At 39.1% G+C, this 72,089-nt stretch overlaps 1 protein-coding gene and 2 pseudogenes across 1 annotated transcript; 1 reads left to right on the forward strand and 2 right to left on the reverse strand.

The window, feature by feature from the left end:
* Positions 1-31,918: 31,918 nt before the first annotated feature.
* On the forward strand, positions 31,919-32,290 carry LOC140246656 (uncharacterized). Its single transcript, XM_072325995.1, has one exon. The coding sequence runs from the start codon at positions 31,919-31,921 to the stop codon at positions 32,288-32,290; it is 372 nt and encodes a 123-aa protein (XP_072182096.1).
* A 318-nt stretch (positions 32,291-32,608) lies between these two features.
* Positions 32,609-38,090, reverse strand: LOC140246657 (uncharacterized; annotated as a pseudogene).
* A 23,992-nt stretch (positions 38,091-62,082) lies between these two features.
* Positions 62,083-63,364, reverse strand: LOC140226493 (uncharacterized; annotated as a pseudogene).
* Between the last annotated feature and the right edge of the window lie 8,725 nt (positions 63,365-72,089).

Below are 72,089 nucleotides of genomic sequence, written 5' to 3' on the forward strand. Positions count from 1 at the left end.
CTAACATGGTGCTTGCCATTTCAAAAGTTTCTTTTAAAAAGATGCGTGTTCTGACATATACATTTCAAAAAATACCATTTTAAATTTTTATGATACAAAAACAACATATTTCATGCATTACAAATGTGAACACACTAGATCTCACAAAATATGAAAGCAACTGGTGGATTTCACAAAGCATATCAAAAACATTGCTGCAAACAAATTCAGGTGAGTTTTAAGGCTAGAACTACTGTAATCAAGAACAACGTGATTTTGAGCTTGTTTATGTACATCTTCGAATAAACAAAAGGTAAACACATTACGTGTGAAAGCAAGTATCACTGGTACATTTGCAACAATTAATATTGAGAGGTAAACCACTCACCATTTGACTTGTGAACTGTGGAATTGATGAAGGTCATATAGCTGTTTACATATAACATACACTTACATCTAACATACACTATAATTACACTATAATGATTTGATTACGCTGACACAAGTACACGAATCATTTGTATAAAAATGCAAACACTCCGCTCTAAACGTGTATAAGTAAATGTGCAACAAACTCACTGCAAAGTGGTAGATACAGGATTCAAGCCTAACAGGGTGCTTGCCATTTCAAAAGCTTCTTTTAAAATGATGTGTGTTCTGACATATACATTTCAAAAATACCATTTTAAACCTTTATGATACAAAAACAACATATTTCATGCATTACAAATGTGAACACACTAGATCTCACAAAAAATGAAAGCAACTGGTGGAATTTACAAACATATTAAACACATTGCTGTCAACAAATTCAGGTGAGTTTTAAGGCTTGGACTACAAGCACTGTAATAAAAAACAAAGTGATTTTGAACTTGCTTATCTACGTGTGAAAGCAAATATCACTGGTACATTTGCAACAATTGTTGAGAGGTAAACAACTCACCATTTGACTTGAGAACTGTGGAATTCCACTCTAAACGCGTATAAGTAAATGTACAACAAACTCGCTGCAAAGTGGTAGATGGATTCTAGCCTAGCAGGGTGCTTGTCATTTCAAAAATTCTTAAAGAGATGTACCTTTCGACGTATATATTTCACAAATTGTATTCCAAACCTTTATGATACAAAAAATATTTCATTTATTACAAATGTGAAAGCACTGTATCTCACATAAATTGAAAGCAACTAATAGAATTTACAAAGTATATTTAACACATTGCTACCAACAAATTCAAGTGAGTTTTATTGCTTGGAATAGTGTAATCACGACATGTGTTCAACATAGTCGTTGTATAACGCGGTGTGGTCCATGTACATACGGTTACGTGTATTAACGTTTCAGGTACAGTTCTAACACATGCATGTACCATCATTACAATACAATCATTGATTATTTGACGCAAACGTCGATGAAGTATCAAATGGATAATAAATTGTCACTGAGATGTACAAAAGCGGTGCACATACTGTTGTATCATGCGTATAAATCTGGTACTATTTCAATGTTCCCTTTCTGAAGAATTAAGAATCGCGTTGTGAGTAACATGCATTTAATAAGCAGAATAGATATAATACAGTATACACAGGATGAATATACACATATACACTTACAAAGTATACAATTATGGTCATACCAAGGCATCCATGGCTTACGTCTATGACTTTGTATGTACATAACGGATATCTTTGATCATTTTCTAACTATAGACTTAATTAACTCAAATATGCATGTTTACCTAAAAAAAAAAAAAGCACGAGTATTCGTGATTTACACATGCTAAGCCGCAAATAATCACCATATACACCCCGTAAACTCGATCGTCTTGTTTCAATAAAAGTTCTAAACTAGATAGTGTGCAGTAACAGGATTGCACGGGTGATCTTTGATAGCCCCGTTGGTTTGCGTTCATCATAAGGTGTATTCTAAACATCGATACAACATGTCAAACTGGTAAATTGTAACATTTTCCTTTAGCGACTTATAACACTAAACATCTACATGACGTTGATACATTTTGAAATTTGAGATAATACAAAGCTAATTACAAACATGAAAAGATGCATGCGTTTACAGGATCACAAGCAGGTGAACTCATAATCTTTGCGAGTGAAGATGGTTAAAATACGGTTAGGCCATCTCACGGTCTCTATAATGGAATTCAATTCAATTCAATAGTTTATTCATTTCCATCATCAAAAAGAAAAGAAAAGAAAAAGTTGACATAATCCAAAGTGATACATTTTTTTTTCATTTCTCTTACACTCGTCTGATAAAGGATTTTTTTTTTAATACAATATAAAGTATATGGAAGACACGAATGATGTCATGAATTGGATTGAATAATGGAACTGACAGAGATACAATGATTACTTTAAAACAGTGAAAACAAAATATTAAGAACAAATAGCTCTCAAGGTGCTGGCATTAAAGGTTACTTCCTTCCTAGCATTGTAAGTCATGTAAAGGAGAGGAAGCGTAACTGTTTAACTGTGTTAACACGAAACATACTCTCTCATATCTATAGAAAGAGTGTAATACACAATTCTCATTTCAAAATTGGACGGTAATAAATATCAAACAAACAAAAGACAAGTGGGTAAATATCCTGAAACGCATATCTGCTAACCGCGACAAAGCGGTTGATAGGTTTAGGAATGTGCAATAACAAAATTAGCTTGCATATGTAAAAGAAAAACAAAAGCATATCAGTAATCCACATGTCAAAATGTATTTTGTAATAAGTTCAAGCAATATGTGTAATTCATCCTTCTCGTAAAGGCGTAAGAGTGTACTTGGATAAAAAAAACCCCAAATAAACAACGACATATATGTTCGTATTCTCAGCTGCCCACTAAATGGGGAATAACCTAGCAAAAGTAAACTAGAAAGTGCACAACTATGAAAGCAAATGCATCTCGATTGAGTAATAGATTTACGTGTTTCGTAATGGCTTTATTTAAGGTACAGATAGATGATAACCGTTAAAGTAACACATAATACATTCTGAATAAATGCAGTTGTGCACGCGATAGGCTTATCTTCAAAATTGTAGTTGAACATGAAAGCGATTTATAGGTATAACAATAATTCTCATAGGCATAGTTCTGGTATGTGTATTATTATGTACAACTCAAAAACATACACACAACCTATATACACAGAGAAGCATTGAGTCGTTGTGTTCTAATCCACCCAATGGCATACTATATACAAGTGTCCAGGGTCTCCACGTCTTACATACAGATCGACATAAACTTAACATACAAGCAACGTAATGTAATGTAAAGCAAAAGTAATGTCAGGAGCAAAATATGTTCCTTGTGTTATACAGTACTATTTACTTACCTCACATACTGAGTAAGAATATCACATTCTTGTAACCACAGTTCAACAATAATTATGTACTACAGCCAAACCTGTAGGCTTCTGGTGGTGTCAAAATACAATTTTACTAACATTCTGTGAATAGTAATTACGCGAAATGTAATAAACCTTCTACCCCCCCCCCCAAAAAAAAAACCCAACAACCAACAACAACAAAACACACACACACACACACACACACACACACTATACGGATGATGTTGGTGAATCTAAGACGAAAAGGAAGTTTGTACATCATAGAATATCAAACGAATGCTCATTCCAACTTATACAAAATACACTATATTACACTTAATACCAAATATTTAACTCTAGAACGCATGAACACAATATTTAACCTTTAAAAACATACTTTACGTTTCCAGTATTAACAGTGACCGTTTCACTGATTGGACGTGTATACTAGAACGCTTCAAAAGAGGCAAACAATAGATATGCACATTTGTGAGCTCGCAATCACAGACTAACTTCATTTTCTTCAAGGTGACGTATCTGAAAGTTTTGTGCAGTCGTGATACCACGTGAAGCTTTTTTTATAGGTGAGCGAAAAAAAACCCCGCCATTTATTGTTATGTGAAAGTATTATGTAATGATAATATTTCTAATCCTGCTCTATTGATGCACATGACATTCTTCTACAGTGCAGGCCTACCTGATAAGATAATGGGTTTGTATCATACTTCACTTCTGATAATTGAAAGCTTTAGATTTCCGCAACCTCTACGACAATATATACTCCCACGCAGCGAATGGGGCGAAATCTACAGGATCCAATCAGTTACTGAGTATCACAGTATGAGTTTGCTTTTTAGAGGACCACGACAAGACACACGCTGCTCACGCACAAGTACACATACACACACACACACACACATACACACAATCATATACCCATGATAACATCTAAGTTAATGTCCGGGTTGTGTCTGTTCGTAACGAATGTTTTCTTCGTCCGCGTTTTAAGTACAGTGTACATGATATATAACAGATAGAATAAATAAATGACTATCCCTGCATATCAATTTACCTCGAACGTCATAGGTAAGGAACGAACGTTCATGGCCATGGCGTGTCTTTACATGTAACGTTTGTTGTCTTCGTCTGCGTTATGGCTAGATTATATAACAGGCAAAAAGCGTATCAACGCGCATGTAATTACATACAGGCATTGTCTATGTACATCCCGAACCCCCATACAAGACACTTTTACAAAGATTAAAGTACAGTGTGCGCCTTATATACTAGTATTCATCTTGTATATATAGACATTCGCAACATAACAGCGAGTCGTAGTTATCAATAGTACATGTAGTGCTAAAATTGTAAAAAAAGTACAAAGCTTGTCGCTTTAATTAGGGCGTCTCTTGTCTTGCATCTCCTACAAGCAAACAACAAGCAAATGCGTGCTAAGTCATGTAGAAAACACAAGAACGAACTTTCAAAACATGCTCAGATCTGCACACTAAGAAACGAACTGAAAATGACACAAACATGACTTAAACCAACGTTTTCTCTACATACTGATAGCGACTGTATTCGTTTCTTTCACGCAATACAGGCGACTAAAGCTTCTTTTTGTTACCATGATTAAAGTTGATGAAATATCGCTATCCCATTCCAAGAGACAGAGAAAAGTGGTTTCCATTATCCCAGTCCACGGAGCATACGTTCTAAAGCCTGTAGGCTTCCGGTGATGTTTGAATGTGTGAAATGAAATCAGATATAGAAAAGCACGCTCTTGATTAACATTAATTGATACTGCACATGAAGATAAACTTTAAAAGTTTAAAAATAAAAGAAAAATGACATAAACTTGACTTCAAGGCAAAGCATCACGAACTGAAAAAAAAATGTTTATGCGTTGGTTTTGTTTCGTATAAACTGGTACCACAAATATTTACAGATTAATGTTATTTACAACACAATGCAAATCCAATTGAAATATCACACTGTTATTCCCCGAAGAATGAGAATGTTGGTGGTCATAACCAAAGCTCAATTATGTAACACACTGTGACCTACAAACATGATATTGACTTCACAATAATCATTAAGCTCAAGTAAGTACATGAAATGAAACAAATGCAAAAAAAAAAAAATCACACAGCGAATGACGTTGAACTACGTCATGGAGCAACACTGAACATTAAACACGTGCAATATTCTAAGCATGCATAATGAAATAATTTCACACTTGAAAATGAAAACGCATGCATCGATTAAAACGTATTGACATAAACAAATAAATGTCTAATGTCTTATCCCTGCTGGAAAGAACACAGTGTTCCGCAATGTGACACACAGTGTGAAACACAGGAAGAACACATAGTAAAGACAGTACGAAATGTCTTCATAGTGTTAAATTCAAGCATTGTAGTGTGAACACTCAATTGCAGCATAAATCATCACTTCAGCAGAGCGCGAATAAAAACATTTCCATGTGAATAATATCCTGTGAAAAAAGCACATCACAGTGTGAAATAATCTCCACACTGTCAAATTCGAAGGTTTTCACATACCGGACTATAAGTAAAGATAGTGTGGACACTACGGTGGGGCACTGTTTATTTTATTTTTTCCAGCAGGGATGTTTACAGAAGGTCTGAGAAACTTGTAGTAACCATGTGATACATTGAGCGTGTTTGACAGCACGCCTGTTAACAACCCCCACCACCACCACCCAAAAAACAAAGAAAAGAAAAGAAAGAAAAAGACAGCCTGTCTAATTTGTCAACACAGAGCAAAAATAGTCACATTAACATATTGTTTCTGAAAAGAGTCTTATGCCCCTGATACCTCCTAAAGCTTCGTGCTCGATCCCGAGTCCTCAGTAACGAAGTCCTTCGTCTCGAAGACTTCGAACTTGAAATTGCTCTGCCTCCGATACGATCCAATCAATAATTACAGTATGGCAGTCAGGTGTCCATGACAGGAAAACTAAACCACTAAACTTATCTGACTTGTACAGAAACACGTTGATGTCATCTTAAGATATTTTCAGTCCATGTTAAAGCGACTCCTCTCAGTCCGGACTTTGTAAGGATATTGAAAATGTCCAAAATGCAGCCACCAGTACGATTCTTCCAATCTATCAGGCAATCCTGAGTAGCCATATTGTAGTCCTTATCACACTTAGCGAGAGTTTGCTTGGCATGGTTGGCACTGATTCCGAGATTGGTAGCGAAAGTAAAGTAATTCTCTGGGACTATCTCGGGGGAGAGTTGATATAGATGCCAGTCTTATACTGGAACCCGCCTGAAATCAGTATTTTATCGAGTTTATAACATTCACGTGTGGACAAGTTTAAAGACTATGTTTTATGAATGTACACGCATAAACGAACGTTTATAAACTTCATCACAAAGTGGAAAGACATTCCGGTCAAAATACAACCGCGTTAATACTTCACGTAGTGTATTTTTTAACATGTCTGTATAATCACAAGAGTAGACACAAGTGCAAACAAGCAATATTTTGCCTGATATGATAAAACATAAATGATTCATAAGCATATATTATATAGAGTTTCTTGCATCGGTGCTTTTAGTTTTGTTTTGGATTTGCCTGTATTTAAGCCTTCTTTGCTTGTCAATACACTGCAGTAAACAGAAATCTGTAATGATAAGTATATTGACCGGGCATATTATAAAAAAAAAAAAAAAGTGCAGGGGTGGTATTCTCAACACCGTTTTATCTCTGTTGTAACTTGTGTTGTAACTTGTGTTGTAAGTCTGTGCGTTACAACACCGCTAAAACAGTTGTAAATCGGTATTCTGAAAACTGTTTTAACGGTGTTGTAAGTCGTGAAAGCCACGCCCACCCAAATAAGCATATCCAATAGGAAATATTGTTAGAAGTAGCATCTAAAACATTTCAACCAATAAGATTGCTTCCTTGTGCAACTGCGCCTTGCTTAACTCCGCGCGTTTTAACAAGCGCTCTTTCTCTGGCGTGCGCACAAATAGGACAATGGCATGCGCAGGTAAAGAGAGCCAGAGATAAAGTAAAGTTACAACAGAAGCTTGATCATTATGCCTTCTTACCGGTTTTGCCGTATGGTTGGTGCGGTAGGGGATTCGCAAAGCTATCTCAGATTGAGTCTTTCTAATTTTGTTTAAAAAATAAGAAGATATCTGGCGTTTATAAGAGGAACCCAAATTTCATGGTTTATGGGGAACTAGACGCTTTTAAATTAAGTTAAGCCCTTAAAACACACACACACAAAAGTTAAGCCCTTGCAATGCCATGTTATCATTATTATCAGAAGTAGTATAATAGAAGTAGAAGTATTAGTATTATTGTTGTTGTTGTTGTCACTATCTTCACTAGATATCTCTTGGAGATCAATATCACGTCAAATTCCATCATGGAGCCTTAGACTTCTAAATACTTTTCTCAGGATTCGCGCCATCCCCAGCAATAAATATTTTTGAAACACCCAAAGGTACTGATGATGAATTCTTATTGGTGAAGATAGTGAAATCATATTAAAAAAAAATGTTTAATATTTTGAAAGATATTTTTGAAATGAATAGTGCTTAAAACAAACTGCCGACGGTGCCGGTAACCTTTCTGTTCATGTGTTTGTGTTTTTGTCTATGTACATAATTACAGTATGCTACGCGTATGTACTTGCAATGTTACTGTTACCAAAATTTGTATTGTGGAATGAGTTTACATTTTGTCAAACTGCTATATCTTTTGCCTTTCTGTACATACATTGTTTTTATTTTTTTTATATCTTTCTTATTTTGAACTCGCATACCACAATATTGAGTTAATGAATTATCTCACTATCTAACATAAGTTAAAGCGAAAGTTACAACGGAGTTAAAACACCTTCCACCCTGTTTTATCTCAGAAGCATAAATTTGCACGGGGCACGACTTAGAACAGAAGATAAAACAGTTTTCAGAATACCGTGTAATCTAATGGGTGTTCAGGTTTGCGCCCACTGTTACGCGCGTGCGCATACCCTAAGACAATGGTATGCGCAGGCAAAGAGTGCGCAAGATAAAACACAAGTTACAACAGAAGTTACAACAGAAGTTACAACAGAGATAAAACGGTGTTCAGAATACCGATTTGTTACAACAGACTTACAACAGAGATAAAACAGTCTCAGAATACCACCTCAGAGTAACAAACGTCCCCGATATTTAACGTCGAATCAAGCTGGTTTATAGTTATGTTGCAGCAATACGCGAAGTGAGGATTAAATACCTTTTTCTTATCCCCACAATATTGGATGACTACTCTGTCATCTGAGTGTTTATTCACATCTCATAAAATATCCTTTCCTGAAAAGGAAAGTAAAGTTTGACCTCGATCTTTCGTTCTATCAATTAAAACACGCAGTGTGCAATACAAACACCGTAAACCTTAAATGTATACCTTCTGTCATGATCTCCACCGGGAGTGTTTCCTTGGGCGTGTCCTCTCTGTTCGTCTTCGTCTGGAATGCAAGACACACTTTTAGTATTGGTATCGAGAACAGTCCTATTGAATTTCCAGTCACTCTCACTGACAGTCTCGAGTTTATTGGGGTAAATTACATATCCACTTGACAAACCTCTAAAAGGCATAACATCAATGAAATTGACAATGGTTTTTAACAATGGAATATATCTTTTGCCAAATCAAGCTAGTAATATATATGGGTGAGAATTTTGAACGATGTACAATTGCCAATTTTCGTACCTTATGACATTCTTTCCCTTAGAACACACCAGGATGATCTAAGAAACCAGATTTTTTCATGTCATCTCAAAGATTGGTAAATTTTCTTGCAGGAAATATATGGTTTGGTTGACTTTTTCCCGATATTTTTCATTTGACATGGACTTAAAGCGTAAAAATACGGTAAAAACGCTATTTTCACAATAATTTTTGTTTTTCAAACTAATGATGTGCATTTTTAATGGTACGTGGCATCTAATATCTGACCATGTTCTGGATCTGACATATCATGGGTATGTACCACAAAAGTATAAGAACTTTATGGGCACGTATAAAATCACAGAGAACAATTGAAATATCAAAGTCCTAAACAGACGAACGTCCGTGATTCTTTTATTTCTATCGCTGCTGCAAATTCTACTTGTTGTCCCAACTGTAACGTATACGAAAATTTGGTGTTCCACCTAATGAACATATCCTGCAAAAAATGTACGTCTGCTGGCTGTACATGGGACATAATATTCTTTTATGCAAAATTATACTCAGTATTCGTCACGGACGTGCCTCCGCTATTTTCTAATAAAGATCGTAGCCCATGAAACGTTATTGGCGATATTGTTCTGAGTCGTAATTAACTAAGATCTAGCAACACGATAGTAGTATGTTTGTTTTGAGTTTCTGTCCATCCTTTGTCAAATAGGAACCGAAATTACATTTTTAGACGAACCTCCAAGAAAAAAAAAAAAGAACGTCCGTGATGATTAAAACGTTTTCGAGTGGGACACCATCTTGCTTTGATGGCGAAGGTGCATTTTACCTTTGGCTCTCTAGCCGAGGAGCTGCATGCCATTTTTGGAGCGGACTGAGGTTCGTCCGCAGTTTTTGGACCATGCAATTCACCAAAAACCAAGCAAATAATTAATATTTTCTCTGAAAATTCACCTCCTGATCCCCCTTTGAGCAATACATATGTTGTAAGGATGTCAAATTTCTTATAATTTGCATTGACAATACATTTTCAAATTTTTGAAAGAGTTAGGAAGGCTAGGTACTCTCTGCCGATTAGTTATCCGTCCTGGAACATGACCCTAGTTAGTAGTAGAACGAACGTCCGTAATAATTCCAGAGAACGTCCGTGACGTATGCAATCCCTATAGGGATAACTTGTCCCGAAAGTGTCCTGTATTCTTTAAAACTTTTGGCTCGAATAGCGACAAATAAAGTTTTACAAAGTAGGAAATGAGTTTAAAGCAGTAGTTTCAGATTCAGTTTCATGATGAACAAGCAATTGAAAATTTACTCACAATTTTACGCTTGTTTTCTCTCTTATTATACAAAAAACAGCTAAACACTTAAAACAAAGTTATAGGAAAATGGAATTTTGCGTAATCTTTAATTTCTGTGCGTTTAAATTTCTTTCTAATGAGGTTCTGGAGACAATTTGTACTGTTACAGGTTCCGAAAGTTTCGCTCACGGACGTTCTGTCCGAGAAAGGAAATTTCTGACAATTACAAATATATCACTGCACATAAGATTAATGTTAGTTGAAAATATTACCAAATCACCGAGCCGCTCATACCCGAAAGTGGTCAATTTACCTGTAATAACAAACTGAAAACGTTTTTTTTTTTTTTTTTCACGGATGTTCGTTGGTTGAATAAGTCAGTGGATTACATAGTAGGAGAAAGAGAATCAGTGCCACTTTTTAGTGACAGGTGCTCTAAGTGTTTATCTTTTGAGCATGGTAGCTGCCGTCTCAAACAGAACACATCCAATTTTGGTCTCCATAACGGACGTTCGCTGTAATTGTCATGATATTAAATGCCTTAATTCATTCTTATTTTTCTCTTCATGACGATTTTTATCTCATTCCCTCAATAGCCTGAACATGCTGCGACCAAACAGAAAACAAAAACAAAACAAAACAAACCAAAACAAATCCGAAAAGTGCTACGCAATCACATTCAGGATAATGACGGAAGAAGTCTGTAATGAGCATGTGTTGAATAAGAAACGGAAAAGTTTCAAACGGACGTGGAAGCAGTTGAATGAAAATGACTGAGAAACAGAGAAGGGATCGAGCTCCAACACACAGAGAAAAGAATTGCCAGTGCACTCCCGTTATACCAAATTTCTCTGGAGAAGTTTTTGTTTGTTTGTGTATGTTTTTCATTCATCGAAATGCCGTCACAAGCGAACAAAAATCATGCAGTATACAGTTATTGTCTGATGAAAAAACACAAATCCTCCGCTTATCATCACATGGTGTTGTTTTATACTCATCAATGAAAAGCAATATTCATTTGTAATTTTTTCCAAGATTTTTTTTTTCATTTTACATTTAAGAGACAGAGAGATCGTCAATTTGTTCGTGCTTTTGTGCTTACTTTGAAAACCCATGTTAAACAAAGTAATGATTAAGAATAGGTTTAAGGTTGCACTTTGATACGTTCGCTCTTCCTAAGATTCGTTCCTCCGATGTCCAAAGGTTTGTTATTCCGAAAATGAAAAAAAAAATAGTTAATTAAGGAGGTTTGTATTAAAAATGTTCTTATTCCGAAAGTTTGTTAGTCCGAAAAATAAATATCAAGGATCATTATTTTTAGGTCCGTTCTTGTAAAAGTGGAGAGGGCCTGATATTCGTTTAGGTGAAAACGGTTATTATGAGGTTTTGAAATTTGGAGGATTTTAGCTGTTAACTTGTTTCTCCACATTTGGATAAGCGAACATAATTTTTCATGTTCCAATTAATAAACCTTTCGATTAACCTTCTGAGATTCCTATCATTTACCGAATAATAAAGCTTCATAATTATACGAACTCTATCAAGTTTTGTATTAACAAACTGTATGAATAACGAGCCTTCGAAATGACGCGCTACAAAATGTTTGTTGTAACAAGCCATATTGTATGATACCGAAGTCACAAACATCCATCCAAGTTATATGGACTTATTGTGTCTTGTTATGACGAAACATCGCAGTATCGAACCTACTATCATTTTTGACTAATATAATAATACAGATTCTCCTCGGTAACAGTGTGTAGCACAAGGAGCAAACATAGAGGGATTTCTTCCCAAAGTGTTCGTTTGCCCTCCCCAGCTAAACTTCGTATTTCTATAACGGAGCACATTTCTGTTGTCTTTTTATGTTAATTCTTTGTCATAATCTTAGCTGTGACCATGTTCGTTATAAGCAAAATTTTGCATTGTAGACTTATAATATAACAAATTTAGGACCTGAATCTTTACTTCATGATAACGAAATTTTGATAAATATATTCGTTCTCAAGGATGGACTACGTCACTGAGATTACACGTACGTCAGGTGCACATTCATTTACGAGAAATGGAAAAATTGTTTTCTTTGATACCTCAGTATGAGAAGATAAACAAGCTTATATAATTGAGAATTGGTAATATCTATTCAGGATTTTGCAGAGGAGTTTGTTCTCGACATGAAATTGCTGTTTGTTGTGAGTAGAATGCGTTTAAAACTCAAGAGAGCTTCATCTTGTTTGTTCCAAACGTCCGTGAGCTACACGCGAACCTCCGTGACGCAAAATATGCTATGTTTGTTGGGTTATAGAGACTGCCTAGATCAGACACATCTTAAAAAGGTATGTTATTATTTGGGAATGAGGATTAAAGTATGATATAGCGAAATAAGAGGTAAAAATACTGAGTTTCTGTAAAATGCGCGTAAAGTGGAGAAAGTGTTTAGCGGAAGAGCAATATTTCAACAGAAACGACGAATTTAGTTAAATCATCAGTTGTCTACCATTACGTACAGGTTAAGAGTACAAGCTTAATATTCTGCAAGCACGTACACGTGTCCCTAAAGATATTTCGTTAGGATTTTGAACTGAATCAGATCTTTGCAAACTATGTTAAATGGTATTCAAGTGTATGTGCAGTACTATTCCTCACGGACGTTCGCTGCTCTGGACATGGTGAACTTCAGCGGTGAATAAAAACTTGTTCCTCTGGGAAAATCCTAGTATGATTGGGTTCATATTAAAGCTTGAGTTATACTCTTTCAGGTAAGATGAATAATTTGGAGAATATCCTACTTTTTAAATTTTGCCTTGTTTTGGCTCAATTGTACATCGTTCAAAATTCTGACCCATATATGTTTTCTTTTATGAATTAGAACAATTTTCCACTTACCAGTGAACTTCATTAGGAAACTAATGGTTTTGTGGATGAATTGTTTCACGTCAAAGTCCACGACTATCTTGTCCTGCCACAGCATAAAGAAGGTGCATTCAGTTTTCCTCAGCCAGTAGAATGTGTCAATCTCTATCGTCTGTGTATTTCAATGAGGCAGGGAAGAATCGACAATGACTTTCTCATAATGCAAGGTATTGCGAAATCACCAATTATGATCATATATTTCTCTGCAAGGTTGGTGAAAATTTGACCTTTTGCTTTCAGGAAGAGTCTAAGTACTTTGCCCCCCCCCCCCCCCGTAATATTTAACTGGGGGTCCCGTAGTGGTAAACGGTTCCCATTAAATTACATTTTCTATCAACCTCGCGATGATATATACCGCCCAAGTTAGGCAAAAATCTGACCATACGTTTCAATTAGATGGAATTATGAAACTTTTCCCCAATCCATCACCCGATCTGCCATTACAGAAAAACAAATTTATTCTTATCAATATCATTACCTCTCCCAAGATAGGATGTTATGTTTTTATCGGTGTATGTTTGTTTCTCTGTGTGCAAAATAACTCAAGAGGTTGTGAATGGATTTTGATGAAACTTGCAAGAAAAGTTGATAATGACACAAAAGAGAAAACAGACTATTTAATGTTAGTACTTATTTGGGGGTTTTATGGCTTTTTGAAAGATTTTAAAAATCTTTTTGCAGATAGGGTCACTGGACTTTGGAGTTCAAGCTGAATGTATTTGAGGTTGCATACACGCTCTAAAGCGCGGATTCTGCTCGGAAGAGGTGCCGCGTAGCTTGAAAACTGATGGCGTGTATATTCGAAAGGCTTCTGTATTGGGAAATCGGACAATTTTAAGCATGTAAGGAAGGGAAATTGGCTGCTTGGCAGAGGTCTTCGCTCTCAGAGGGCTTTTTTATAGTTAAAAGTCATCATTATTACTATTGTCATTATTTTTCTTATCATCACTAGAAGTGGCTTGGTTTTTCCTGATAATTTTTAGCTGCTATCGAAGAAAAAACAGTAGAGTTCCTTTGTTTGCGATCAGATGGCGTTTAATTGGCATTTTGAAAATTTACATGTGAAAGCTATTTTACTGCCTTTATCCTTGACGAACATGAACGTACTCTTCTTTACAGATGTCATCATGTGTTGTCAGTTAAGACTATCAATAGATGTTGCAAAACAAAAACATGCATGCAATAACACAAGCCACGCATAAACCGAATCCTTTTTCTTTTTATGTTTTCTATTGAATAATAAACAATATAACAATACAGTCATGTCCTTACACATATTAAATACATTAGAATGTCTGGCGCTACCTCAGCGCTGTATAATGACTGGTTACACTAGATCTGAAAAAAAAACATTTTTTTTTTATTTAAGTCTATTATTATTACCTTTTTTTAGAAGCAATAAAATGTTATGTTTTGTACTTCATGCGAATAAAAGATATCAAGCATGTCAAGTGGTCAAAAGAAGGGTTTATATTTTGAAATTTACATCCATTAATGTAGAACCTGGGGGTGTTTCATAAAGCTGTTCTTAAAGTTACGAACGATTTAAGAACGGCTGTGATCAGTTCTGATGTGCTTTACTTAACAGAATTTCAATAATGAGCATAAGAACGGATCACTAGCCGTTAAGTCTTTCGTAACTTTAAGAATAGCTTTATGAAACACCCCATTGGTACACAGTGGATAAAAATTGATACATGCTGAAGTTTCGCCTGATTAAATGAATACTTACTCTGATACACACAGTCCTCCCGCCTACAGACTGGGAAATGGTGACGTTGCCCTTACTCCATTTCACAAAGAACTCCTCGCCGTATCGACCTCGCGCTTCAACGAGGCCCCTCTCCGTCATCTCACGTTGAATCTCCTGCAGAATATTAAGTCTTCATGTACATACACCTGCTTCTGATGAGCATCTGCCAAGTACCTTCATACGACAACAATACAGAATCTTGCTCACACAAACACACACAGACACAGACACAGACACACACACACACAGACACACACATACACACACACACACACACACACACACACACTGATACGAATACATGAAGAATTCCTTTCCAAAAGGTGTTTAATTGAATTGTAGTGTTAGTGCGAAAACTTTGACTTATTTTACACAAGCTTCGAGGCATTTTCATACAATTGCATTATGTCCCATGTTTATAGGAGTACTCCATCCTGGGATAAAAAAAGAATGTGCAAAAAAAAAAAATATCCTGTTTACACTGCATTATAAAGAATTAATATTTTGGGAGATTTGTGGATTTAGCACATTTTGGAACAAAATACGTAGCACAGTTATCTACAACACGCACATTTCAGTTTTGCGGTGGCTGAAACTTTGTGTATTTCTTCAGGATGATATGTAATCTTTTCGTATTCTCCTCATGTTTTCTTAATGATCTCCTCTTAAAAAATGTATGTGCATATAGAACTGAAATATTTCACAGCTAACAATATTCATGTAACATGTGGGTAATCTGGGAGGCTGCACAGCTATTTAAAGAAAGCTTGCCAGAGTGGCATTACTCAGGGGTCAACGTACCGTCAAGTACCCACGATGGTATCTAATTGGATCCCGCTGCGCTTAACATATTTTGGAACAAAACTTTAGTCTTATTTGATTATTTGCCTGATTTCTCAATTTTATTCATACATACATGTAGCCTAAATGCAAGCACAAAGTATGCCTATGTATGGGTTGAAAAACCTTGTAGGATGACAGCATTAATGTACATGTATATGAAGGCGATAATTTGGCATGACAGAAACTGACCAGGTCTAACAAAAATATCTATTATCCACAAATTAGAAAATACCATTAGAAAAAAGAAGAAGATATTTTGAGCATGGTCCAACACAAAGTTATCGTATGATTAGTTCCCGTTCTTCTGTGACAATATAGAGTTTTAGATTTTCACGACGGGGACGTGCAGAGGAAAAAAAAAATGTTCTAAGCATGCGTAAAACGCGCATCAAGTCGATATATTTATAGCTTAGGTCAATAGGTCGTCTAAGTTTTTCACTACGCGTTCTGGGCTATTTTGACGTCAGCTCAATTCACGACGTAGAGAGCTACTTCACGCCCCCATCATACGGGGGCGCCATTTTATTTTTGTATACATTGCGTCCCAGCGTGATCTAAAACTACTTTTCAGCACGATGCAAGGGGAGAGGAGAACGTCCAGTGCACTTGTAGTCTCAAATGTCCGCGCAGTAAATCTAAAGCTCGCTTATATAACGAGAGGATGTGACAGCTTGACGTGCTCGTTATCAGTATAATGTAAAGTTGCACATGCTTAAAGAGTTTAAGTCAGCGCTTTGCTCTTCACAGTGTGTTTGAAATCTCTGTGCGATTTAAAGTAATTCGAATTCTAAAAAAGAAAAGCCAGAAATGTTGCTGTGGCGACTGGTATGCCTCCGCCACAATGCATGATTTTCCTTATAGGTCTATAGTACATGTGGACAAGGTGTGATGACAGTTTCACATAATTGGCAAAATATTAAAATGACATGTGTTGTCACAAATGTGTTGAATGTTCACCTTCCTTAACCTACGTTTAATGGATAAAAGGGAGAGCATGAATTTGGGGATTTGAGGATTTTTACTTGACTTTTACAATTTTGTAAGTTAAAGGGATTGCATAGTTTTGGTTGAGACTTAATTTCAGGTTTCTAACCTTTTTTGATGAGATGATTAGAAACCTATTATGAAATATGAAAGAGCATGTAATTCCATGAGGAAATCAACGTTTGTTTGATAAAAATCGGTTTTGAAATGGCTGAAATATCCAAAACAGAGCGATTCTAATAAAGTGTGGGACCCACCTTTTATTACGAGCGCTTTTTTAACTTTGTTTTTGGATGTTTCAGTTATTCAAAACCGATTTTTATCAAATAAACGTTGATTTCCTCATGGAATTACATGCTCTTTCATATTTCATAATAGGTTTCTAATCATCTCATCAAAAAAGGTTAGAAACCTGAAATTAAGTCTCAACCAAAACTATGCAATCCCTTTAACTTACAAAATTGTAAAAGTCAAGTAAAAATCCTCAAATCCCCAAATTCATGCTCTCCCTTTTATCCATTAAACGTAGGTTAAGGAAGGTGAACATTCAACACATTTGTGACAACACATGTCATTTTAATATTTTGCCAATTATGTGAAACTGTCATCACACCTTGTCCACATTTTTATCAAATAAACTTTGAATTTCTCTTAAAATAGTATGCTCTGTACTACTTCATTTTTGTTTTCTTGGTTTCTTGCAAAAACTTAAAAGCCCAATTATCATCTCCACTAATACTGTACCGTTCTTTAATGCATTGAGTAAGTTTCAAGGTATGGAGAAAAGGTGCAAATTTTGTATACATTGAGTGGTGAACTGTTTCCATTTTCAACTGGCCTTTGACCCTTGACTTTTGACCTTATCACCCTAAAATTCATAGGAGAATCACTGTCATCCAGAACATGCGCAAATATGTGACCGTGCACCTCAAAACGAACATAAAGTCGCACACACTGATTTTGTGTGAGGACTGAAAAAAGGTGAAATGGGTCAACCTAGCCGAACTTGACTTTTTCATATTTTCTGAAAGAGCGGGTCTTCTTTTACACTTTGCTAAAATTTGGTATCATAAAACGGGCAGGAAAGTGTGTTTTTTTTTTAGCAGTTTATCTCGAACATTTTTGGTAGAATAGTGTGACTAGGTGTGTCTTTAGAATCCTTTTTCATTTCTGAAAAACCTTGTCCACTTTCTTCACTTTCAACTCTAATAACTTTTGAAAGGATAGTGCTACTGCTTTGAAAGTTGGCATTAATTATGGACAGAATGTGTTAATGAGGCATGCTCAATTTCAGTTTAATCTGATAATCCCTTCATTGTTGTTACTCTGGTGGTTTACTTCCTGTTTTTTTGTCCCATTCATCGCACAGCCAGCACGGTTTGGTAAAGATTAAGCGCTTGAATAGACACTGTACTTCAGAGCCTCTTTTTTCAGTTCACACTTTTCCTGAGTTTGTGCTTTCTTTCCAATATTTAGATAGGTTAGGAGAGTCCATTTGATTTGAATTATATATCATTTTAAAGCTTAAAGTCTGCTCTTTCAGAATATGGTCTTAACTAAAAATTCAAATCTGGCGACTTTTTGTTTGTTTTGAGGTGCAGGGTCACATATGTACTAAGTTTCAAGACAATTTGAGCCACTTCCGAGATATGGAGGAAAAGGTAACGTTCAGCACTTTCACTTGATATTTGACCTTTTGACCTTTGACCTTTTTTGGCTAAAAAATTCCTAGAGAATCTCTATTCGGTAATACGTGTATACACCAATTTAAAAAAACAAAATCCTGCAGGCATTGCATAAATGTGAGGGAAATAGTTAAATTTTGAAGAGTTTACCTTGACCTCTCAGACCCTTTGACCCAACGACGCCAAAATTTCTTATGTATTTACTCCCACTTAGTACATGCATTATACTATGTTCCATGACGATACCTTAAATTATTTACAATATATGGAGAAAATGAAATTTTAACATTTTCACTTGACCTTTGACCTCATGACCCGAAACTCTCATCAGAGAATCTCAATTTGGTAGTACATATATACACACTAAGTTTCAAGAAAATATCTTCAAGCATTGCATAAGTATGGGGGAAAGAGTGACATTTTGAGCATTTGACCTTGACCTTTCGACCTTTGACCTTGAGCAAGTGTTGATAGACATAACTTCACCCCCTCATACAGATATATGCATGTTTCATTAGGATAACTTAAAAGGTTTTTTAGTTACGCTGTCCACAGAATTGACTGCGGACTGACGGACGGACGGACGAACTGACGGAAGGACAACCCGAAAATATAATGCCTCCGGCACCACTTTGTGGTGGAAGCATAAAAAAGAAAGAAATATTGGTGTATTAACCATGTTGCAGAACTTCTGGTGCATGCATACATCACATCGAGGGTTGACATGGGAAATTCAGTATTGTATTATCTGAATAAATCACAAATACACAGACTTCAGCGCCTGCAGAATAGCGCAGCTAGAGTTGTCACCATGTCCAGAAAGAGTACAAGCATCAACTCTCTTCTGAAAAAGCTACATTGGCTATATGTTGAACAGAGGATTGAGTATAAGATCAGTTTGGTTGTGTACAAGGCACTGAATGGCAGTTCTCCATCATATATATGTGATCTACTAGAGCCATATGTCCCAGCAAGAGAAAATCTACGTTCTGCAGACAAGTACCTGCTGGTGGAACACAGAGCACACAACTCTTGGGGAGCTCGTTCATTCCGCGTGGCTGCTGCAAAGATATGGAATGGCCTTCCACAGTCTATCCGCAGAGCTCTTACCACAGAATCTTTTAAAACAGCCCTCAAGACCCATCTCTTCAAATTGAAAAACTAGCCAATGTGTCAGAATGTATGTTTACACATTTGGAGACAATTACTTCCTGGAACTATTTCTTTTTATTTTAACTGTCATATCGCAAGCGGTGCACCCATGAAATTTAAGCTGAATTATGTATTTATTTTGGAGCAAGCGCCATGAGCGCCTGACTTGACGGATACCGGCGCTATACAAGATTTCATCATCATCATCACCCATAGTTTTGGCTAATCATCTCAGAGGCTTGGAAAGGAAATCTTGTTATTATCATAATGATGTTTACCTGAGAGCAACCCTGTATGTCATCATGAAAAATGAAGGGAACCGTGTACATCTCTCCTGCTCTTGTGTGCCTTGGTATGAACGCTTTGCAAATGATCTTTTTGCCGACAAAGACGTTGTTGAATTTCACAACAATCCACCACTCAGATAAGTGGTTGATAGTCAACTCTAAAGTGGTCTTATCTAAAATGACAGAACCAGATGTTCCAGATGCAATGGAGAACAGCTCCGAGCCTGGAAAATCAACAAAGCAAAGAAAACCCGGAGAGTAATATAACTTTTGACTACAAAACGCTTTGTCTACTAGTTTTTATTTTCGACCCTCTTACCATCCATATCAATAAATATGCTTACAGAGACATGATTTTTTCAGTGGGTATCTTTTTGATGAATTAATTGTGACTACATTATTTTATTTGCTCTATAACATTTATGATAACGCATTGTAACAGGGATTACGAAATCTTCGTCCGAGCATGTGATTTACTGTTGTGTTGATGTTGTGTGTGTGTGTGTGTTTTTTTTTTTTTTTTTTTGGTTGCTTCGAAAGACCTGAAATTATGGACTGGGTTGTGGGGAGCAAAAGTATGATAAACTAGAAATGTCGCTTTGGCGACTGGTATGCCTCCGCCATAATGCATGATTTTCCCAATAGGTCTAGATAGTACATGTGGACAATGTGTGATTACATTTTCACAAAATTGGCAAAATATTGAAATGACAAGTTTGTCACAAATGTCTTGAATGTTCACCTTCCTTGACCTAGGTTTAATTGGATGAATAGGAGAGCATGTATCTAGGGATTTAAGGACTTTAACTTCACTTTGACCCATTCATACATTTAGGCATTGAGTAATTTTCAAGGTACAGGTGTGGAGAAAAAGTGCAATTTCTGAATTGAATAGTACAGTGTAAATTGTTACCATTTTCATCTGGCCCTTGACCCTAAAATTCATAAGATAATCACTTTCAGGTAGAACATGCATAACATGTACTAAGTTTCAAGATAACTTGAGCCACTTCGAGATATGGAGGAAAAAGTTAGTTCAGCACTTTCACTTGATCTTTGACCTTTTGACCTTTGAGGCAAAAAAAGAAGAAAAAAAAAACTTTCCAGAGAATTTCTATTAGGTTACACATGCATACACCAAGTGTAAAAAAATAATAACCCTGCTGGCATTGCATAAATATGAGGGAAATAGTAAAATTTTGAAGTGTTGCACTTGACCTTTGACCCCTGACCTTTGACCCCATGAACCCTACATTCTCTAGATAATCACTTCCAGTCAGTACATGTATATACTATGTTCCATGAAGATACCTTGAACAATTTTCCAAGGCACGGAGAAAAAAAAGAAGTTTTGATATTTTTACTTGACCTTTTGACCTTTGACCTTTGACCTCATGACCCAAACTTTCACCAGAGAATCTTAATTGGGTAATACATGTATACACTAAGTTTCAAGAAAATATCTTCAGGCATTCAATAGATATGGGGAAAATAGTGAAATTTCATGTATTTGACCCTGACCTTTTGACCTTTGACCTTTGACCTCATGACGCAAACTTTCACCAGAGAATCTTAATTGGGTAATACATGTATACACTAAGTTTCAAGAAAATATCTTCAGGCATTCAATAGATATGGTGGAAAAAGTGAAATTTTATGTATTTGACCTTGAGCATGTGCACCCAAAAGTTTGTAGGCACAACTTCACCCCCTAATACACATACATGCCAAGTTTCATTAGGATACCTCAACAGGTTTTGATAGTTTGTCCACAAAATTCATTACGGACGGACGGAAGGACGGACGGACGGACGGAAGGACGGACGGACGGACGGACGGAAGGACGGACGGACGGACGGACGGAAGGACGGACGGACGGAAGGACGGACGGACGGACGGACGGACAACCCGAAAACATAATGCCTCCGGCACCACTTCGTGGCGGAGGCATAAAAAAAAAAATGGTTACAAATGTGCATTTGATGTAGGGACTCAAAGTAAGAGGCGAAAGCTTGTCCCCTGAAGAGATCTAACACAGGCTTTGACTACTTAGAGCTGGAATCCCGAGTGAACAGAACCAGTGCCTTGAGGTGCCTTTGGTATAGTCATAACTCTGAAAGCCGAAATTTCTCGGTGTTTTTTTGGTTAACGGCACTGTTTATCATTTGGAGGAGTGATTGTAACAAATGTTCAAGATATTATTTTTGATGCATATGTGTAGGTCAGTTGTATCACAAAACCTACTACAAAGTATAAATTTCGCGATAGATCGTAAGAATTAAGGAAATATCACTATTTTTCCTACCATTCAAAAAGCATAAGTGTCTGAGTGTACACAGTATAGTGTAGAAACAAACATATATTTGTACTATTGTCCACATTTTTAATATTTAAAAATACTTACAATAAACTATTGTGGGTCGCATTTTCACTTTTTCCTAATTCACATTTTAGAATTATTTTGAAGGGCTACAGCTGGATTCTTACTTCGTCTGCAAACGGTAAACAATGCCCTTAAAATTGTCCTGTCATTTTTGAATCTTTGAATAGGTGTATGGTAGTTTCCGTTTGATAGTGTTCCTAAAATATGCATTTGATAAGCTTTCAACACATTTCGGCACAAATTAGGCATGCTTTCACGTACTTGATCTCTGATATGTTTATTAAACATAACTCCCCCAAAATGAATCATTGTGTGGATTCAGTTCTACAGTTTATTCATTGTACACACTTACACACACAGACATGACATGTGCATATTTGTTTTCTTCTTTTTGCGGAGGCGGTCTATAAATGCTGACAACAATTAGGAAACGCTACTTCCAAGCAGGGGAGGGGGGGGGGGGTTGGGGTAAGGATTGTTTCAGCAACAAATTAACCTGGAATTGTGGTAGGTATTTGAAGTAGATGTCCATAGTGATAATGGGTTGTGTGTGTAGTAATTGCCTAGAAAGTTAAATTGTCTAAAGAGTAAAATATTCTAGGGGAGCCGTCTCTGGGATGACTGCCCTGCGTAGTGAAAACTTCAGGTATACTGGTATTTTTTTATCGGCCCTTATCAATTAATGAAAAAAAAATATTGGGGACACATTGTTTGCTAGTGCTATGGACAACATATCTTCATTTCTGTGTATTTTTGCCCAGCACGCGTATATGATATGTCTCAGAAACATGAGCAACAATGAAATATTATTTCTTCCTTATTTTCCGTTCTCGCAATTCATAATTTCCGATTGCAGATGCCACAAAAACCCAGCATAAGTGCATTAAAATAGTTCCAAAATATGAGGTTGAGATAAAAGCAACGACTGTAAATATGAGCTATAGTTGTAATAAGAATGTAGCCCGACTATACCGTCTACAGTTATGGTTAAAAGAGAAAAACAATGATATCTCCTTATATTTCAGGGTTAAGTGGAAATATCTTGTACGGTAGGATGTTTTGTGATACAAGAGAGCAACACATATGCATCAAATGTGTTATCTTGAATATTTTTAGAGCCACTGTCCCAAAGATAAACATGACCTTAAATTGATATATTTGTAACCGTCTTCGTTATAAGGGAAGTGAAATTTATATCACAATACCGTCATGGCGATGGTATATTACAGTCGAGACAAGATCAGGCTTGGTGATCATGGCACAATGGGGCATGGTAACTTTGATTGGTTCCTCGAGCTGTTTCTCAGATGAAGAAAACTTCAGACCAACTGCTATCACCACTTCTCTTTCTTTGAGGACCAGCTCATCAGGGGTTTCCAGTAGTGGTTGCACACTAACTCTGTGCTGGTCTTCTTTCCCGATGACAACTTGTATGCCAAACTGACTCAGATCTCGCAGGGTGGGGACAGAATACTCCTTACTGGCTGATGTTGATCCCTCTGAATATTCTATATTAGTATCAAAATGACTACAGTATGCAATCTTGGCTTGAATTTTCTGTCAGTATCAAAATGAATACAGAATTATGACAAGAACGAACGACATGATAGCTGTATAAATTGGTTACAGCTCGTTATTCCGAAGGTTCGTTAATCCGAAAATGATACAAGGTTCATTATTCCGAAGCTTCGTTGATCCGAAAATGAAATAAGGTCTGCTATTCCAAAGGTTCGTTAATCCGAAAACGAAATAGGTGCGTTAATCTGAAAAAATGTTAAAGGGTTCGTTATTCCGAAGGTTCGTAAATCCGAAAACGAAATAGGGTTCGTAGTTCCGAAGATTCGTTGATCGGAAAACGAAATAGGGTTCGTTATTCCGAAAGTTCGTTGATCCGAAAATGATAATAGGATCGTTATTCCGAAGGTTCGTTAATCCGAAGATAAAAATAGGTTCATTATTCCAAAAGTTCGTTGATCCGAAAAATAAATAAGGCTCATTATTCCGAAGGTTCGTTAATCCGAAAAAAAAATATGGATCTTAAATTCCGAACAAAGGAGTAAAATTCTTGTCGTGACAAAATATTGTGTTTTAATTAGAATACCGTCTTATGTGTTCGTTGACACCTGTGCGCATAGTTATGTGTGACTGTGTGTATTGAGGTCAAGTACATAGAACGTTTGAAATTACTGTTTATACGCCCATCTCATCTTTCACCGCCATTATCGTCGCCTTATAGCCATCGTATATCAGTAGTCTAAAATTTGTTATCATCATCATAACAATTCAGGAGAGGCATGCTCACTATGAAAAGGGGATGCCAGCATACTCAAACTCTCTTTTGACACATGAACACATACGAGCGCACGAACACACACACACACACACACACACATGCAAACAGCCAATCACAAACACACGCGATTTCGTACAAACTTTTTTCAACGATGTAGAATGCCGTCGTAATTTGTAATTTCATTTGTGCATATATAGGCCTACTGATGATGAGAGTAGAGGTATTTTCTCCTCCGGAGGATGAGCCTGTCCCCTCCGACTCCTTCTTCAATTCTTCATCATTGTCAGGAAAATACATTCATTATTTGAAATGATTAAAAGAAGGAAAAAAAAAGACACACACACATGCGTGGTCTTAAGAATAAAGGCTATTAAACAAATAAACAATAAAATATACTCAACAAGCAGATTTCAAATGCTACATCGCTTTTAGTAAGCTTCACTGTGAAGAGTGGAATGTAATCGAACTTGTCCTACCGATCAGTCAATAGGTAGGAAATAATTTTTGCATGAATTCAATGAGAAATTTGATGCAGCTCTTCACTTTTTTGTGTGATATGGTAACACATGGGATTCATGTCGTTATGGTAAATGACAAAATGTAAGCCAGTGTATGTATAATTGCTAGCTCTCGTAAAGTTAAGTAAATTTCGTTTTAGTACTCCATAATGATATTCTTTGCCATGACACTAGTCGTATTACATTCGCATGGATTCTAAAAAAAAGTTACATAGACATGTTTGCATTCGGTTCACGCCGAGGATGATACTTGCAATCTATGCTCTTGTGTTATTACATCCATCAGAAACAGTGAATTTCTTGTAAAGAATGGAATTAAACGTAGGCCCACATTGTATTTCAGCTTGTTCCCCGTCATTTCTTGCTACAGCAAGTGCATTTCTTTCATTTCTCATGTCTTTCAATTTTTTTTATATACCCTTGACTTTAGTAGCTTGACGTCTTTTACATGTGCGTTAAATTATTCATTTTCTAAGAAGAAATGCGTGTATATAGGCCTACCTGTGTGTATTATCTTCATGTGTGCGAAAAGAAACTACAAATTTTCTGTGTAAAACCCGATTTTTGGACACCAGTTAGGTGTACTGTTTGGATAGTCAAGTTAGGATACCCATTGTTAGAAGTCTATATATATATATAAAAAGAGCTGTTAGTTCGCATGCATTTCACTTTTTTTTAAAGAATAAGATTTTTTTTTTTTTTTGAGGGGGGGGGGGGGGTGGGGGTGGCCGCAGTCACCATCATTAAAAGGGAAGGCATTCAAAATTAAAGGAATCGTATAGTATTGGCTGAGATGGGGCTTCAAGTTTCCGACTTTCTTTTCTGAGATAATGGAAAACTTCTCATGACATATGAAAGAGCACGTAATTCTACGAGGAATTCAAAGTTTATTCGATGAAAATTGGTTTTCAAATGGCTGAGATATCCAAAGCAAACGGATCCTAATAAAACGTTGAACCCACCTTTTGTTTAGCCCAATGTGTTTTACATTTTTGTTTGTATATCTCGGCCATTTCAAAATCCAATTTTGATACAACACACTTTGAATTTATTTTTGAATTGTATCCTTTTTGAATTTCTAAGGTGATTCCTAATTGTCTTGCAAGAAGTTAAAATTTGAATCTCCCATCTCAACCCAAACTATATTATCCCTTTAGAATACCTTGCCTGTATGAAATAAATTTCTGTTTAAGACATTAATACACACACATCATCATCATCATCATCATCATCACCATCATCGAAAACACGTTGCAAACTTGGAGCCCCATCTCAATCGAAACTGTACCATCCTTACAAGATCACGTGTCTTTCCATTTCCCCTCCCCTTCCCCTGCCAGTTCCTCTTGACTCTGCCGTAGTGTATATCAGGGCAATCCCCCTCCCCCTCCCGACTACTTGTTAGTGATAAGGTTAGAGTAAAGGTTAGGGTTAGGGTTGGGTTCAGGGTTATAGGATTAGCGTCAGAATTAGGATAGGGTTAGGGGAAGGGGAAGGGTCCGGGGTAATTGCCCTAGACCCCCTTGATTTTCATTTGATTATCAGATTGATATGAAATGCTGATACCGCGGCAACAACACTTTTCACTGTGAATCTAGTAATAATGAAAGTTGCCCTGCGTTATCATTGTTGATACCATCGATAATTATAGCCATTACTACTATTAATGATACTTGTTAGTCTTGTCAATACGTATTAATCATTCTCTGTATTAGTATTATCGTCGTTACTGTTAATATCATGAAAAATGTGAAGGTGTCTGAAGGTAGGACATATAGAAAAATCACACAGCCCCTATGCTCTGGATTGTTGCTCAGGTAAATAATTGTTCAGACTGAACTAAAATCGAAATTCTTGTTTACGCTACTTCTTCACGCAACCCGAAGTGCTTAGCTGAAAATATACACGTGTATAATCCTCCCCCCAAAAATATCGAATTTTCATTGCGTAATATCCAAGCATGTTTTTTTCCTGGTTAGGACAACTTATTTATCAGTGAGTTTTTTTTTTTTTTTTTCATTTTCGGAATTACGAACCTCATTTCATATTCGGGTTAACGAGCCTCATATAATTTTCAGATTAACGAGCCTTATTTCAATTTCGGATTAGCGAGCCTCATTTCATTTTCGGATTAACGAGCCTTATTTCATTTTTGGATTAACGTGCCTTATTTCATTTTCGGATTAACGAACCTTCGGAGTAAAAAAACGAACCTTATGATACATTCGGATAAACGAACCTTATCATATATTCGGATCAACGAACCTTCGAACAACGGACCCTATTTTATTTTCGAATCAGCGAATCTTCGAAATAACGAACCTTCGAAATAGCGACCCTTATTTCATTTTCGGATTAACGAACCTTCGGAATACCGAATCTCATTTAATTTTCGGATTAACGAACCTTCGGAATACTGAACCCTTTTTCATTTTCGGATTTACGGGCCTTCGGAATAGGGAACCCTATTACATTTTTGGATCAACGAACCTTCGGAATAAGGCCACAAATGTTCGGATTAACGAGCCCTTTTTCATTTTCGGATTAACGAACCTCTAGGTAATTTGCGTGTTTCGGATCAACGAACCTTCGGAATAACGAACCTTCGGAATAACGAACAGCACCCGTATAAATTTATCAGCCAAAGTTGAGTTTGCATAGAAAGAAAATATATATCGGAAGCCACCTAGCATTTGCCGAGAAATTTGTAGCATATGTATCTTGAAGGAAAATTTCATAGACTCACATACTGTTTTTGCATTGATTCAATGTAATTTGAACATATTATTTCATGGAATAATGTCAGTTTTCCTTAATTTTCATTTCGCACAGATGCAGATGTCCAACTTGACTATTCAGAAGCATGTTTAAGCAAAAATGTGTATCACTATGCAATATTATTTCATTTTTATATTGAACTAATTTGATTGGCTAAAGATGTATATTTATTTATACATAGTTACCAGGTCCACCAGCTTCTGATCGCAAGACTCGACTTTTGGGTGATGAGTCCAAACTATGCCTATAGAGATCAAATTAAAAGAAACGAATAGTGTTCAGTATTAAAGAGGATTTTGCATCACTGCGCTGGGTTTATTATCGTCATAAACAGCCCCCCTCCCCCACACTTTTGGTTCGTGAAAAAAAAAAAAAAGAAAGGAAGGAAAAAGGGAAAAAATAGGGAGAAAAATCAAAACACCAATGAATTTGCAGATTTGAATATCCAAAGATTCCGCCCTTGCATAAAGTTCCCGTCTAAGCACTAGCAAAAGCGGGATGTAGGGGGGGGGGGAATGGGGGGCAGTCGCCCCCTTAAGATTCTGAATAATTCTGAGTGCACAAGACTTATCACTTACATTCCGAAAAAATCAAAAGTTTCCTCATGTACAAGGGGAATATCACATTTTAATCAACCCTTTCCTCTTTCGGTTCCCCCCGAAAATTATTATTATTATTATTATTTTTTTTTTTAATTTATTTTTTTTATTTTTATTTTTATTTTTATTTTTATTCTTATTTTTTTTTGGGGGGGGGGATATTTTTCTCAAATACTCCATCAAACATGCGTATACGAGATATCTCAATTTCATTAAAAAGGCAAAAGCTCCCTCGTACGGGAAGAGTGGGGATAGTACTCTCCCACCCTTTCTCCATATTCCCCCCCCCGCCCTGTGCATACTAATAGACTATGGCTATACACTTCGAGTTTTCAAAATATATGCCACAAAATGTGTACACAAAAAACGTTTAACTGCAATCAGAAAATACAGAATCTCCCTCATGTAAGATGGAGAATAGGGCGTATTAATCCTCTCCCACATTGTCCTGCTATGTCTCATATGTCCCATATAAGCCCGAAGTGGCGAAAGGAATAAAAAGACGATCAATTGTTCCCTCTGGTTGTAGTTTCTGCATATTTGAGTAGCAGAAGAAACTCAGATTCGTTGGTTCCTGTTAATCCACAGGCTACACCTACTTAACTATATACACCAATATAAGCCGTTCAAATCTGTAGTCAATACGACTTTTTAACTGAATATTTCACACGGCTCACCTCATAATCATGTCTTGAACAATATCATCACGTGCATACTGCAGAGGGACCTTCCCTCTTCCGTCGGTAATATTGGGGTCTGCCCCATGCTGAAGGAGATAGAGGACAAGGGCTTTCTCAGGTGGAAGATTGCCATCGTATGAATCCGCGATTATCTGTGTTTAACATGGAATATAATGTGTTTGTATACAGAATTTACCTGGGGCAGTGGCCACATATTTCACACAAACACACACACACACACAAATTATGATTGGGAATACATCATTTAATGCAATATTAACTCACACACGTTACTAGAAGATCCTAAAATATTACATTTTGCAGAATGAACAGTCATATGTGTTATTCCTTCACTATGTTCATGCGGCCGAGTAGCTTGATTGTAGTCTTAACGCTATTACAATTACTTTGCACATAATCACCCACATAACTGAGTTATGTTCTTCATATCATAGGTAACATTTCTTTATGTATCTCTTCGTTGTGCCCTTTGCACAATTACCCCCCCCCCCCCACTCAGTGAGTGGCAAGATTTTCTTTATGTATCTCTTTACCTGGGGCCATCTTCCTCGTCAAGCTTAGCTTATGATGATGGTCCCCTGCATTTCATTTTTATCATTTCCTATTGCTTCCTTTCATATATGATATTCGTTCTTGAAAAAAAAAAAAAGAAAATGTATGTAAGATCCAAACGTTACGAATATTAGCTGTGTAAATGGCTATGTAAGTATTTTGTTGATTTGTTGATTTGTATTGATTTTGAAATGCAGAAATAAAAACTGAACTGAACTGAACTGAACATGAAGCGAGTGTCCAGGAACCCATAATTTTGCTGCAGCTGAATTCTTCCATATCAGGTACTTTGCAAGTTACCTTTCCAAAATTGCATTAACAATCATTTCATGTTTGGAAACTGTCGAGAAATTACTCAAAGTATACATGACCATTCAGAGAGCGTAGATATTTGAGAAGTAAAAATATGGCATTAATTTCTCATGCACAAGTCATTTAAGCAGGTCAAAGCCATTAAGGTGCCACTGCATATAGCTAGGCTGCATCCAAGTTAACTTGTATTTTTCGGCCATTCTGACCACCGAATGATCAGAGCTCTCCACAGTCTACACATAGTACCATTACGTCGCAGACCAAAACTCGTTTTCCATCATTCAACATAGGAAAGCGGTGTGTGCCAGCTATGAAAGAGCAGTAAGCTCCCCAGGATGGTCAACTGACTGCCCATATGGTCCCCTAAGCGGTGACAGAACAGAAAAATGGAACCAGTAGAAACTGATGATTTTTAGGCGGCTAAAGAGGTTCTTTGGTTCAAGAAATGAGTCCAACAGGACTGGTTCGATGAGAATAATGTTGAGATTTGGAGACTCTTGGCGGAAAACCGTGCTGCATACATCAGATGGCAGAGCAACATTATTAATTCTCCGTCCAGGAAAGACCATTTAAACACCTGCAACATAAAGCCCAACGAGAGCTATACCCACCATGCAGGATAGTTAGTGGGGCAGAAAAGCTGACGAGGTCCAGTACTACGCAGAGTCAAACAACTCAAAGGAGTTCTTGTTGTCTCTAAAGACCGTGTTTGGCCCCGAAAGGCCTAGTACTACTTTACTCCTTGCAGCAGACGGAACCACATTGCCCAAAGACAAAGGCAGCATCAATGATCTTTGGAGGAGAAATATTTCTCCACTTTCCTGAATACTTGGTAAGCCCTCCAATGTTGACACCGCAGTCCTAGAACATATTGATAAAAGGCCCCAAGTGGAAGATCTCTATCTTCATTAGTATATCCTTTGGTGAAGTTCTATTGTATTTAAAGGCTATCAACCAGACACGGCCTGGAAAAAGCTCCTGGGATGGACGCATTCCTACTAACCTGTTTAATGCTGCATCCCCTGTCTCCCTCAACATATTACACAGCATCCTTGTCGATATTAATGGCTGAAGAGCCTATGCCTCACGAATTCAAGGACGCCAGAGTTGATTAATATTTTTTTTTTATCAAAACAAAGGAAACAAATCAGATTGTAGTCATTACGGGGGCATATCGCTTCTGTCTATCGTCGTTTAGATACTGGCACGTGTCATCCTGAATATTGATCCCAACCATCTCCGAAACATCTCTGCCAAAAGCTCAGTGCGGTTTGAGACCAGTCCGCAGCACTGTAGATATGGTTTTCACAGTAAGGCAGGTCCGAGAGAATATTGCATTAATAACAACTTGCTGTAAAACTTGTCATCAGTGACAAGTTGTCATAGATGTGACAAGCTACTGAAATTCTTGCATCTGATTGGCTGAGAGCAAATTTGTCATAGAAATGTGGCAGTTGTCACTGATGACAAGTTTTATGAAACGGGCCCCGGATCAAAGCATCTGACAAGGTAAACAGAGACGCCTTCTGAAAGATCCTTGCAAAACTTGGCTGCCCAACTAAGTTTGGGAATTTCATTCTTTTTTTCCATGATGGAAAAGAATGTTTCACCCTCTCCAATATTGGAACATCAAATCCCTTTGAAATCGCCAAATGTGTGAAACAGGGATGTGTACTTGCCTCTTCAATCCATTCTTCACTTGTGTACTCACCCAAACTTTGCGGGACTTGGAAAAAGGGGTACACCCGAAATACAGACTGGATTGATCACTCTTTGACCTGAGGAGACTTTGCAAGAAGCACTTTTTTTTTTTGGTGTGCAAATGACTGTGCCCTTATGGCGCATTCAGGGACTGATCTCAAAGCCATCTTCAAGCCCCAGCGGCTCGACTTTTTCGGTATGGAGATTAGCCATGAGAAGACAGAAGTTCTCCACCAGCCATCACATGGAACCACATCAACCCTACCGACCATCTCCACTGAAGGCACAGAGTTGAAAGTTGTTGATCAGTTTAAGTATCTTGGTAGCATCATTTCCTGGGACGGTAGTCGGGACAAAGAAATATCCACGTGCATCAACAAAGCGAGTCAGTCACTTGGCCGCCTTCGCTCACGAGTGTTTAGCCATAAGAACGTCAAGCTGAAGACGAATATCGAGGTGTACAGCACAGTTGTCCAATCAACCTTGCTGACTGGATGTGAAACTTGAACCCCTTACAAAAGTACCTCAGACTTGAATGCTTTCACATTAGAGCACTGCGTCAATCATAGGGATAAAATGGCAGGCCAGACTAACAAACCTACAAGTCCTCAATAGAACAGGACTCTGCAACATCGACTCCATTATGCTGAATGCCCAACTCCGCTGGACTGGATATAATTGTGATCCAAAGGGATACTAAGCGCCTTCCACGTCAAATTCTCTATGAGGTGCTCTCCCGCAGACAAATGCAATCGGATGGATAAAGAGAGATACAAATAAGGTATAAAGGATACTCTCAAACAAAGTGACATTCCTCCACAGAAACTATGCTTGCTGGAGATAGACAGCGCTGGCGAACACGACAAGAGAGGCCTCGTCTATCTGGGAAAACAAATGCAGAGATCAAATCAACAGTGCAGAGAAAAAATGAAGGCCTCCATGCTATTCTCCGCAACACTACCACAAGCATCATTCCAGTGCCCACACTGTTCCCGAATGTGTGCCCCAAATCTGGGCTTGTCAGCCACATCCGGCCCCATGAGAGATTCTAATACAACCAAAATGACATCATCGACTCGTTAGTCTACCAATGATGATGACGCACGCAGTGGACATCACATACGTCGACATAAAGGTAACACTAACAGGAGAAATTAATCCATTTCTGCCAATGTGACACACGTTAAATGAGAAAATGTCCATTAAAAGGTGTCTCATTTTAACTGCAGTGTACTTACGCTTAGTCGTCAATTAGCACATGAACGGTTAGCGATTACCCATCTTTAAACTTTTCTGTGATAACTAAGACCTGTGTGAACAGAGAATCAAGTTGAGCTGTTTTAACGGCAAAAAATGTGCCCACTACATTGATAATAATACCTTGGCCACCCCATAATTTAGTGCAGGTGTCTCTCTTTCATATAAGGAATCCATGAAACCTGAACTTAAACAAACCGAAAAGTATGTTTTGTGTCATAAAAAAGGCGTGAATTCAAACCTCATTTTAATATGCAAAAGTCACATTGTACTTTACCTTGCTTATATGCAAATGTCATACTGTGTACTTACGTCGGATAATTTGATAAAATGAAATGAAATGAAATGAAACAACACAAAAATGAAGAGGAAAATAGAAGGAGACAAATAAGCATGCACGACCTCACCTGGATAGGAAGAGGGATATATATAACTGGAAGTAGTGAGTTTCCTAAGTGTTTAAGGGAAACCGATGGCCAGGGCTCAAAGTTTTTGACATATTCAAAATTTCCGCATTCTGCATTGCTGCATCTTCACCTCTTTTGTGCACATCGAACCAGCACTGTGGCGGTATTGAGGAGAAATTGGATTTTAAAATAAAAGGAAAAGCAGCGGAATGCATGCATTTCAAAACTCAAGGAATAACGGGAACACAAATTGACATATTTTTTGTCCTTTCTGTGTTTTGTTTAAATCAAGTTTATTCACAGCATTCCTCCCTGCTCAGCTGGTTTAAGCAAACTAAACTCACCATGAATTTAGTTATGATAAAGTAATATTCATTGGTACGGTACACTAAAGCAGTACAGTGTACTAAACAGTTGCCATATTTACATAGATGATGATAGAGACAATAGAGACAAGTAATTTTTGCATATACCTAGGTGTAATAAATAATCACAGAATTTATGTTTGGAAGCAACATTTTAATTATGTAAAATTGAACATTAGTTTTTGAATTGTTTTATCTTTTTCTTGTAGAATAAGAGTTTATATTGATGAACGCACTGCATCAGGTCGAGTTTTGACTATTGCATTGTAGTTAGGGCAAATACATGCAGATCTTAACTTAGTTAAGGTGGGATTTCACGGAGCACGCGAACGATTTGCGAAGGATGCGATTGACAAAATCCAACATTCGGAAAAGTATTTCTCCGAATGTGTTCCGACAATGAAGCCGAAATCTACTCTTGCGCAATTTGTGCGAAGTTTCCACGACGTATGTGCGAATGTTGTGTGTATCATTGCTAAAGTACAGCATGTTACGTACACAAAGAACACGCGACGGAAATGCGAACAACGAAACATTTTCACTAATCATGGGAGAAAATGTACCCAAGGAGAGGTGGAAGCTGTTTTGAGTTGATTTTTTTTCTTTCTTTTATTTCTCCTTTCTTTTTCTCTCATTCCTCTATCGTGTGCTTTCCTACATTTTTTTTTCCCTAGGACTTATCTCCACTAGTAAAGCATTTGATTTTTTTTTGCAGTTCCTCAAACACATAATCTCTGAAGCTCAAATGAAATTTTACATACTTTACATTAATTTTACGTGCATTCTGCGTTTTTTTTTTTTTTGTATATTAAACACTTCTTTCTCTTTGCTTTTTGGTTACTATAGTTGTTAATAATTGTTTGATGTTTAGATGTATGCTACGATTTTTATTTGTAGAAAACGTATAGGTCACACATCCCCCAAAACGTGCGCTAAATGTTCGCGAGAGTGTCACAAAAGATACGCGAACAGTTTGCGATTACGTCGTAAAATGACCGGAAAAAAACTTCGCAGATTTCGCGTAACATACGCGAGACATTCTCCAAAGATTCGGAGTCTGTTTGGGGTTTCACGAACATTTTGCGAACATCGCGCGTGTCTTGCGAAGGTCTTGCGGATATGTCGAGGCTTTAAAGACACTTTCGAGAACAATTCAAGAGCAAATCACGACCATGTGTGCGGAAAAGGTTCGCAAAAGAATTCAAACTTTTTCGAAATTCTTGCCGAAGTGGAAATGTATGTTCGGTATCGAACATTTTATCTACGAAAGAGCTTTACTTACCTATCAATATAACAATTGCCATTCTAATGCCGATTAGAATTGCCCCCGGCAGCTAAAAATATCTTTGAACCCTCTCGTTGCCCCGGCAACGGAACGGAAACCCCTCACACACTCCCCCATATAAGCCCGAGCGCGGGCGATCTCATCCTTTTTCGATGCCGATGGACCGGCTGAACCGCAGAGAGGGGAGGAGGGAGGGACCTATAGGTAAGTAAAGCTCTCTCGTAGATAGAATGTTCGATACCGAACATACATATCTACTTCATTTCACTTTACTTACCTATCAATATAACAATTGCCAGATTCCAACAGATCCGAGGAAGGAGGGACTGCGGATAACCTCAGATGGGGAACCTTCTTCTTTTACTGAGCATGGCTTACGAGCTGCATGCTCGCTGAGGCAGGAGGTTCAGACAAGATGGAACTACTTCCTGCTAGGACAGGAAAGAACTGCAGAGGCAAATGAGGCCTCATTGGAAATGACGTCTGACAAGTAACAGGACGTAAAGGAGTTAGGATTATGCCAGTAGGCAGCCTTGAGAATATCTTCCAGGGGGACTCCCTGAAAAAGAGCCCAGGAGGATGCTATGCCCCTAGTGTCATGAGCCCGCACCTTATGGGAGAGGATCGAAGTCGTACCCCCAGCTTTAATGGCCTGAACTATCTAGCGAGAAATAGTATCAGGGGAGACCGAGCCATGGGGAGAATTGATACTGATAAATAGATTGTCTGAAGTGCGCAATTCTTCGGTTTTGTGAAGATACCATTTAAGGGCCCGCACAGGGCACCAAAGTTTGTCTTGGGAGATAGAGGACAGAGTCTTAAGGGCAGGGATGAAAATCTCACCTGGCGTAGAATTCATGGTTTGATTCTTAACCAGAAATTTGGCATGAGGGATTAGTCTAACCCCGTTAGTTTCCCAACGAATATGGCCCGGCTTGGTAGAGAGAGCATGTAGGAAGCTGCGTCTTCTCCCGCTAGCGACTGCTACGAGGAGAATGGTCTTGATGGTTAGATTAGCAAGAGAACTGTTGTGCATAGGTTCAAAGGGAGCCCTGGACAGAGCATGCAAAACTCTCGATAAACTCCAAGAGGCACTCAGTTTCTTCTGAGGAGGCCTAGACAAAAAGAGGGATTTCATTAGTCTAGTCAGATGAGAGGAGGATCCTACTGTTTCTCCCCCTCTGAAGCCTTTATGTAAGGCTGAAATAGCCGATCTGTAGCCTCTGATTGTTGAGAAGGCTAAGCTCTTGTCAAATAGGTGCAGGAGGAATTCAGCGATCTCGCCTACAGGTGCTGTGGAAGGATCCAATTTCTTGTCGTAGCACCACTTGAAGTAGTGTTGTAGTCTAGAGTCATAAGTGGCTCGTGTAGACGATCTAAAGAAGGGGGGGGGGATAGTTCTGCAGCCCTTCCCGAAAGACCTGCCTGGGACGCGATTTCCCTGAAATGGTCCATAATGTTAACTTTAGGTAGGGGACCTTGGGATGGTATGTGGATGTCCCTGGTTGACAGAGGAGATCCTCCCTGAAGGGAAGGATTACTGGGGGAGAAGTTAGAAGATCTAACAGTGTGGGGAACCAAGGCCGTTTCGGCCACCAAGGAGCTATCAGAAGGAGGGTTGCCTTGTCTGTTTGCACTTTCTGTAGTACTCTTGGTATCAATGCAAAAGGTGGGAACGCATACCCCAGAAACCCTTTCCATTGCATTGTGAATGCGTCCGTCATCAGAGCTGCTGGGTCGTTGTGTTTTGTGCAATAAACTGGCAGCTGCTTGTTCAATGTCGATGCGAATAGGTCGACCCGAGGAGGACCGAACCTGTTGAAGATCTGTTTGGCAATGCTTGGATTGAGATGCCACTCTGTGGGGAGATAACTTCCCCTCGACAGGAAATCCGCCACATAGTTGTCTTTTCCTGGTATGTGAGAGGCTATGAGATTCATCTCCACCAAATCGCACCAATCTAGGATGTCTAGAGTGAGATTGCACAAAGGTTTCGACCTTGTGCCCCCTTGTTTGTTGACTTTATCAGAACCGTTTCCTCCGAACTCTGTCTTTGAAGGCAAACAGAGCATTCTGTATGGCTCGCATTTCCAGTACATTTATGTGCTGACTCTTATCTCTTTCTCCCCAAGTTCCCTGAACCTGGTCCGAGTTTAGTACTGCACCCCATCCCATCGTCGACGCGTCTGTGAGAATGGTCATGGAGGGGGCTGGGGTAGTGAAGGGTTTCCCCATTTGTAGGGTATTTGGGGGCATCCACCAGCGAACCGCCTGGGACAACGTCCCTGTAAGGCGGATAATTTGAGTCATTGGGTCTGTTAGTGGGCGATACTGACTGAGAAAGGCTATTTGGATCTGCCTCATTCTCCTTCTGCAATCTGGGACTGTGTCCAAGAGACTCTCAAGGAGGCCCAGAAAACGCAGTCAGTACTTGGCTTGTGCGTGAGACGAGCGGAGCAGGAATCCCCCTGCTAGATGAACCTTGTCTATTCTGTGAGGGAGGGGATGGGCGAGCCTTAGTTTCAGGTCTAGTTTGGCGCCCAAGAACTCCGGATTCTGAGTGGGTTCTAGCTGAGACTTTTCGTAGTTTACGAGGAAACCTAGCTTGGAGACTAGGTCAAATGTAATGTCTAAGTGCTGGCGCAGTGTGTCTGCAGAGTCTGCTAATACCAGCCAGTCGTCTAGATAGACGAAAATTCGAATTCCCCTTTCTCGTAAGTGGGCTGCGAGTGCCTGAACAATTCGAGTGAAGATGCGTGGGGCAGTTTTGAGACCAAATGGCAGAGCACGATATTGGTACACTTTGTTTGCCACTGCGAAGCCGAAAAATGCTGTGCAGTGTGGGCAATGGGGACATGAAGGTAGGCGTCTTCTAAATCTATGGAGACTGCCCAATCGTCTGCCTTGATGAGCGGTAGAATGTTGCGGAGATTTTCCATTTTGAAAGTGGAGTTTGCGATGTATCGATTTAGCTTTTTTACATTTAGCACCATGCGGAATCCGCCTTTTCGCTTGGGGGTGAGAAAAACTGGGGATAACACAAGTTGCCTTCTTGTGTGGACCCGAACAATTGCCCGTTTGGTTAGTAGGGACTATATTTGTTGTAACAAAGCCCTTCTTTTTTCTGATTTTGTTGGGAGGTTGGTTTTTTTGCTTATCTCCGGAAGCAATTCTGGGTGAATCAGTGAGGGAACATATCCCTTCTGAATTACTGAGAGCACCAATTTGTCTGAGGTTATTTGTGACCATTGATGGGCAAATACTTTGAGTCTGCCCCCTACTGGGGGTTGCCCTGCGTGCTGATTCGGATAGTCATAACTGTGAAGAACGGTCCCGCTGGGGGGGGGGGCAGTCGAGTGCATTCTGGGGGGGGGGGGTTAGATTGCTGTTCCCGGGGTCGTCTATACGATCTTCCACCCCGCTCTCTGCCCTCAGGCCTGTGAGAGTCGGATGATGGCTTGTAAGACTGACTGTACGGATGTCTGCGATAGGGGGAACCTTGAGATGATCGTCCCTCACGGAAGAACCCTGATTGAGGGGGCATAATTATGGTCCCTAGAGGATCGAAAGGAGCGATTGGGTTTGCTCAGTTTGTAGGCGGTCTTGTCTGCAGTGCTAGACGCCGCGATGGTGTCCTCCAGTACCTGCTGAAACTTTCCCGCAAACAGGTCTGGGCCCGTAAGGGGCAATTTTGCGAGTATGGAGTCAGCCTCTTTTTCGAGTTTGAGCTGTTCCATCACCTGAGATCTGCGAAACTTTGAACACAGTAACGCTGTTCGGGCGGCCTGTTCGAACTGGAGGTCTGAAATTCGCAAGAGCAAATCGGAGTTCTTTTTCAGGTCCTCCCCGTCTATGGCCAAACGGCTTGCTTCTCGTTGCGCCGTAATTAGATAGCTTTGATAAGCCGCGAGCCTCATCAAGCTACAGGCTGTCTTCTCAATGTGAGCAATCTGCGAATCTATTCTTCGGAAAGATCGAGATCTCATGCCGTTGAAGTTGGATTTGCGAGCGCCCCACGCGTCGCCAACACGGAACGCTGCCTCTGGGACGGCAGGTGTATTGAACACCGCGTTGAAATCATTACTGCCAAACCGAAAACCGGACACAGCGTCATAACGGCTAGATCGGGATTTCAGGGACGAATGGGCTAGTTTGGAATAACACGTAGCAAAGGGGGCATCAAGTTTCACCACACTGGGTCCTTGGCTACGAGCAGACAATTCAGATTCTAAGCAAAATATAGGCTTGGCCTCTTCTTTTTCCACAGTAGCAGTCGATTCTGCCTTTAACTGGGGACAGTACTTTATCAGTAGTTCGGCGGCTATCTGGCCATCCCTTCTACCTGTCTGATTCGTTGATTCTTTATCAGAAGGGGGAAGCTCGTCAGTAAATATGCTTTCCCGACCATCTGAGCTGATAGAGTGTACTGAGTGAGACGATGGGAAACTAACACCAGTATTATCGTCTGCCCAGTTTCTTGCACGAGATGCTATTTTGGGAGGGCGATATCCAAACTCATCATCGGAATAGCCGCCCAAACTGATCGTTGGAACGCGAGAGTGGAAGCGAGACCCGATATCTTCCCCCTCTCTGCGGCGGGGGGAAGCCCTATCACGGGTTCGGCAACGGGATTGTCGAAGTACTGGGGCCGAGTCGGAACGGGCCGCGTTATCAGGTGTAGGCAGGCCGACGGACCCGGGGGAGGACTCAGCTCGCGATACGGTCGCTGGGGCGAGATTCCGAGGGCCTGTCGCATCGCCCGCTTGTGCGGGAAGGGACCCCGGGAGGTTACTGACAGATTGCGTAGGGATCGGGAGAACCGAGGGACCTGTCGGATCGCCCGCCCGTGCGGGAAGTGTTCCCTGGTTATGTGAAATAAGTACCGATTGTAGGGCCTGCATGAAGAATTTGCAGGCTGCTGTTGTATCAAACGAGCTGCTATTATCAACGCTAGCAGGCTGGTTGACGTTCAGTACGCTGGAGTCTACCGACTTGGTCGGCGGAGCCAGGTTAGTCTCGTTGACGTTGGGTCTAACGGCAGGAGAAACCGCTACATTGGAGCCCGATTTCTCGGCCGGACCGGGAAGAGAATGCTTTTTCGGGGCACTTTTCTTTCCCTTCTTAGGTGGAGGAGAAGAAGTAGGGAGCACAGGATTACTACATGGTCTCTTTTTTGTGCTCTGCTCTGTTTTTGCGGTGTTGGATCCCGCCTTCGTTGAAATGTTAGGTACAGCCTCCGCCGAAGGGTTCGAGCGGGGCGGTGAAGAGCGAGACGAATTAGGCATCTTAAATGCCCCAAGTCGTCACTAGAAACAAGAAGCAATAACTAGGCTAAACAGCCGAGAGAACAAGGAATATAACTCCAAAAAATACGAATCAACACGATAAGGTAACAAGTGAACGATCTTATCTGTATAAGCGTAAGCTAAACCGTGGAGGAACTCGTCATGAGTAGCGGCGACAGAAGAAAGAGGATGAGATCGCCCGCGCTCGGGCTTATATGGGGGAGTGTGTGAGGGGTTTCCCTTCCGTTGCCGGGGCAACGAGGGGGTTCAAAGATATTTTAGCTACCGGGGGCAATTCTAATCGGCATTAGAATGGCAATTGAGTATATGAATATAAGAACGACCCAAGTCCATGGAAGATCATTTCGAGTAAACTAAAAAACCTTCATATCTTTTTTATTTGTCCAATAATATTCTATTTAACTGTGGTGGGAAGGCAACATTGTATATACAAATTAGAACATATATTATTATGGCAATTAACATTTACATTAATTGTGGAGAGGCCATTTTGTGTGGTGGACTTGAGTCGTTCTTTGATTCATGTGGACTTGGGTCGTTCTTTGATTCATATACATGATATTCTGCTATAGAGATGGAAGAAGGATGAGAGAGGGCGCTATTATATGAATGTAAGAATGACCCAAGTCCTTCATTCTTACATTAATATAAGATTTTACTCATTCATTTCAGGCACTTCCGGGGGTAATTAGGATTTATCATTTGCACACAAGATGAGTCCATGCATAAGCTACAATTTCCCATGTCAAACTGAATTTGGCCAAAAATTGGACTTGGGTCGTTCTTATATTCATATACTCAATTGTTATATTGATAGGTAAGTAAAGCGAAATGAAGTAGATACGACATTCGCGAACAATCGACGACGCTTCCGAACCCTAACGTTCTTTTGGCGATCTTTTGCAGACTAAGATACGAATGCTGGATTTTGCCATTCGCGTCCTTCGCAAATCGTTCGCGTGCTTCGTGAAATCACACCTTGAGGTGCAAATATCACAAAAATCAGGCACTTCGGATTGCATTGAATGTGGACTATTCATTTACTTTACAAAACTTGAACGATGTACTTAAATACTTTGAAGAGAACTGTTGGCATGCCTCGTGAAGCTCCTTATGTAACGAGATCTGGCAAATAAATTTCAGACTCACTCAACAACAACAACAACAAATGATTTTGGTAAACGATCTTCAATTTATCGTGGTGCAAAGTTGTGCAATAAGTGGACATATAAGTATTGGTAAATTTGTTTCAGTCCAGTTTTTCAAACTTCATTTGAATATGATGATGATGATAATAATAATAATACATATATATATATATATATATATATATATGTATATATATATGAGTATATGAATATAAGAACGACCCAAGTCCAATTTTTGGCCAAATTCAGTTTGACATGGGAAATTGTAGATTGTGCATGGACTCATCTTGTGTGTAAATGATAAGTCCTAATTACCCCCGGAAGTGCCTGAAACAAATGAGTTAAATCTTATATGAATGTAAGAATGAAGGACTTGGGTCATTCTTACATTCATATTATAGCGCCCTCTCTCGTCCTTCTCTCATCTCTATAGCAGAATATCATGTATATGAATAAAAGAACGACCCAAGTCCATATGAATCAAAGAACGACCCAAGTCCATCACACAAAATGGCGTCTCCACAATTAATGTTAACGTTAATTGTCATAATGATATATGTTCTAATTTGTATATACAATGTTGCCTTCCCATCACAGTTAAATAGAATATTATTGGACAAACAAAAAAGATATGAAGTTTTTTTTAGTTTACTTGAAATGGTCTTCCATGGACTTGGGTCGTTCTTATATTCATATACTCATATATATACATAATCAGGGCTCGTACGCGTCAGGGAATTTCTGGAAAGTCAGGGAATTTAAAAATGCTTTTTCCAGAAGCAAAAAGTCAGGGAAAGTCAGGGAATCTATCTATTTCTTCTGGAAAGTCAGGGAAAATCATTTTTCAAGATATTTGTTGAAATGGTTTTTGATTTCTCTTATCAACAAAGGAAAAATAGTTTGTCAAATTTGTGGTTTCTCGCATTAAGACCGTTTTCGTTTGCGTCCTTCATGTGCATGTGCACGTGGACTTGTGTGTATACATGACTATCGACTTGCAGTGGTGTAAGGTGCCGTGGTGCCTTTGTGTACACATACATGTATGTGTGACATGAGCGCTGCTGGTGATGTGATTGACATTAGTTGCGTGCATGATCGAAGCGTCAGTCATCTAATAACACGAATGTATGATTAGTTTTGGATCGAGATAGTGCTTTGATTTTGATATAAAATTTGAATTAAAGCATTTTACCACAGAATATTGACAACACAATCATTTCAATGTAAATAATTTTGCATCATATGCCACTCATGTGTTCTTCAGAACCTCTCAAAAAAATCGTGTCTGCTTAGCTCACTCGACGGGCGATATCGCAACCTCGTGGTTGCTTATTTCTTAAGGCGCAATTATCGCAAGTCCGCATTTAGGCTGCGCATATACCGCGCATGCGAGCTCTAGCTAGCTAGCGCTACTTTGCTGCAGTGCGACCGGCCTATCTCATGGTTGTTTTCCGCAAGTCTGCCTTTTTGTAGGTACATGTACAGTCAACCTCGCGTATGATAAGTCGACATAATCGGGACTGAGCAAAATACGTCGACTTACGCGAATGTCGACTTATAAATGAAAACTAATTTCCCCTGTACAGAGTAAGATTTGGATCACGATGCGGATCGCTACCCAAATCTTACTCCTTTTGCCGCCAAAACATGCCAACTGACATAATGTTTTAGTTTATGCATAAATATCGCGCGGGTTAGTAACGACAACGCATATTTCCCAAATCTCTAGAGAGATTTTGAGAGAGCGGGATCGGAAACCTAGGCCCGTTTCTAGACACTTTACGTTTTAAACTTGATTTGAAATATCAAACGCAAATTCCCCAAATTGCATTAAACTTTGCGATTTAAATTCAAGTGCGTCGCTGCGAAGATATGCGTGTGATTTCGTATGATTCTGTCGAGATGATTCTGTATGATTTCGTATGATTCTGTTCAGTGCCGACTGAGTTGAAATATGTGTGATTTTCCTTCCCTAAGTCGCCATATTTGTTTTGCTTAAATTTCTATTGCCATACTCTGAAAATGAATTGTTCTCGCGCTCCGATTTGCAACATTAATTACCGCTCTGTACGGCGCTGGCCCGTCTGAAATATGTCACAAATGTACACACTAGTAGTTATGTACATGTATGATGTACTGTATGCATGGTTGTTTTAATGTGTATGTACACAGGTTGACCAGATTAATGGAGAACATTCTATGTGGTATAGATATAGTACATACAGGCTGACCAGATAAGTGGAGAATTTTCTAGGTGGTATACAATGTAGCTATACAGTACATGCATGTAGCAGGAAATACATTATAGCTCACTCAATCTAGATTGATTTCACCCATTCCAGAATCTTCTGGGAAGTGCTAACATATTTGGCTGAGTGAGGCACTGTCCCTGTAGCCCAATGTGATTGGTAGTTATTCTTGGTAATGATGTTTTGTACATAGATAGGCAGTGAATCATCCAGGATTCCTGGAACTTGGACTAGCTAGAATGTGTGGCCCCAGGTTGGAGAGAGTTACAGAATGTGCTAGAAGGGGGTGAATGGATAGTATATAAGCCAGAGAAATTCTGCAGTAGGCAGAGTACCCAACACCTCTGCTCTGAGAGTTACGTCACTTCTGGCTCTGAAGTGACTTGTTATAGTCAGTCCTGTGTTACCTGCTGACCTGTTATGTTTGTGGAGATACTTGGCCTGGGAGACATTTTGCCTGCAGATAATTAATTTGTCTACATTGAAGATAGACTCCATATTTTTATGTCAATGGACATTGCTACGGAAAAGCTGTGACAGGCTGGATTCCTAGCTGGACAATATTAAGTGAATCATCATTCAACGCATCAACTCTACGTGGTCGTCACAACATTTGGACTCTGCACGTTTCGCCGTGGACGTATATCGTGGATTTTACCCCGGATCTATACCGTGGACTATCGTAACCTGTACCTCTGGAGTTACGTCAGAGGAATCATTCATCGGTGCATCGCGGATCATTCGTTTGTGCATCGAGCGTCGTATTTGGACATTTCCAGGGATATTGCGTGTAATGCGTACGTGATTCCATTACTGACTATATTTGTTTCTATTGATCATTATTGTACTGATGTGAAACCGATTACCAGTCTGTACCCACAATATCACTGTTAATAAACCGCCTGAACATCAGTTGATTGTTTCTTTTGTGCGATCATTCTCAGAGTGATTTTGGTCGTAACAAATAAAAAGAAGAAGAAAAGTTTGTTCATCCGAAAACGACATCTTTCGGACTACTATCCTTCGTAAAAACAAACCTCTTTCCATTGTCGGACTAATTTAACTCTGGACTGAGATTTAAACCTGCGGCATAGCGAACTTTAACAATAATTTGTTATCATTTTTCATTGACATTTCGTGAAGCAGCATGCGTTTCGGTAGTTTGAAACGTCAGTGTAAATGTTGCGATGTCTTTCCCCTGCAAGTGCAGACTAAGTTCGGTCACGGCGAAAGTTCCGTTACGAAATAAAAAAATAATGCGAGTATTTTCAACAATAACGCACTTCCGCAAATTGTTATGCGTTTAAACGCAGTTTCTAGTTTCGGACAAAAAACGAAAGTCTTTTCTGCAAGGCTCTTGCGTTTTAAATGCAGCGTTGCTTGTGATTTGATGGACTTGCATTTGATTTTTAGAGTTACGTTTAAACGCAATTGAGTTTGATTTCCTACAATTTTCTAGTTTCGTATGATTATCAAACGCAAGTTTTTTCAGCGTTCCGTGTGATTTGAGGGACTTGCATATGATTTTCAGAGTTGCGTTTAATTCATAATTTTGCTTACGAAATAAAAAATAATGCAAGTCTTTTCAACAATAACACACTTCCGTATAATGTTTAGAGATTCGTTTAAACGCAGTTTCTTATAGTTTAGTACAAAATCCGCAAGTCTTCTCTGCTACGTGTGATTTGATGGAGTTGCATTTGATTTTTAGAGCTGCGTTTAAACGCAATTGAGTTGAAGCGCAAGTCTTTTCAGCGTTCTGTGTGATTTAATGGACTTGCATTTGATTTGACTTGGTCGGCGGAGCCAGGTTTGTCTCGTTGACGTTGGGTCTAACGGCAGGAGAAACCGCTACATTGGAGCCTGATTTCTCGGCCGGACTGGGAAGAGAATGCTTTTTCGGGGCACTCTTCTTTCCCTTCTTATAGGTGGAGGAGAAGAAGTAGGGAGCACAGGATTACTACATGGTCTCTTTTTTGTGCTCTGCTCTGTTTTTGCGGTGTTGGATCCCGCCTTCGTTGAAACGTTAGGTACAGCCTCCGCCGAAGGGTTCGAGCGGGGCGGTGAAGAGCGAGACGAATTGGGCATCTTAAATGCCCCAAGTCGTCACTAGGAACAAGAAGGAATAACTAGGCTAAACAGCCGAGAGAACAAGGAATATAACTCCAAAAAATAAGAATCAACACGATAAGGTAACAAGTGAACGATCTTATCTGTATAAGCGTAAGCCAAACCGTGGAGGAACTTGTCATGAGTAACGGCGACAGAAGAAAGAGGATGAGATCGCCCGCGCTCGGGCTTATATGGGGGAGTGTGTGAGGGGTTTCCCTTCCGTTGCCGGGGCAACGAGGGGGTTCAAAGATATTTTAGCTACCGGGGGTAATTCTAATCGGCATTAGAATGGCAATTGTTCTATTGATAGGTAAGTAAAGCGAAATGAAGTAGATACGACATTCGCGAACAATCGACGACGCTTCCGAACCCTAACGTTCGTTTGGCGATCTTTTGCAGACTAAAATACGAATGCTGGATTTTGCCATTCGCGTCCTTCGCAAATCGTTCGCGTGCTTCGTGAAATCACACCTTGAGGTGCAAATATCACAAAAATCAGGCACTTCGGATTGCGTTGAATGTGGACTATTCATTTCCTTTACAAAACTTGAACGATGTACTTAAATACTTTGAAGAGAACTGTTGGAATGCTTCGTGTTTGTTTCGTGTGCGTGAAGCTCCTTATGTAACGAGATCTGGCAAATAAATTTCAGACTCACTCAACAACAACAACAAATGATTTTGGTAAACGATCTTCAATTTATCGTGGTGCAAAGTTGTGCAATAAGTGACCATATGAGTATTGGTAAATTTGTTTCAGTCCAGTTTCTCAAACTTCATTTGAATATGATGATGATAATAATAATAATAATAATAATACATATATATGTATAATATTGCAATCAGCTTCCTGTTCAAATTATTACAGTGAAATCCTCATTGCTTCATAAGAATTTTACATAAACATGATGATATTAATCTATTGTAGCACAAATTTAAAGGTAATGAGTTATTAAAACCCAAACACATTATGAATTGAGTGAATCCAATAATATGAGTAGGACATATCAGTGCAAGTTTAAGGAAAATCGGACAATCCATTGAACAGTTTTCAGGTTTGGTGAGGAGACTGCTGATCAGAAGACTAGTACAGATCATGAATATATATTGATATACAGGGAATATTAAAAAGAGAAATTTCAGCATATCATTAATGTGAACAGTTCATATTCCGTCCACGTGTTACTGACTTGTGCCATGGCTGATTTTATTCCCCTCACTTTCTGAAAGAGGAAAGGCTAGCGCTCATTCATTATGCTAGAAAGTGCTATAAAAATGACGAATGTTCTTCATATTTCATTTTAATCGCTTTCCATGTGTAAAAATCAAGAGCTTTTGAATTGATCTCCCGATTCACATCAAACTTTCACTAATACAACCTGGTCATATTGTTACATTTATAAAACATGTATGTTTGGGTTTCATTCCCCTTTAAGTGCGAACATCAAAATAATATAGATACAACCACACGTGAATCCGTTCTAGTCTGGTTGCTTAATGTTCAATTTTGAAATAACGTTTACAGAGCGGATAAACGCCAAAGTAATAGAGACACATTCATGGATATTAGAATAGGAACCCTCTCGATTTTTTTTTTCTATTTTAATTTCTAGGTTAAAAATCCTGAATGTCTTTTTAAAGAAATTTTCACATGCATAATAATTTTCCCGATGAGCCAATATTCGTGTGAGCAAAATGCGCACGATTCGACACCTTGTCACAAATGGCAGTGACAATTCGTGGAAGTTCCATACCGCGAGAAAAACCGTCTCCTATTTGTGAAAGCTTTATGCCGTGAAAGAAACACTGTATTTATGTATGTTAGGGACTATACAGCAATCTAGAGGATCAGATTTGTTGTAAATGGCCTAATTCTTTGATGCAGTTTGGTTTGTTTTGGTTTATTTCTGCATTTTCTTTCTCAAAATACAATAACAAATGAAAACCAAGTGATATAGAGTATGCAAAAAAAGAAGAGTATAACATACAAATCAATATAAGAAATGTCAATTTCAGAACGACATCTAGTCTGTTATAACATATGAATCAAAACAACATATTAAGGCACATCAATACAGAGGACCGTATTAATAAGCAGAGCCTGACGTGGATGAGGTCCTATCTGTATATATTATACGAATGTATTATACATTTACACATAAAACTTTTAATCTTAACATTATAATATACCATAAACATTGTTTTAGAGAAAAAAAAAACAACAACAAATGAAAAGAAAAACAGCGGCTTGGTACTTTAAAGAAAAGAATCACGCAGCACGGCTGACTACTGGTATGATAGAAGTGTATGTGTGTGCAAAAGACAGTGCGTCGTGTGTGCAGGTGAAAACGTAAACGCAATCTTGAGTTTCGTGATCAACAAAGTATTTGAAACATGGATATGTTTGAATTGTTCACCGGCCTACGTATGAAAATGTTGTTTAGTTGCCACAGTGAGTCGTACAAATAGGCCGATAGGCCGACTGCTTTATTCCCAGTTCAGAGTTGTGTATATTTAGGGGTTTCATGCGATTTTTTTTTTCTATTCTGTGTGTGCGTGTAGGGGGGGGGGGGAGGTGCAAAGGTCATGATCCCTCCCTTCACTCCCCCACCTCTCACAACATTTTAGAAAACGTTCCCAAGCCCCTTTGATGCATCTGGGAATACATGTAATATATCAACCTTCAGTGGTACAGTAATTAATTTAACGGATTTCATACTGAATGCTTGCTTGATCATAGAATTCAAGATTGGGTTCATTTTTTTTTTTTAGATCCACGACAAAAGGGGAAAATATAACAAATCTGATCTGAACCTCTTTTCTTGGTACTATATTCCCTCCGATGCATAAATTCAACGGTTTTTTTTTCCGCAGCATCAAAACGTCTGCGAACTGGAGTCGACGGCTTTTTTTTTCGCGGCATGAAACTTTTGCGAATTTAATTCAATGCATTTTATGAGGGCGCATATTTTGTTTCGCGAATCTCGCGAAATTTCCGAAAATGTCATGCACTCGAAAATCTCTGGGAAGGATCGTGGGAGAGGGTTTTTTGATCCCTAGAATAATACATATCATTTCTGGGATTAGATTACTTTACTGAATTCGTAAGGAATACCTTAGTAAGGGCGGGTGAGCATTCAACGTTTCGCATGGCATCGTTGCAGAGTCGGACTGCTGTGTGAAGACATGTTTGACCGTCACCTGAAGGAATGTTCAGGTCAGCACCGTGACCCACAAGAGACTCTATCACGGATGAGTGGCCATGCCGTGTGGCATGGTGCAATGGTGTGAAGCCTGTCCGATCAGTGCTGTTTATCACGTTCGTATCCTTGCCAAATTAAAAAATAGAATAAGTGATTGAAAACACGAACAACACGTTATAATGGTATTTATAACCCTATAAAGCCCAAGCTATGTTGACCCCAACAAACTTCTTTATGACTTGATGTATGACCGTTATAATAATTAAGGCAGAGCACCTCAAAGTCTGAGTAACATTGTTTTTTTTTTAAATTTCCAAAGGTTACCCTCTCAGGGCGCTATTCATAACAATATAAAGAATTACAGAGAAAACACGCTAAAATTTGTTTAGCCCTAGATCAATATGACTTCAATTTAGACCAGTCATTTTCGTTTATACCTCAAAACAAAGGCAATTGAAACATCCCCCTCTTAACTGGATAATTATGGTTGAAATTTCTCACAGTCACAACATTGACGCTATTCACTTCATTATCAAAATTTAATATATAACATATATGTATAATTACATTACATGAAAAAAAAAAAAAAATGATGCGAAAGCAATTTCAGAGGTTAAAAAAACCATACTACTTCTTGGAATGGACCTTCAGGAAATTACAGCCAGGAAAGACAAATCAATTGTGACCGGCGACAACGGTTTCAGGCAAAAGTCGGGAATTTTGAAAATTCATTTTTTCACGGAATCTCATTGCCCATTTCCTAAGCTTTGCATTGATATAAAATACTTGTATTCTTCGGCACCATAAGTGGGCATAGAAAGAGAAATAAAATACACTTTTTAAGTTGTTAGCCTGACAAAATTGTGAGAAAACAGGCTTTGAAGATCCACCTCTTTCTCAAAGACAATGTCCGAGCGGCGATGCGAGGGGAGAATCACCCATCCGTACGATGGTGCCAATCGATGTTAAGTTCCGCCTCTAGCAACCACGTCGCCTTTTGATTGGCTCACTGAGAGAGTCAAATTTCCCGGGCACCTTCCTCGGAGCTCAGCGTATGGAGCCGAAAAACAATGCGCTTCGCTCGGTTTTGTTTCAATACCGGTACGTCTTTCAAGATGGCGAATACGATAATTGCACGTATGGTGTACATGTACAATGTACTTGTGTATGGTGCACGTACGCATTACGCAATGGCATCCACATGCCATGGCCTTGTGCATGTAACAGGAGCGGTGGCGAATCCACACATTTACAAATCGCGTTTTCATTGTGGTGCCTTTTGAAGGCAGAAAATTGCTAGTGCTGTCTGTTTGTTTTGCTTTTACAAGACATGCATATGTTGCTTTGTTCGGTGGTGCTAATCAAATTAAAACAAGCAAACAAACAAACAAACACGACTCGTTAGTTTGGTGCGATCTTCACGTGTAGTATTTGAATATAATCGGTTACATGCGACCGTTCCTTTCCTCTCATCTACCTTCCATTGAGTCAGTCTGCTGTCATAATTTTTACTACATGTGCAAGTGGAGAAATTTGAGAATATTTAGTTTTCTTTTCACACGATTATGTCATGCTACATGTTTTTTGTTTCACTTCCAATGTCGAATATTGCGGTAGAATAGTTTAGATAGAAAGCCAAACGAAGAGCACGCACTACAGAGCGAGCGTATATAAACCACTATAGCAAGAACAATGGAGCATTTAATCGTGCACGCGTGGACAAAGCATTCCCCAAACGCTGCAACTGGTGTCTCCGGGAGCCGAATTATGTAAATATATGCGACGCACCAGCCAATGGCATGCGAGACCTTGCGCCGTAGCAACACTGGAGATATTGGCGCGGCGTTCGAAAGAAGCTCGAAACTGACGAGTGCGATCCAACATAGGGTGCTTAAAATTCCATTTTCGATAGGAAAAACTTAGTTTTATGCTATAAAATTTAGTGTACATGTAGAAAACATATCAAAGATTCGATTTCTACAAAAACCCTAATTCGACAAAAATAATGGTCAAAATCTTTGTACCCCGCCTAGGAGGGAATTTGCTCTTGCGACTTTTGCCTGAAACCGTTGTCGCGGGTCACAATTTCATTCCCTATTATATTGCTAACTATCACAAATGTTCACACTAGAAGTTATATACATGTATGATGTACTCTACGCATGGTTGTTTTCATACGTATATGTATACTGGTTGACCAGATGAATGGAGAACTTTCTATTTTGGTATAGATACAGTGCATAAGGGGTGACCAGATTAGTGGAGAAGTTTCTATGTGGTAAAGCTAAAATGCATGCTTGTGACAGGAAACACATTATATCTCACTCAACCTAGAATGATCTATCATACAATCTAGAATGTTCTGGGAAGTGCTTACATATTTGGCTGAGTGATGGAAAACATACACTGTACCTGTAGCCCCATGTGATTAGTAGGCAGGGTTTTGGAAATCTCTTGAAGTCACAAGTATGTGTAAGTAATTGGAAGTTTGTAGCCCCAGGTTGGAGCAAATTACAGGTCATTCCAGAAGGGGTGAATGGACTTTTATAAGCCACAGAAATTCTGAAGTATGCAGAGTACCCAACACCTCTGCTCTGAGAGTTACGTCACTTCTGGCTCTGAAGCAACTTCTTATAGTCAGTCCTGTATTACCTGCAGACCTTTTATATTTGTGGAGAATAAGGCTTGGGAGACATTTTTCCCGCAGAGAATTAATTTGCCTACATTGGAGACAGACTCCATTTTTATGTCAATGGACATTGCTATTTGAAAGCTGTGACGAGCTGGATTCCTAGCTGGATGTTATTTTCTGGATTATGGTTCACGCATCGACTGGACGCGGTAATCATAACGTCTCGATTCTGCACGTGTCACTGTGGATCTATTCTGTGGATCTATATTTGGGACTAACACTACCGTAGCCTGTGTCTATAGATTTACGTCGGAGGAATCAGTCATCGGTGCATGAAGGATCATTCATCTGTGCATCGTCGCGAACATCGTCTTTGGACATTTTGAAGGGATTACATGGACCGTGTGATTTAAAGATGAAATCTTGAAAAAAGCACGAATCCCAATATTATTATACCCCTATGGAAAGGTAATTTAATGAATATTATGTTAAAATAACGCTTTTACATCAAATTCAATCACGTAAAACAAAAAACCTGTTTTTAGGACTTGTTTCCGCATTGCACGGTTATATTGGTTTCGGAACGCTCCCGTAGATTTTTTTGATGACGTCACTGAAGGGAACTGTGCAGAACACGACGTCATTACATGCTGTTCACAGTAAATCCATAAAAATCCCTACCTTCAAAGATCAGCTTTTTGAACCTCCATCTCCAGAAAAAATAGTTACTGGTCGATTATCATATTTCAATTGAAGTGTACCTTCCTCGTTTCCTTCCCTCCATGCCCTGTAAACTATCCAAAATATTGACTTAAAAATACTTAAATTGCCTTAGCTGACGACGGCGAGAGGACGACCTCCGCGCGCCCAGCCATTCACAGCCTGCTAAATCTGATTTGTTTTCCTCAAGCAAGCGTATTATTTTTCGTAAATCAAGTCAATGTCAGCTCGCACAGTGTTTGAATTTGCATTTAATTTCCTTAATTATTTCTGAGAACAATTTGCCACACGCCAGTGGTTGCATTGTTTATGGTGACATTTCATTCCTTGGACGTGTTGATTTGTTGAATTTTGCGGCATTCTTAGTGTTCTCGGTCTCATTCTCCAACCCTGATATCGACGAACCTGCACTGACTAGGATTAGCAGCATTTGTTGTGGACAGCAAGAATTCACGAGCCGAGATTGTTATTCATTTAGCATTTAAGGAAGTAAATTTAATTTGATTGTTCATATTTTTACGTCATTCATGTGCTGCCTGTTTGTGGGTGCTATCTACAGCTGTACGGAGTGCTCGACTTTGGATTTTCTGCCACAATTTTGAGGAGGTTTGGACACTTGCCAGGCAATGATTCGACTGTGATAATAGTCCCACATGTACATCCACATGTATGTACAACAATTGTATAATTCAGTCGAACCTGAAAACCTGTAGATCCATATCGTGACGAGTTTCGCTTCAACGCAGTATAACATGCATACATCATGCTATCAATTTCCCGTGCACTCGCAATGGCTTCATCGGCATAAACATAAATATAAACCTGCAGTTATTGTATCAATGGTCGTGATATTTATATGTCCAGAAAGCTGACACTCTGATCATTTCATTTCCGGCTCGTGCTCGGTCATTTTCACGGCACTTTACGCGCTCCGTTCGGATTACTTTCGGTAAAGTCCGGAGAAATCGCACTTTCTCGGCTCGCGAACACCACTTTAAGATTTGTCTGTAATGCATGTAAGTTATCACACTCTCATTATGCTGAGATATATATAATTGCTTTTTGATCATTGCCTGAACATTAGTTGATTGCTTCTTTTATGCGATCATTCGCAATATCATTTTGGTTGTAACATAACTAGAATTGGAACAAAAAAAAAATGCAAATCTGAATAACATATTTGTAAGTTTGCGATAACCATGACAACCGGCAATATCGTACAAAGGTAGTGAAAGTAATTATGGTAAGGGTCACAATGTCCCCTTTTCCTTGTTGAACTTTGCATGGTTAATGGATACACTAAGTAAATTTGTAATTAAAGACAGTGTCATTAACGCATTATGCAGTAAAAAAAAAATGTATTGCTTTGGTTGCATTTGCCCGAGAGTCATACTGCGAATTAGAATAATGAGGAAATCATAGTTGCAAGGAAGATGATTTATAAATGGAAATATACAGTGAAATGAATTGGTCATATGATAATCCACACTATTGTAGTGACCATTAAAAGATGCACAGAAGAGTGGACTCTATCATCAGTATCAACAACATTTACATCAGTTCCCTTGTCAATCGATTAGAATAATTAATAAGACTAGTATTTATCTCATACAGATGAATTTTTCCATAAGAACAACATTTTGAAATTGTCAGATTTGCTTCATTACAATTTAGGGATATTCATGTTTATAAGTTATCCAAAAATGGTCTACATGATATATATATTTTTTTGCATATGTTTAAAAGAAATTATTCTATTCATAATTATCTTACCCGCCAACGTGACGCTCATCACCTTCCACGTACCCGAACCATATTTGCGAAAAAACAACAATTATGTATACAGGGCCGAAATACTGGAACGATCTCCCCATAGAACACACAGATTGTTTGTCTTTATCGACCTTCAAAAACAAATCAAGACTAGATTTATTGAAAAATACATTGCGTAATTCAATTGACATTTCCTTCTATCTTGTTTATGTGCCTTTTCCTGCTGTGTTGGCTGTTGTCATTCAAATCAGTTAAAAGAAAACTGTTTGCACTCTAAATTCCTCCACACCAGTACCCTAAGACTTCGGAACGAGTGAACAGCTGGCTTGTTGTATTCATCTTAGTGCTATACTGGCTGGTAATTCTAATTAGGTGATCCGAGTATCCTCTCGGATCACCTTCTGTAAATGTACTGATTCTTTGTTTTTCTTCTTCTTTATTTCTCCTCAAAAAGCGCTCCTCCTATCAATATCAAAATTATACAATATATGTATCGTGTCCCAAAGACGACAATCGAAATAAAATCATAGTGATTAGTCGACCGTGACGTCACTATGACGTCATTATATGAAAACACATTTTTAATCATATCTCATTAATGGAATAGAATTTTTCAATGAAATTTACGTCACGTAATTTTCAATTCAAGGGAATTTTACTCATGTTTTCAAAATTCATCGCATCGTTAAAACGTGCGCGTACGCGCGCGTTGAAATATTTGTATGCTCCAATTGTGCTCATTTTTTTTGCATACGTTTCAGACCATTTGGAGCATTTTTTGAAAAATGGAAAAAATCGGACGGACCCGTACGCGCGCGCACATATACGCACGCACAGCTCATATGCAATAGAAATTTCCCGGTTTTTTTTACTTTGATCGGATGTCTGAAATGTCAAGGAATATTTCTACCAAGTTTCAAGTCAATCCGACTCAATATGACGTCATACGGGCCCGTCAAAGTTGAAATGCCAAAAAACCGCCAATTTTAAATCCGATTTTACTCGTCAGGATGGACGGTGACCCCCCTTTTCTTTACATATTCTGAAAGCTGATGATTTGTACATGTCATTTCATGGGTTGGCGATGCTGAAAAAAATTATTAAAAAAAGTACAATTTCAAAATGACGTCATCAAATTTCAAGTTCACTCGAGCGTATCTCACTAATCCTTTGTTAATTTTCACCGAGATTTCAGTATGTTGTAGCTTATTTAATGTTCTTTCAAAAGTGTACATACAGAATTTTCATTGGATGACGTCATCACCTCGTAAAACTGATTGAATGTAATGTTGTCAAATTTGACCAGTTTACGTGTTATCTCTATGGGAGTGCAGTTTTTTCTGGAAATGAAAATTGACATGACTACCTTTATCAAGCACTAGCTCACTCACACTATGGTGAATTTCTCCCAGATTTTAATATGGTGTAGCTGAGACTTTGAATAATCGCTAATATGCCCTCCTTTTTTTCATACGATGTTGGGATCACATTAAAAAACTTGATTGAAATTAAAGCTTATCTTCGATGTATTGAGATGTTTCTTTCTTTCTGCAACTTTCTTTCCAATAACTCAAGAAAAATAGCCCCTATCACCCCCAAATTTTGCACATGTTTAGTTCATGTCACGTACATTATTTAATAAAATAACAACTTCTCGATCGAACACCATCTTGGGTATGTAAATTAGGGTCAAAGGTCATAAATGTTTCATCCTGTATCTTAGTGAATGCATGTCCTATCTCTCCAATATTTTGCACACACAAAGACCATGTTACAAGAATCATTTCACAAAATAACCACTTTTTGCTCAGATGCCATCTTGTCTGTGCAAAGTGGGGTCAAAGATCATAAATGTGACCCTGCACCTCAAAACAAACAAAAAAGTCGCCAGACCTGAATTTTTATTTAAGACCATATTCTGAAAGAGCAGACTTTAAGCTTTAAAATGATGTATAACTCAAATCAAATGGACTCTTCTAACCTATCTAAATACTGGAAAGAAAGCACAAACTCAGGAAAAGTGTGTACTGAGAAAAGAGGCTCTGAAGTACAGTGTCTATTCAAGCGCTTAATCTTTACCAAATCGTGCTGGCTGTGAGATGAATGGGACAAAAAAAGGAAGTAAACCACCAAAGTAACAACAATGAAGGGATTAACGGATTAAACTGAAATTAAGCATGCCTCATTAACACATTCTGTCCATAATGAATGCCAACTTTCAAAGCAGTAGCACTATCCTTTCGAAAGTTATCAGAGTTGAAAGTGAAGAGTGTGGACATGGTTTTTCAGAAATGAACTAGAAATGTCGCTATGGCGACTGGTATGCCTCCGCCATAACGCATGATTCTCCTAATGGGTCTATAGTACATGTGGACAATGTGTGATTACATTTTCACAAAATTGGCAAAATATCAAAATGACATGTTTGTCACATATGTATTGAATGTTTACCTTCCTTGACCTACACGTGTATGTCTACAATTGTAATTGGATGAATTGGAGGAGAGCATGTATTTGGGGATTTGCGAACTTTAACTTGACTTTGACCCTCTCATAAGTTTATGCACCGAGTAATTTTCAAGGTACGGAGAAAAAGTGCAATTTCTGTATTGAACAGTAAATTGTTATCATTTTCATCTGGCTTTTGATTTATAAGAGAATCATTGTCAGGCAGAACATTCATAAATATGTACTAAGTTTCAAGATAACTTGAGCCACTTCCGAGATATGGAGAAAGAAGTAAGTTCAGCACTTTCACTTTGACCTTTTGACCTTTGACCTTCTTGGCAAAAAAAAAATCCCAGATAATTTCTATTGGGTTATACATGCATACATCAAGTTAAACAAAATAATCCTGCTGGCAAAGCATAAATATAAGGAAAATAGTAAAATTTTGAAGTATTGCCTTGACCTTTGACCCCTGACCTTTGACCCAATGGACCCTGAATTCCCTAGATAACCACTGCCAGTCAGTACATGCATATATACTATGTTTCATGAAGATACCTTGAACAATTTCCAAGATACAGAGAAAAAAGTAAAATTTTAACACTTTACTTGACCTTTTGACCTTTGACCTTTTGACCTCATGACCCCAAACTTTCACCAGAGAATCTTAATTAGGTAATACATGTATACACTAAGTTTCAAGAAAACATCTCTAGGCATTGCATAGATATGGGGGAAATAGTGAAATTTTAATCATTTGACCTTGACCTTTTGACCTTTGACCTTGAGCATGTGCACCCAAAAGTTGATAGGCACAACTTCACCCCCTAATACACATACATGCCAAGTTTCATTAGGATGCCTCAAAAGGTTTTGGTAGTTACCCTGTCCACAAAATTCATTACGGACGGACAGAAGGACGGACGGACGGAAGGACGGACGGACGGACGGACAACCCGAAAACATAATGCCTCCGGCACCACTTCGTGGCGGAGGCATAAAAAGGGATTCTACAGACACACCTAATCACACTATTCTACCAAAAAATGTTCGAGATAAACTGCTAAAAAAAAAAAAAACTTTCCTGGCCGTTTTATGATACCAAACTTTAGCATAATGTAAAAGAAGACCCGCTCTTTCAGAAAATCTGAAAAAGTCAAGTTCGGCTAGGTTGACCCATTTCACTTATTTTCAGTCCTCACGCAAAATCAGTGTGTGCGACTTTATGTTCGTTTTGAGGTGCACGGTCACATATGTACTTCTTTCTGTATCTTCGTTATGACGCGTTATCTCTATGGGAGTGCAGTTTTTCTGCAAATGAAAATTGACATGACTATCTTTTTCGAGCACTAGCTCACTTATGCTTCAGTGAATTTCTCCAAGATTCTAATATGTTGTAGCTGAGACTTTAAGCTATCGTTATCTATCCTTCTTTTTTCATACGATGTCGATATCACGTTAAAAAAAAAAACTTGGTTGAATATAAAGCTTATCTTCAATGTATTGAGATGTTTCTTTCTTTCTGCAACTTTATTTCCAACAACTAAGGAAAAACAGCCTCTATCACCCTCAAATTCTGCACATTTTTAGTTCATGTCACGTACATTATTTCATAAAATAACAACTTCTTGATCAGACACCATCTTCGGTATGTAAATTAGGGTCAAAGGTCATAAATGTTTCATCCTGTATCTTGGTGAATACATGTCCTATCTCTCGAATATTTTGCACACGCAAAGACCATGTTACAAGAATCATCTCACAAAATAACCACTTTTTGCTCACATGCCATCTTGTCTGTGCAAAATGTACTTCTTTCTTTATCTTTGTTATGACGTGTTATTTCTATGGGAGTGCAGTTTTTCTGCAAATGAAAATTGATATGACTATCTTTTTCGAGCACTAGCTCACTTATACCTTGGTGAATTTCTCCCAGATTTTAGAAAATTTAAATGAGAACTTACCTGTTTGAAATTTAAATTGTATTTTATGAGGAAGGCGAAGGAAGAGACTACGATGCATAAGAGTAATAATAGGAGAGCCCGCACGCGCGTCCAGCAATATTAGTAGCTCCGAAAAATGTGAATACCAATACCAGCAGTCATCCTACTGCTATTGAGAACTACCTGAGATTATGAAAAAGGGTGGGAGAGGAGGGACTGTAGTCTCTTCCTTCGCCTTCCTCATAAAATACAATTTAAATTTCAAACAGGTAAGTTCTCATTTAAATTTTCTATTTTATTTCGGAAGTCTCGAAAGAGACTACGATGCATAAGAGTAATAATAGGAGACTTTGAAGACGGTAGTCACATTTTTTGGCCATACAGAACTGTACCAATGACCATTTTTACCACTAAGGGGTATGGCTTTACCTTTTACGATAATACTGCATGGCTGAAACCCCCATTCTCATTCCTGAGGGGTTTTGCGTAATATGTTTGAAATGTCTTCTCATTACTCCAGCCTGCCTGTGCCAAAATCTCATGTACAGGCAAATCTTTCCTCTGGGCAGCAGACGCTGAGGCTGCTCTTGTGGAGTGTGCCGAGAACAAGCTGGTGTCAATCCCAGCTTCTGCCATAACTGTCTTAATCCATCGTGACAAAGTTTGGGTAGAAACCCTGTGATACGGTTTACAAAAACTTATTAACAGATACTTTTGGTCCTTCCTAATGATCTGAGTCCTTCTCAGATACTCTCGAAGGTATCGTACAATGCAAACTCTTCTGTCTGGAGGGTACGCTCTTAGGCTAACGACTTGGCCTGTATTACCAGGTCTGTGGTGCTTTAACAAATCATCAATGACGAAATTGACGGAATTGTCTTTGAATGTCATCTCGTCTATTCTCAAGGCCTTCAATGTCTGTACCCACTGTGCTGAGAGAAGCGCTAATAACATTGTCACTTTCAACGTTAGCTCTTTCAAACCCAATTCCGCTGCAGGTGATTTCCTCCTCAGATAGTTGAGGACAGTTCTAACGTCCCACACCTCCGTGTAGCGGGGTCTGGGGGGTCGTAAGTGAAAGACTCCCTTCACAAATCTAGTTATTAGAGGATGAGTGCTTATGGAGAACGAACTGTCTGTGAGTGTCAGAAAAGAAGCCAGTGCACTTCTAGCAGAGTTTATAGTACCGTAGCTGGCTCCCTTACGGAATAAGTCTGAAAGAAATTCTAGTGCCCATTCCGATGATGTCTGGAGATAGTTAATGTTGTTGGCAGTGCAGAAAACTTTCCATTTGCTGATGAAGCTATGATATTGCTGTCGTGTAGATTTCCTCCAAGAAGCTACGGTGACCTTGACGGTCCCTTCACTCAATCCCTGTGACCTGAAGGGTTGGCCGAAAGCCTGCAACAAAGCAAATCCAAATGTTTGTGTGAGGGGTGGGGCATTAAAGACACAGGTTGAACAAGAAGTTGTGCATGTCTACGTAGGACAAGTGGTTTTTCAGTCAGCATGTCCTGAAGTGCTGGGAACCATGATTGTGTAGGCCAGTTTGGTACTACTAACAACCCTGTGGCTTTATCTGCCCTTATCTTTTGCAGACATTTAGGGATAAGGCAGAAGGGAGGGAAAGCATAGAACCATAATGGACCCCAATCCACTGTAAATGCATCTACATTCTCTGCCGAAGGATCAGGCTGCCAAGTGATATACCTGGGTAGCTGTGCATTAAGTCTGGAAGCGAAAAGATCTATTTCAGGGAGGCTAAAATGTTCTACCACTTCAGTAAATTGGGCTTTGTTAAGCATCCACTCTGTTCGATCGCTAAACTTCCTTGACACGAAGTCGGCTGTGGTATTGAGCCGTCCTGGCAAGTAGGCGGCTGTGATCCAAATTTGTCTTTCAATACATCGGTCCCAAATATCATGTGCCAAATTGTTGCAGTCCTGGGATCTGAAGCCCCCCCCCCCCCATATTGTTGATATATGAGACTGCAGTTGTATTATCCATTCTAATGAGAACATGAACATTTCTCAGGCTAGAGCAAAAAGACTTCAATGCCAATCCTGCTGCAAGGGTTATTTATCTCATTGTTAACAGCATTTTCTCTTTCCACTTCATTCCATCGTCCCCCTATGTTTGTGCACATGTCTGTTGCTCCCCAACCAGACCCACTCGCATCCGAGCGTAATTCTATTGTGTGCCTGGGTCTGTCGATAGGATTAGAGGTGTACTGTATGTGGTCAATCCACCACTTAAGTTCCTGTTTGGCTCTATTAGACAAGCTCATTTTCCTATCAAAATGACCTTTATTGGCCTCCAATGCCAAAATCTTTTTTTTCCAAGATTTTGTAGTAGAGGGGCCCATATTGGGCTGCAGGAAAAGTAGCAATCAGTTTCCCTATTACTCTAGCCACTTCTCGGATAGAGGACTCTGTGGCGTTCAACACACTTGTGCACTCAGCAATGATATCTTCCTTCTTAGATTCAGGAAGAGTAACTGTCATGCTCACAGAGTTAAGGACAAATCCCAAAAAGGTGATTTCTTTAGTTGGTTTTAACACTGATTTAGTCTGATGGACAAGAAACCCTAAGTCTTCGAGGAGATCAGTCGTAGCATCGACTGCTCTTTGAGTGCAAGCCTCACTCTTCCCAATAATGATAGTATCTTCTAGGTATCCCACTACCATATGACCTGCTCTTCTCAGATGAGCAAAAACTGGTTTGAGAAGCTTTGTGAACAAACGCGGTGCTGTACTAAGCCCGTTTGGCAGTGCGCAATATTGCCAAAGTTTGCCCTGCCACACAAATCGCAGGTATTTCCTATTCTGCGGGTCAACTGGTACTGAATAGTAAGCATCCTGAAGGTCGACTGAGGCTAGAAAGCAATCTAGTGTGATAAATTGCATTGCTGTATGGATGGAATCCATTTTGAAATGCTGATAGACTAGGCTTTTGTTCAACTCTGAGAGGTCAAGAATGACACGAAGGCTGCCATTCTTCTTAGGGCGGGTAAAAATGTTAGAGATGAACTCTCCCGCTTCATGTGAACAAGGTTCAATGACATTCTTGGCTACCAGTGAATCAATTTCAGCTTGGATATTGGCCAAATCTTCATTCTTTACTTTGAACTGAACCAAAGGTTTAAGCCTTTCAGGTGGAAAACATTCAGGCTTGAATTCAAGTTTATAGCCATTCACAGCTTGTAGTACTGTGGGATCTGAAGTTAACTTCTCCCAATTACATGCATGAAGCATCAGTCGACCTCCAACTGGATAGTCATGTACACATGAAGTGGTAGGTCTAGATTCTACAGATCTAGTAAATCGAGGAGTAGTTCTAGAATACTGTTCTTCTAGATAAGGTAGCAATGCATCATGGTCAGTTACTGACATATCAAATGAGCAATCTGTTGCATCAATGTCTCCTACCTCTTCAGAGGAGGGCTGTTGGGTTACTTGTTGTGGGGAGTCTTGCTTCTGGCCTGTGGATGAGCTCTGCTCTGTGGCCGTTGCTGTGGGGGAGGTCGCGACTTCCCCTGGTAGCGCTGGTCTAAAAAAGGACGATTTGCCGTTCCATGCACGAAGCGTGAGGCTGCAGCACTACGCGAGCCCGTCCAGCCCGCATCGCGAGCCTGCCGGCGAGCTCCGCTATTGAAGGGCCGTCTGTACGGATGGAAAGAGCCGCTCGGACGAGAAGTATGTTTCTGCTGGGTGCTCATGACCCCAGCAGAGGCCTTGTGTTGTTCTTTTAGATCTTTCATCTGTCTTGTGAGATCGTCACCAAACAACAGCTGCGTGACTGGTGTGGAAGGCTTACAGAGATGCACGTATTGCGAGTTGATGTCCGGTTTAATCAGCTCCTTCCGCACGCAATTCAGTTCGAAGTGTGCGTTACTCAACAGGGCAAGTGCGTCTTGCTGAGACTCGGAGATATCTTGCGCGTCGAGAGAGCGAAGAAGAGCCCCAATACCGCGAGTCAGACATTTCTGCACTCTCTGTGATTTCAGATCTCGATTACGCGTGACGGACTGCAGGTGTTCCCAAATGGGAGCGTTCACTTTAGGTGTATCGAGGTGGGGGCAGTTGCTCGGTGGGGGCTGTTTTTCAACCGTTTCCTAGATAGCTTTATCTTCTAGTTTGTTGCCAATAAAATAGTTCACCGATTTTGCGATTTCCTCGTCAACTGCCTCCCCAATCCCGAGGGGGATAGCATACTTGGCTGCCAACGGTGGTAGCTGTGCAGCTACCTCTTCCACCCCTTCGTCAAAATCGAACGGTCCATCACGCTTTGTGTCAGACGTATCAAAATCGTCCCCAACAAAATGACGGACGTTAGTAGGCAAGCGGGAAAAATCCTCCGCTGTAGATTTCGATGTATACGGTGTACGTGTATGTACCACAGCAGCACGGCTAGTGGTTTTATCATGCGATTGGGGAAGGTGTTTCACCACTTCGGCGAGGAGATTTTCAAGTTTGTCTAGACGAGAACTAACGTCCCCGGAGGTAGACGCCCGATCCTCGGAAGGGGCTTTTGATACCGTATGAGGAGCTTTTTTGGGGAATTTTCTTCATCTGCTTCTTCCCCGAATCTTGAGCCTTCTTCTGTACGTGCGCCGTACCGGCATCGCCGGAGGGAGGCGCTGGTGGTGGTAACTCTGGCTTCGTGGCACAGACCTCCTGTCCACGTGTAGCACGTAAAGCGAAGGATGGATCGTGCTGCTCTTTCGAGCTCATATTCATCGAGCCCCCGTAAAGTTTAGGCTCGAAAGATGCGTCAAAACACTTCTCAGTTGGTTCCGGATGACCGGCGAAGCAAAATTTCCTCGCGAGAAGGAAATTGAAGGCGATGAATTAATGGATAGAAATCAAACCGCGGAGCTATGCAGGAGAACCTCCTGTCGGCTGGAACGAACGCGAACGTATTGCTGGACGCGCGTGCGGGCTCTCCTATTATTACTCTTATGCATCGTAGTCTCCTTCGAGACTTCCGAAATAAAATAATATGTTGTAGCTGAGACTTTGGGCTATCGCAATGTTTCCTTCGTTTGTTCATACAATGTCGGGATCACGTTAGAAAACTTGGTTGAATTTAAAGCTTATCTACAATGTATTGAGATGTTTCTTTCTTTCTGCAACTTTCTTTGCAATACCTCAAGAAAAACAGCCTCTATCACCCCCAAATTTTGCGCATGTTCAAATCACGTACATTATTTCATTAAATAACAACTACTTGATCGGACACCATCTTGGGTATGTAAATTAGGGTCAAAGGTCATAAATGCTTCATCCTGTATCTTAGTGAATGCATGTTTTATCTCTCCCATATTTTGCACACGCAAAGACCATGTTACAAGAATCATTTCACAAAATAACCACTTTTTGCTCAGATGCCATCTTGTCTGTGCAAAGTGGGGTCAAATGTGATATGTACTTCTTTCTCTATCTTTGTTATGACGTGTTATTTCTATGGGAGTGCAGTTTTTCTGCAAATGAAAATTGACATGACTATCTTTTTCGAGCACTAGCTAACTTATGCTTCAGTGAATTTCTCCCTGATTTTAATATGTTGTAGCTGAGACTTTGCACTTTCATTTCTGCGCCCTTTATTTTTTCATACGATGTCGGGATAACGTTAAAAAAATTGGTTGATATTAAAGCTTATCTTCGATGTATTGAGATTTTCTTTCTTTCTGCAACTTTCTTTCCAATTACTCAAGAAAAACAGCCCTATCACCCCCATATTTTGCACATGTTTAGTTCATGTCATGTACATTATTTAATAAAATAACAACTACTTGATCGGACACCATCTTGGGTATGTAAATGAGGGTCAAAGGTCATAAATGTTTCATCCTGTATCTTGGTGAATACGTGTCCTATCTTTCCTATATTTTGCACACGCAAAGACCATGTTATAAGGATCATTTCTCAAAATAACCACTTTTTGCTCAGATGCAATCTTGGCTGTGCAAAGTTGGGTCAATGATCAAATATACTTCATTCTGTATCTTCGTTATAGTGTATACGGAATTCGGTACCAAAGATGGCAGACCTGACTCCCTTTTCTAAATAAGAATCCAAACATCACACGGCCAATGTCCACTAAACACACATGAAACCGGTATGGTCATGCCTATTGGGATCAGGAGACTTTAAATCGTTGATTTCCGAACAGATCGGATCATCTAATTTGTCAGTGTTGACAAATTCCAAGTCTAGTTCTAATTCTTTTTTGAATGTCAGTCCTTGTATGTTCACTCTTCGGGCCTCCCGTATCTCTTCCGAGGACTCGCATGTCGAGTTGTTCTTTTTTCAGCATTATTCAAATCGTATTATTACACCATTGTCAACATTGCTAAATCAACTGTTCTTACGTCTGAAGAATGTGGTTGTCTGTATATCACTATTTGTATCGAGAATATTCTGTTATTGCTCCGGGTATTTCTGCCTTTCATTTTTGTTTTTCTTTATTTTGGTCCTACGTTGCATCCGTGCTCCTCATCTGTACCTTGCACTCTGTTCAGAATTTGGGACCTACGCTTAAGAAGCTCGCTTTTAAGTAGGTTCCATCATATTTCTTTAGCGTTATACATAGAGCCAAATGTACGATGATTGACCGCTATTAATCTACTGTGCATCCAAGCCGGATATTATGATTCACTATGTTTTGATTATATTTGATGTACATTCCTTAATTAAGAAATATGAAAAATAAACCCAATTGAATTGAATTGAATTAGATAGGTTAAAAATTCAAAATGTCCATTCTGACATGCAAGGTGCAAGGGTCTTACATCATCCACATCTCCAGCATTCACATCAGCTTCACTGGTCACAAGATAATCCACAATATGGCAGTGTCCCCTTTCAGATGCAAAGAATAGTGGACTCCAACCGTTCTTATCGACAGCATTAACATCAGCTCCTTTGTCAATTAAATAGGTAATGACATCAAAATGTCCGTTCTGACATGCAAGGTGCAAGGGTCTTACATCATCCACGTCTCCAGCATTCACATCAGCTCCTTTGGTCACAAGATAATCCACAATATTGCAGTGTCCCCTTTCAGATGCAAAGAATAGTGGACTCCGACCGTTCTTATAAACAGCATTAACATCAGCTCCTTTGTCAATTAAATAGGTAATGACATCAAAATGTCCGTTCTGACATGCAAGGTGCAAGGGTCTTACATCATATACGTTTTTGCCATTCACATCAGCTCCATTGGTCACAAGATAATCCACAATATTGCAGTGTCCTTTTGCAGACGCAAGAAATAGTGGACTACAACCGTCCTTATCAACAGCATTGACATCAGCTCCTTTGTCAATTAAATAGGTAATGACATCAAAATGTCCGTTCTGACATGCAAGGTGCAAGGGTCTTGCATCATCCACGTTTCTAGCATTCACGTCAGCTCCATTGGTCACAAGGTAATCCACAATATTGCAGTGTCCATACAAAGATGCACAGAATAGTGGACTGTTACCTTTTTTATCAACAGCATTTACGTCAGCTCCTTTGCCAATTAGATAGTTTATAACCTCAAAATGTCCGTTCTTACATGCAACGTACAAGGGTCTTAGATCATCCACGTTTCTAACATTCACATCAGCTCCATTGGTCACAAGATAATCCACAATATTGGAGTGTCCATTAAGAGATGCAACGAGTAATGGACTCCAACCTTTCTTATCAACAGCATTTACATCAGCTCCTTTGTCATTTAAATAGGTAATGACATCAAAATGTCCATTTCGACATGCAGCGTGCAAGGGTCTGTCATCATCCACGTTTCTAGCATTCACATCAGCTCCATTGGTCACAAGATAATCCACAATATTGCAGTGTCCTTTTGCAGACGCAAGAAATAGTGGACTACAACCGTCCTTATCAACAGCATTGACATCAGCTCCTTTGTCAATTAAATAGGTAATGACATCAAAATGTCCGTTCTGACATGCAACGTACAAGGGTCTTAGATCATCCACGTTTCTAGCATTCACATCAGCTCCTTTGGTCACAAGATGATCCACAATATTGTAGTCTCCCTTTTTAGATGCAAAGAATAGTGGACTCCAACCGTTCTTATCAACAGCATTTACGTCAGCTCCTTTCTCAATTAAACAGGTAGTGACATCAAAATGTCCGTTCTGACATGCAAGGTGCAAGGGTCTTATATCATCCACGTTTCTACCATTCACATCAGCTCCTTTGGTCACAAGATAATCCACAATATTGGAGTGTCCATGACAAGATGCAAAGAGTAATGGACTCGAACATTTCTTATCAACAGCATTTACGTCAGCTCCTTTGTTAATTAGATAGTTTGTAACCTCAAAATGTCCGTTCTGACATGCAAGGTGCAAGGGTCTTATATCATCCACGTTTCTACCATTCACATCAGCTCCTTTGGTCACAAGATAATCCACAATATTGGAGTGTCCATGACAAGATGCAAAGAGTAATGGACTCGAACATTTCTTATCAACAGCATTTACGTCAGCTCCTTTGTTAATTAGATAGTTTGTAACCTCAAAATGTCCGTTCTGACATGCAACGTGCATGGGTCTTATACCATCCACGTCTCCAGCATTCACATCAGCTCCATTGGTCACAAGATAATCCACAATATTGCAGTGTCCTTTTTCAGACGCAAGTAATAGTGGACTACAACCGTTCTTATCAACAGCATTCACATCAGCTCCTTTGGTCACAAGATAATCCACAATATTGCAGTGTCCATTATAAGATGCAAAGGATAATGGACTCCAACCGTTCTTATGAACAACATGAACATGAGCTCCTTTGTTAATTAGATAGTTTGTAACCTCAAAATGTCCGTTCTGACATGCAATGAGCAAGGGTCTTACATCATCCACGTTTCTAGCATTCACATCAGCTCCATTGGTCACAAGATAATCCACAATATTGCAGTGTCCTTTTTCAGACGCAAATAATAGTGGACTACAACCGTTCTTATCAAGTGTATTTACATCAGCTCCTTTCTTAATTAAATAGGTAGTGACATCAAAATGTCCCTTCCGACATGCAAGGTGCATGGGTCTTATACCATTCACGTCTCCAGCATTCACATCAGCTCCATTGGTCACAAGATAATCCACAATATTGCTTTGTCCATTTAAAGATGCAGAGAATAATGGACTCCAACCGTTCTTCTCAACAACATGAACATGAGCTCCTTTGTCAATTAGATATTTTACAACCTCAAAATGTCCGTTCTGACATGCAGCGTGCAAGGGTCTTACATCATCCACTTTTCTAGCATTTACATCAGCTCCATTGGTCACAAGATAATCCACAATATTGCAGTGTCCATTAAAAGATGCACTGAATAGTGGACTGCTACCTTTCTTATCAACAGCATTTACGTCAGCTCCTTTCTCAATTAAATAGGTAATGACATCAAAATGTCCGTTCTGACATGCAAGGTACAAGGGTCTTACATCATTTACGTCTCCAGCATTCACGTCAGCTCCATTGGTCGTAAGATAATCCACAATATTGTAGTGTCCATTTTTAGATGCAAAGAATAGTGGACTCCAACCTTTCTTATCAAGAACATGAACATCAGCTCCTTTCTCAATTAAATAGTTAATGACATCAAAATGTCCGTTCTGACATGCAGCGTGCAAGGGTCTTACATCATCCACGTTCCTAGCATTCACATCAGCTCCATTGGTCACAAGAGAATGGACAATATTGCAGTGTCCTTTTTCAGCCGCGAGTAATAATGGACTACAGCCGTTCTTATCAAGTGTATTTACATTAGCTCCTTTCTCAATTAAATGGGTTGTGACATCAAAATGTCCGTTGTAACAAGCAAGGTACAAGGGACTTTCATCATCCACGTTTCTACCATTCACAAAGGCTCCCTTGTTCACAAGATACTCCACAATATTGCTGTGCCCATTAAAAGATGCAAAGAAAAGTGGACTCCAACCTTTCTTATCAACAGCATTTACATCAGCTCCTTTGTCAATTAAACAGGTAACGGCATCAAAATGTCCATTTTCACATGCAGCGTGCAAGGATCTTACATCATCCACGTTTTTAGCATTCCCATCAGCTCCACTGGTCTCAAGAGAATCGACAGTACTCGAGTGTCCCTTCTCAGATGCAAAGGATGATAGACTCCAACCTTTATCATAATCATATACATGATTTCCTTTGTCAATTGTATAGATATTACATGGAAGGCGCAATAATTTCATACCACCCATGTTTCTAGCATTCACATCAGCTCCATTGGTCACAAGATAATCCACAATATTGTAGTGTCCCTTTTCATATGCAACTGATAGTGGACTCCATCCTTTTTTATCAACAGCATTTACGTTAGCTCCCTTGTCAATAAGATAGTTTATAGCTTCAAAATGTCCGTTCTGACATGCATTGTGGAATAATCTTGTTTCATTCACGTCTCCAGCATTCAGATCAGCTGTATTGGTGACAAGATAATCCACAATACTGCGGTGTCCATTACTAGATGCAAATAACAGTGGACTCCAACCTTTCTTATCAACAACATTTACATCAGCTTCTTTTTCGAGTAGATGGCGCGCAATCTGAAGATGTCCATTTTGACATGCCCGATGTCAACCTGTGTTACAATTAATGCCTTTACAATTCACATCACCTTTACTATCGACCAAAATTCTGACATCCTTGTAATTTCCATTTTGACATCCATCATCCAGCCATCATCTATGGCTGCAACATTCATATCAACAAGTAAAAAAAAACAAACAAACAAAAAACTATGACAGTATCCTTCCGAAAAATGCTTGGGCTAGTGCGTTCCAATGTTCTTCATCAACAGCACTTAGATCAGTTCCTTTGTCAGTCAGTGGTGTGCAACTTAAAGGTTAACATTTATGCATACCCCGTGAGGCGCGTTTTACCATATTCCTTAGCAGAATTTGAACCAGAAACTTAAGGTCTATGTAACATTGGAACCATTGTGAACATGAATATCACTGAGTCAGTGTTCTTCTGTTAGATTTCCACGCATGTTAACAAGATGAATGAGCTTCTGAGTATTAATCCCTTCCAGATGCAATGATCGAAGATTACGCTGTCACTGTTATAGGTTTATCAGCTGGCAATTGCATATTGCTACCTGCTGTATCAAGAACATTCACAACTTCTTCCGAGTTCAGCTGTAACATGGTAGGGTGCAAATGTCATCTTCATTCAAAGCGTTGACATGGGTTCCTTTGTCAATAAGATGTCGAGATGGCCAAACACAGATGCATTCGGAAAAACAGCAAAAACTATTATATTTGACATGGAGGTGAGTTCCATTACTCTAAAGATATTGTAGATCCTCATGCGTTATAATGACTTTGCTCCATTTTCCACTAGGCATATATAACTTAAGGATATCATTTGCCATACGCATTTTAAAGGCAATGACGTGCTATCATTTTTGTCACTTCAATGATTGTTGGCTTCATTGTTGACAATGTAGGTAACGCTTCTAACCTGTAGATGCAATGATTAATGGTGTGAGACCATTTCCGTCATTTCACTGTACATCAGCACCATTTTCAAGGGGACTTGTAATCACACAATGATGTTACCACGTTGTTACCAGGCAGGCAGGCTCCATGCAAGAAATGTCTCCCTTTGATACATTCGTATTGATTTGCAGAACGATTCGTTGAATGATTTGTCCAGGCAAACGGTTGGTAAGATTCACCATTGCTTCATTGATGTTGACCAGAATCATCCAGAATTCCTGTTACAGGATAAATAAACATTAAGCATGTTGGTTAGGATGGCTCAATGGATACAGCCATAGCAACCCTGCTGGAAAGAATAGCGTTCCACGGTGTAAAACCCAATGTGAAACACGTTGTGAACACATTGTGAACACGTTGTAAATCATGAATTCACCGTGTGAATAGAAAATCGCCATGTGAACTTTGTGAAAAACCACACCACAGTGTGAAGTCGTCTTCGCACTGTTAAATTCGACCGTTTTCACATAGTGGACTATGTGAACACATTGTGAAAACAATGTGGAAAACTGTGTTCTTTCCAGCAAAGAGCTTTTTTTTTTTTCCCCCCAGCATGGAAGTAGTCGGCAAATAAACATCATGTTCTTATTTGTTTTTCATTCTTATTCTTCATTACTTTTTTATGCTATTATTGGCTACATTTTCTAACTTTTTATATGGTGAAAATGCAGACGAGGTAATACAAATATTACCTCCTTTTAGAACGTTAAGAATTACATGTATTTCCATACTCTCTGAAATATTGACAGCTTTAGAATTTTGTCTTGGTCTAATCGGAAGGAAATGGGGACTTCTTTGTCGATACATTGAATGTGAATTGGATTCCCATATTCTTTTTTTTTTTTACTTTTCGTCTGCTGCTGATGCCTTTGTTGATTCTACAGACACATCTTGGTATCTCCCGCTTTAACTATGATATTTTCTTTTCTGACTTTGTATCCGCAAAATCCACGTGCATTGTTTGATTCACTGCAGTTCGAATTTGATTTGATTTGCGGAAGTCATGTACATGTAACAAATGCTCCATTATATTCACAAGATTTATATATCCATTTAGGTGCGCCCTTAAGGATACATGTATATATATATATATATATATATATATACATGTATAAGATTATTTAATGATGATAATAATAATAATAATAATGATAATAATAATCAATAACGAGACATGAAACTCGTCATTGAAGACGAGTTGGTGATACGCTGGGTTGATATTAGATACCGATCGTCCGTGGTCGACAACGAAAAGAATGTGAATATGAAACGTTGTGTGAAAAGAGTTAAACAATAATAAAAAAACAAAAGTGTCCTGCGACCATCGACCCCTCAAATGCGTGCATGCGAAACCGTTACTCTAACCACTCGGCCACGGAACATCCATGGAAATGGTAAGACAAAAAACAATGTATAGATATAACAGGGGGAAAAGTCAATGCCCACTCAACAAACGTGGCCGCCTAAACATGTATTGTATTGCTAGACGTAAATACGGCCTTGTAACACAGATGGCGGTATGCCATTTCTGGCAACTGGGTAAAAATACGTCCTGTAGACATAACACGTAAAATCGGCTGATTTTGATACATTGCCTTAAATCACAATTTTCAGTGTGATGACGTCATCAAATTACAAAACACTGACATGGACTTGAAAGACAATTGTTCAAAGTACAACATATTCATCGTACGTCTTCATTATATACTATGATCAGTTTGACAAATCCAGCCTGCAAAACTTTGCAGCAGTCGAAGCAATGTGGTCTCCAACACAAAACAAAGGGATATTGTGTGTGTGTGTGACTGTGTGTGTGTGTGCGTAGAGGTGCGTTTACATGCGAACGTGATTTCTACATGGACAAAAGTGTAATACTCCATCGAAGAAAAACAAGTAAGAGATATAAGTATTTT

Source organism: Diadema setosum, chromosome 3 (genome assembly GCF_964275005.1).
Source record: "Diadema setosum chromosome 3, eeDiaSeto1, whole genome shotgun sequence".
In the NCBI taxonomy this organism is placed as follows: domain Eukaryota; kingdom Metazoa; phylum Echinodermata; class Echinoidea; order Diadematoida; family Diadematidae; genus Diadema; species Diadema setosum.

What these genes read in the sequence shown, in the direction of transcription:
- LOC140246656 (XM_072325995.1), top strand. Translation starts at nt 31,919, where the DNA reads ATGGCGCATTCAGGGACTGATCTCAAAGCCATCTTCAAGCCCCAGCGG.